General features: G+C 36.8%; 2 protein-coding genes across 2 annotated transcripts; both read right to left on the reverse strand.

Annotated features, from left to right (window-relative positions):
• Positions 1-27,724: 27,724 nt before the first annotated feature.
• On the reverse strand, positions 27,725-37,888 carry LOC122012434. Its single transcript, XM_042568979.1, has 3 exons — positions 37,679-37,888; positions 37,269-37,606; positions 27,725-28,232 (listed from the first exon to the last, which is right to left on the reverse strand). Exons 1-3 carry the CDS (start codon positions 37,844-37,846, stop codon positions 28,001-28,003), a joined length of 738 nt encoding a protein of 245 aa, XP_042424913.1. The 5' UTR covers positions 37,847-37,888; the 3' UTR covers positions 27,725-28,000.
• Positions 37,889-40,267: 2,379 nt separating this feature from the next.
• Positions 40,268-44,358, reverse strand: LOC122038415 (E3 ubiquitin-protein ligase At1g12760-like). The gene is made up of 4 exons (XM_042598160.1): positions 44,206-44,358; positions 43,986-44,118; positions 41,002-41,163; positions 40,268-40,683 (listed from the first exon to the last, which is right to left on the reverse strand). The coding sequence occupies exons 1-4, from the start codon at positions 44,292-44,294 to the stop codon at positions 40,513-40,515; spliced, it is 555 nt and encodes a 184-aa protein (XP_042454094.1). The 5' UTR covers positions 44,295-44,358; the 3' UTR covers positions 40,268-40,512.
• Between the last annotated feature and the right edge of the window lie 11,651 nt (positions 44,359-56,009).

Here is a 56,009-nt window from a genome sequence, read left to right on the forward strand (position 1 = left end):
ATGAGGACCACCATCTTACTGCTTGGCCAAGCGGATCAGCCTCTCACCCAAGACTCGACTCTGTCCACAGTCAGGTCTCGTTGCTTGGCCGAGCGGGTAGCCGCTCGGCCAGGAATCCTCCGCTATGTTAACTTCAGTTGCTCTTCCGTTTAGTGTCTATAGTAACCTGCCTTCCTCCGTTTGGACAAACTATCCGGTCTCCCTCAGTGTCTTGATAATATGATCTGAGCGCCTGCCCATGATATTTTCCCGAGTCGGAAGGATTGTCCACTCTGACATATCTCCCGTCAATAAAGCCCTAATTGTCTCGGCCGACCGTTACATTTATCTTTCATTAGGCCCTTTGACACTTGGGCATTGATCATCTTGACTTTGAACTCCACCCTGGCAGTTAACCCCGTGCCAGGTGGGCCTCCTCTTATCGTCGCATCACAAGTCTCCCCTTCAAGTCTAATCAAAGGAAGCTACAAGTCCAATTGATTGGACCAGATGTGTCTTCGTCGACTCTAAGACCCAATCGGCCCATATGCTCAAGGTACTAATCGGTGTGCATGTCCACGCCGTTTGGCCTTATTTCGCTGGATTGGGTCTGTTACTATCGCTTGTCCTCAGCCTTCGAAGTAAAACATGCGTCAGTCGCTCGGTTGTGTGATAATCGCTTATCCGTGCCCGATCAGGATGACAGGTGACTATACTTAGCGGCCATTTTCTCCTCCTTGTTCCTCACGCTCCTCAGCCGAGCACCCTGACGTAATCTAAATTTCTTTAAGACCATGCAAATCTTTGCTCATTATGGCCGAGTACGTGGCCATACCTTGTAATTAGTCTTCATTAATGTCATTTGGTGATTGATCGCCATGTGTCCCCTTTTTACCGCCGCACATTTGACATGACACATCAATCAACCATCAATCAACTGTCAAATGTGCGGCGGTAGAAAGGGGACACTTGGCGATCAATCACCAAATGACATGAATGAAGACTAATTACAAGGTATGGCCACGTACTCGGCCATAATGAGCAAAGATTTGCATGGTCTTCAAGAAATTTAGATTACGTCAGGGTGCTCGGCTGAGGAGCGTGAGGAACAAGGAGGAGAAAATGGCCGCTAAGTATAGTCACATGTCATCCTGATCGGGCCAAATTCAAATAAGTTTACATAGATCAGTTGATTGATGGTTAACGAACAGTCAGTTGATGATCGCCAGTCAGCATAACAAAAGGATTCGAGGATAAGGCTATAAAAAAGCTCAGGGTTGCAAAATGGAATAACTATCAACTTCATACTCTTCTTCCATAAAGCTTTTATCGTATTATATTTATTTTCATTTTTATTTCCTATGATTATTGATTTTAAAGAGGTTTTTCTACCGCGGGTGCTACCAAAAAAGAGAAAAGATAAAGGTTCCCAGAAGTGATTCATCTGAAAGATCATGGATCAAGAGTCTCAGGGTTGTTAATGTTAAAAAATTGAATGAAAACGCGACGTGTGGGTTGTAGTCCCACAACGATTGAAAGTAAGACTTTCCGACTGATTCGGAACAAAGGGGGTTGGAAATCCAGGGCCCGGAGGACATCAACCCATTGCTCGTAAAAATCAGTCAGGGCACGGTATGTCTGCGTAAGGCAACTTGTTGGCCAGTATACAAGCCAAAGCCAAGATCGCCAACCGTCGACTCTAGCGAGCCGAGCCACGCGGCGAGTAGATGAGTCGCGGACACCGTGAGTTGTCGAGCGGCGCCACGTTGCTGCTAAGAGTTGCTGACATGATGTCGAGAGCTGCAACACGAACTCAGAGTGGATGCCGAGTCCAGCAAAGCGTTGTCTCCTTAAAACAGATTCGGCCCCACCACGATGCTCAGAGGATTAAGTGGACGTCTGTTTCCCAGGATAAAACGGCAAGATCACGAGCACAATCGAGCACTGATTGTCGTGACGATCTGAACTAGATCCGAAAACTATCACAATTTCTGTTGAGCAAAAGAAGTGCACAACAGAAGGGAAAGAAACATGGGGAGTCAAGGAGGAATGAAAGCGTGCTCACAACACAAAGCTTACTGGAGCACTTAAGCTTTTCTCTCTCACTGCTCACTTAAGCTCACTTCAGTTTCTGTTGTTCTTTTCCATTCCTCTCAAAGGTCTTTATATAGACCTGTGCTTGCAAGCCTTTGGCTTGCATGCTTGTCACAACATGGCTTGCTGTTGGCTGCAAGCAAAAAGAGCAAGCCACGTTGTGGCTTGCATGCTTGCCAACGTGCAAGCCACAATGTGGCTTGCATGCTTGTCAACACGTGGATTGCCACGTGGCGTGTAAGCAAGTTGGCGATCTTGGCTTTGGCTTGTATACTGGCTAACAAGTTGCCTTACGCAGACATACCGTGTCCTGACTGATTTTTACGAGCAATGGGTTGATGTCCTCCGGGCCTTGGATTTCCAACCCCCTTTGTTCCGAATCAGTTGGAAAGCCTTGCTTTCAATCGTTGTGGGACTACAACCCACACGTCGTGTTTTCATTCAATTTTTCAACAATCCCCCACATGAATGAAAACAAGGATTTGTGATAGTCTTCAACAGTTGAGTCGAGTATAGGATAAGTAGGTGTTACCCTTTGAACTTTCCCTTGTAAACTCTGTTTGCTCACTGGCTGATTAGTAGACGTGATGTCTTTGAACTGTTCGGCCGTTGGTGTAAGCATGGACAGATCTTACCCAAGACTCTCCCTGATATAGCTCAGGTCTTATGAGTGTGTTCATTCTTGGCCATGAACACGCCTGGTTCTGTGAGAAGTTCTAAGAATTGTGCCTTCAATTCTCTTCGAAGCGGCCTCACTTCTTTCTAACATAGGTGATCCCTCAAGAGTTGCCATTTACTCTTTTTGATCATTAAAAGCCTATCGGCTTACCCTGGTCTGGTCACTATTTCATTGGGCTACCCACAATGTGTCTAGTCAGTGCAGATTAGTTGGCCCTTTGAACCTAGTTCTTGGGATCTCTAGTCAGCATAGGTTGGGTGTCCTCTGCACTGATTGCTGACAACGACATCATGCCCATTCCCTGTGATGAGCTTGCAACTAACTCTCGATTTAATCCCTTGGTTAGCGGATCTGCTAAGTTATCTTTTGACTTCACATAGTCAACAGTGATAACACCAGTTGAGAGTAGTTGTCTAATGGTATTATGTCTACGACGTATATGTCTAGACTTACCATTATACAGATGACTTTGTGCCCGACCGATTGCTGATCGACTACCGCAATGTATGCAAATCGCCGGCATAGGTTTTAGCCAATGTGGAATATCTTCTAAGAATTGTTGTAGTCATTCAGCCTCTTCACCACATTTGTCAAGAGCTATAAACTCATATTCCATCGTGGATCTGGTTATTACGGTTTGCTTAGAAGATTTCCAGGAAATGACTGCACCAGCTAGAGTGAAGACATATCCACTCGTAGACTTAGAATCTTGTATATCATATATCCAACTTGCATCACTGTATCCTTTGATCACAGCAGGATATCTTGTATAGTGCAGTCAATATTCACGAGTGTACCTTAAGTACCTCAATACTCTTGTTATCCCTTTCCAGTGCTCAATACCGAGATTACTCGTGTATCTGCTCAGTTTGCTTACTGTGTAGGCTAAGTCTAGTCGTGTACAACTTATCAAGTACATCAGACTTCCAATCACTCGAGAGTATTCTATCTGCGAGATACTTTCACCTCGATTTTTAGATAGATGTTGACTCGTATCTATCGGCGGTTCGTGCCAACGCAGTATCACTCTTGGTGAATTTCTCAAAAATCTTATCCACGTAATGGGACTGATTAAGAACAAGTCCTTCTGTCGTTCTAAGAATTTTGATTCCTAGAATCACATCAGCTAGGCCCATGTCTTTTATATCAAATCTTGAGTTCAACATGTCTTTAGTGGATTTGATTATCTTATCATTACTCCCAATGATAAGTATGTCATCTACATAGAGGCACAAGATGACATAGTCATTCTCTGTGGCTCTCATGTAGACACATTTATCACATTCATTGATCTTGAATCCACATTCCTTCATGGCATTATCAAATTTCTCATGCCACTGCTTTGGTGCTTGTTTCAAGCCATATAATGACTTCACCAATCTATAGACTTTGTGTTTCTGTCCTGACACAGAAAACCCCTCAGGTTGGTCCATATAGATTTCCTCTTCTAAATCCCCATTTAGAAAGACTGTCTTTACATCCATTTGATGTATTTCGAGATTCCATAGAGCAGCGATAGCCAACAATACTCTAATGGAAGTTATTCTAGATACCGGAGAGTATGTATCGAAGTAATCAAAGCCTTCTCATTGTCGGTATCCTTTGATTACCAATCTGGCCTTGTATTTATCGATTGTGCCATCTGCTTTCATTTTCTTCTTGAAGATCCACTTACACCCTAGTGGTTTACTTCCCGGAGGAAGATCCATAAGTTCCCAAGTGTGATTTTGCAAGATAGATTCTATCTCAGATGCAATTGTCTCTTTCCAGTGAGGTCCATCAAAAGAGCCTACAGCTTCTGAGTAACTTCGGGGCTCACTTTCCAACATGAATGTGATAAAATCTGATTCATAGGATTTTTCTACCCGAACTCTTTTACTCCGTCTAGGCTCAACCTCTACGGGTTCCTCGTCATCATTATCTTCTTCTTCGCCTGGTGTTTCGGTTGCTCGTTTTGAGGAGCTAGTATCCTCCCGGGTCTTATATGGAAACACATGCTCGAAGAACGAGACATTTCTCGATTCGATTATCGAGTTCTTGTGTATCTCCGGTATGTGTGACTCATACACACAAAATCTATACGCAATGCTGTTTTGTGCATAGCCAATGAATATGCAATCAACAGTCTTTGGTTCTATCTTAATCCTTTTCGAATCAGGTACCAACACTTTGGCAAGACACCCCCACATTCGTAAAAATCAGTCAGGACACGGTATGTCTGCGTAAGGCAACTTGTTGGCCAATATACAAGCCAAAGCCAAGATCGCCAACTTGCTTACACGCCACGTGGCAATCCACGTGTTGACAAGCATGCAAGCCACAACCGATCTTGGCTTTGGCTTGTATACTGGCCAACAAGTTGCCTTACGCAGACATACCGTGTCCTGACTGATTTTTACGAGCAATGGGTTGATGTCCTCTGGGCCCTGGATTTCCAACCCCTTTGTTCCGAATCAGTCGGAAAGCCTTGCTTTCAATCGTTGTGGGACTACAACCCACACGTCGCATTTTCATTCAATTTTTCAACAATATTTCCTAGTATACAAGCCAAAGCCAAGATCGTCAACTTGCTTACACGCCACGTGGCAATCCACGTGTTGACAAGCATGGAAGCCACGTTGTGGCTTGCACGTTGGCAAGCATGCAAGCCACAACGTGGCTTGCTCTTTTTGCTTACAGCCAACAGCAAGCCACGTTGTGGCTTGCTGGCAAGCATGCAAACCAAAGGCTTGCAAGCACAGGTCTATATAAAGACCTTTGAGAGGAATGGAAAAGAACAACAGAAGCTGAAGTGAGCTTAAGTGAGCAGTGAGAGAGAAAAGCTTAAGTGCTCCAGTAAGCTTTGTGTTATGAGCACGAGCTTTGTGTTGTGAGCACGCTTTCATTCCTCCTTGACTCCCCATGTTTCTTTCCCTTCTGATGTGCACTTCTTTTGCTCAACAAAAATTATGATAGTTTTCGGATCTAGTTCAGATCGTCACGACAATCAGTGCTCGGTTGTGCTCGTGATCCTGCCGTTTTATCCTGGGAAACAGACGCCCACTTAATCCTCTAAGCCCCGTGGAGGAGCCGAATCTGTTTTAAGGAGACAGCGCTCTGCTAGACTCGGCATCCACTCTGAGTTCGTGTTGTAGCTCTCGACATCATGTCAGCAACTCGCAACAGCAACGTGGCGCCGCTCGACAACTCACGGTGTCCACGACTCATCCACTCGCCGCGTGGCTCGGCTCGCTAGAGTCGACAGTTTGAGATTATCTACTCAAACCTACTAGACTGTAAGTTCTTGTGACTCTGGTACACACTCGTAAGCGTGGAAAAGAGCTTCTGAGACGATCACACAGATTGTAAACGGGTTTACTCCCAACAGTTAAACCATGTTAAGCTATCAATGCTGTAAAATATCGAAAAATGGCGAATAATGATAAGGAAATTTTCTGGAATTTTTAGAAATTTTTCTGGAATTTTTCGGAGACCGTATGGACTAGTTAACGAGGGTAAAAACGAGGCCCGGGAGAGCCAGTTTGGGCTTCCCCATTTAAATAAGGAAATGTTTGGTTTTCCTTTTTAATTTTTTTTCTTTATTTCTTTTTCCCTCACTCGTTGCCGACTCCCTTGACCCGCGGCGCCGTTTCTTCCTCCCCGCTCACCCGACGCCACTCCTCTTGCGCCGAACCCATGCCCTAACCGCTCCACGGTTCTTTTTCCTCTTCCCTTCTTCTTCTCCTTCCCTTCCTCTCGGCGCCGATCACTTTTTCGGCTTCTCCACCCGACGATGCTGCTTGCGATGCCTCCACACTTTCTCTAGCATCGGCTGCCGCCACTGTGCCGGTGCCAACACTTCACCTTTTCCTGCATCGCCTCTGGTCACCGCGATCGACACCGTCGACGCTGCCCGTCGCCGTTCATCCTCGCGAGCAACCGACACCGAAGGGGGGTTGTTCACAACCGACCCTATCCGTGCCCTAGCGCCGACGCAAATCCAGCACACCCTCTGCCCTAGCTCCGACCAATCTTTCCTCTGCCCTAGCTGCGATCTTGGAGAGCATTTCGTTGCTATGTGGTGATCTTGAAGGTGAGTGTTGATCTAAGTTATGATTTGGGCTTAGATATTCCTCTATGCTCACTGTCCTGCACTTGTGCCCTAGATTTCTACCTTCGGCTCTGATCAATTTTTCCAGCAGCAAAAGCACGGCTGTATATTGAGGTAAGGTTCGGGTATCAGAAGTTTTCTTGCTATAATTCAGTTGTTTGGACTAATTCAAAGAGGAACGTATGTTTTGTTGTTCTTTAGGTAGAAGTCGACAAAAGCTTTAGGGCGGTGAGGTGGATTTCCAGCAGGCCACATTGTTTATAGCTGTGAGTTTGAGGTATGTTGTGGGAATTGGACTATGTGTTGTAGTGGATAATGGATTGATTTAGGTATGATTTAATTTCATGATTTTGTGTAGGTTTGAATTGGAGGTTGTAATTAGTTGTCGAATGTGAATTAGGTTTATGTTCATGTGTTAATTAGGGTTTTGCCCTAATTCAGGGTTAGAGATTTTTATTTAGCTATTTATTAGAATTGTAGCTAAATAAAAACGTATGTTTGATATCACAGGACCTTGACACGAGACGAGTATCTCGATTACCTGATTGGACCATTTCTTATTAGAGGCGGGTACTTTGACTTATGTCTTTTGATATGCATAATAATGTGTTTAACATATAGCAATGATTGTGTTTCTTCCATTTGTTTCGATTGGTCACTACATAATCTATTATATGTTTGTTTGTTTACTTATTATGCACTGCATGTTATTATTTACCTGATCATTCATGCTTTTAGGTAGTGACACAACCATATGATACATTATGTTCAGGACCTAGGGTTTATTTGATACCCTATCTATTGTGTACCTTCCATTTGATTCATTATCTTGTAGTACACATTTTATATTTATGTATGGAGCATGCTATGCTATTCGTGATATTGACATGTTTAGTGTCATGCATCATCTTGCATGATTGCATGCTGTGTGATTGTCTACTCCATTATTGTTGAGCACATCGCCAGTTACATGTATGTGTACACACCACCACTCATGGGTTAGTGGTATATCGACATGTGTGTGGCAGTTCTGCTGTTTGGCTCTGTTGGTCTGGTGACTCAGCGTGGTAGCCGGTAGACAGTTCCGCTCTGTTTGGCTCCGTTGGTTTAGTGTAGCAACGTTGTAGCCGGCAGACAGTTGGACTTTGTTTGGCTCCGTTGGTCCGCTCATGGGTAGTGTGACTCAGCGTGGTAGCCGGCAGATAGTGTTGGTTGCTACTCGGAAAGCCTAGAGGTTCCACTGTACAAAAATTTTGTACAAAGGTCTAAACCTTTTCCTAGCTACCATGTGTTCTTTTACATTAAATTTTGGATCGCCTGCGGAACTTAACACGTTTGATCCAAAACTTAATCTATTTGTTCTTTTAGGTTTTGACTTGGATCTCCTGCGGAACTTAACACGTTCGACCCAAATCACCTTAAGTTATTAATTCCATTAAATATTAATTTCCATAATTGGTTCCCAGTACTGACGTGGCGAGGCACATGGCCTTCTTGGATATGGGAGCAACCACCACCGACTAGACAAAACCTTTTATAGAAATCTAATATTTAATTTCCTAAAATAACTTTAGGTTAACCGAAAAGAACAATCAAATCACAAGGAAAAATAAAACAAAAGAACACAACTTCGAAAAACATATTTGAAATACTAGAATCGTAAGCCTCTTGTATTTGGTATTATTTCCATAAATAACTAGCATGATGCGGAAAGAAAAATTACTAGTTATACCTTCTAGAAAGACCTCTTGATCTTCTACCGTATTCCTCTTCTAACCTCGGACGTTGTGTGGGCAACGATCTTCCGAGATGAGAAACCACCAAGCACCTTCTTCTCCTCCTAGCTAGGTTCGGCCAACACAAAGAAGTTTCACCAAGGACGAAGAACAAAACACCAACCAAGCTCCAAGGGATACAAGCTTTCTCTCCTTCTTCTTCTTCTTCTCCAAGTAGTATCCGGCCACCACAAGAGCTCCAAGCCAATAGAGAAGGTTCGGCCACCACCAAGAGGAAGAGAGGAAGAGAGGTTGGCTGGCCACAACACCAAGGAAAAGAGAAATAAAAATAGAATAGAGTCGTTAGCTTTGAAGCCTCCTCTACCCCCTCTTTTATAATCCTTGGTCTTGGCAAATAAGGAAAATTTAATAAAAACTTTCTTAATTCTTTTGCCATTGAAAAGGAAAATTTATTTAATTAAAAATAATTTTCTTTCTCAATTTTATTTGGCCGCCATATAAAAGCTACAAACAAGGAGAGTTTTAATTAATTAAAACTTCCTAATTTGTCTCTAGATATTTATAAAAATTTCTCCAATAATTTTTATCCCTTCATGATTGTTAATAAAAAGGAAATTTTAAAAATTAAAATATTTCTTTTAAACATGTGGATAAAAAGAAAGTTATCTCTAAAAAATAAAAATCTCTTTTAATCTACAAATAAGGAAAGATATCAAATCTTTTCTTAATCTTTTGTAGAAACTTATAAAAGAGAATATTTAATTTTAAACTCTCTTTTAAATCATGAACATGATTAAAATTGAAAGTTTTCTTAAAATTTAAAATCCTCCTTTAATCAACAAATAAGGAAAGATTTCAAATTTTAAACTCTCTTTTAAACATGTAGATGATTTACAAATAAGGAAAGTTTTTACCTAAAATTAAAACCATCCTTTTAAACTACAAATAAGGAAAGAGATTAATCTCTTCTCTTAATCTTTTGTAGAAAGTTATAAAAGGAAATTTTTAATTTTTTAAACTCTCTTTTAAAATCATGATATCCACATAAGAAATAATTTTAATAAAAATCCTTTTTAATATTCTAGTGGTCGGCCACCTAAGCTTGGGACCCAAGCTTTGGCCGGCCACCTACATGACTCATCCACTTGGTCTTGGCCGGCCCTAGCTTGGGTTCCAAGCTAGCTTGGCCGGCCCCATTGGATGGGTAAGAAGGTGGGTATGCGGTGGGTATAAAACTCTATATACTAGAGGCTACGATAGGGACCGAGAGGAGGAATTGGTTTTGGTCTCCCGATGAAATTAAGCATCCCGTGTTCGCCCCGAACACACAACTTAATTTCATCAATAATAATTCATTCCACTAAAGAACTATTATTGAACTACCGCACCAATCCCAAATTACATTTTGGGCTCCTTCTTATTATGAGTGTGTTAGTCTCCCTGTGTTTAAGATAACAAATGTCCATTAATTAAGTAAGTTACTGACAACTCACTTAATTAATATCTAGCTCCAAGAGTAGTACCACTCAACTTCATCGTCATGTCGGACTAAGTCCACCTACAGGGTTTAACATGACAATCCTTATGAGTTCCTCTTGGGGACATTCTCAACCTAGATCACTAGGACACAGTTTCCTTCTATAATCAACAACACACACTATAAGTGATATCATTTCTCAACTTATCGGGCTTATTGATTCATCGAACTAAATCTCACCCATTGATAAATTAAAGAAATAAATATCAAATATATGTGCTTGTTATTATATTAGGATTAAGAGCACACACTTCCATAATAACTGAGGTCTTTGTTTCTTTATAAAGTCAGTATAAAAGAAACGACCTCTAATGGTCCTACTCAATACACTCTAAGTGTACTAGTGTAATTATATAGTTAAGATAAACTAATACCTAATTACACTACGACCTTCCAATGGTTTGTTCCTTTCCATCTTGGTCGTGAGCTACTATTTATAATTTATAAGGAACCGATAACATGATCTTCTGTGTGTGACACCACACACCATATTATCTACAATATAAATTAATTGAACAACTACATTTATCATAAATGTAGACATTTGACCAATATGATTCTTATTTCTAGATAAATGTTTATACCAAAAGCTAGGCTTTTAGTATACACTCTAACAATCTCCCACTTATACTAAAAGACTAAGCTGCCATATCTGCTGCCATACATCTGATTCCCAACCCTTCAATATGTCCATCAAAAGCTCTCGCCTTAAGGACCTTAGTGAAAAGATCTATAGGTCATCATCTGATGCATTCTAGGCAGCAACAACTTCTCCTCGTTTATACGATTTCTCGTATTGGGTGGTACTTGCGCTCTATTGTGTTTACTTGCCTTTATAGACTTATGGTTTCTTCGAGTTTGCTACTGCACCAATATTATTACAATAAATTGTAATAATCTTTGGACAAACCAGAAATCATATCTAAGTCTATCTTGAGGTTATTGAGTCATTCAGCTTTTATGGCTACCTCAGAGGCTTGCCATATACTAAACTTCTATGGTGGAGTCCAGAAAAACACCTATGCTTATCACTCTTCCATAGTTATGACTTTACCTCCTAAAGTAAACACAAAACCCCGATGTTGACTTATTATTGTCCCTATCCGATTGGAAGTCAAAATCCATGCAACCCACAAGGACCAAATTAACTGCCTTGTAAGCTAGCATATATTCTCTAGTGCCTCTAAGGTACTTCAATATATGCTTTACTGCAATCCACTATCCTTGTCCAGGGTTACTTTGATATCTGCTAACTATGCCCTTGGCAAAACAGATTTCTGATCTCGTGCATAGCATACATTAGGCTTCCGACAGTCGAAGCATAAAGAACTGCCTTTATTTCCTTTATCTCCTTTGATGTCTACAGAGACATATCTTTAGATAAAGTTACTCCATCCTGAAAAGTTAAGAAACCTTTCTTGGAGCTTTGCATACTTAAAACGAGCAAGGATTTTTCTGATATATGAAGCTTGGGATAAGTAAAATATTCTTTTCTTGCGATCACTTATTACTTTGATCTCAAGAATATATACATTCTCCCAAGTCCTTTATATCGAATTATTTGGACAACCATACCCTTACTTCTGACAACATTTTGATATTGTTTCCAACTACCAAAAATGTTATCTACGTATAGTACAAGAAATACCACCACGCTTCCATCACACCTTTTGTATACACAAGACTTATCCGGTTACTAAATCTATAGAATTTGATAAACCGGATGTTCTAAGACCTTGAAGCTTTGCCTCAGTCCATAGACTGATTGAGCTTGCACACAAGATGCTCTTAGCCCTTTGCAATGAACCCTTCTGGTTGCTTTATATGGATACTTTCTTCAAGACTTCCATTAAGGAATGTTGTCTTGACATCCACTTGCCAAATAGATAAAAGAATCCGGATAGACTTAAGCATGGCCACCAGTGAAAAAGTTTCCTTTTTCATCAAGCCTTGCTTTGAAAGTTACTACCTTCCTGTCTATCCCTCTTTCCCTATTATAGACCTTTTTACACCCAACGGCTTTTACACCATTTGGTGATTCTACAAGCTTCCAGATTTTATTAGAATACATATATTCTAATTCTGTTATTCATTACTCTTTGCCAAGATGCTGCATCTTTATCTTGGAGTGCTTCATTATATGACCGGAGATCAAGTTCATGTCCTCCAGGGATCGAGTTCAAAAACTCTCCCAAAACATGAACCTATTTAGGTTGCCTAACAACCCTCCCACTACAACAAGGCACTTTCTGTAATTGTGTATCATTTGTGATACGTGTTGCAGTTTCCTTGTGGTATCTCATCTTGTACAGTTTGTACTAGATTAGACATGTCTTTTATTATTTCCTTAAGAACAAATTTTCTTATGGGCACATGGTTTATTACATAGTCCTTTTCTAAAAATCGGTCATTGATGCTAACAATGACCTTCTGATTTTTAAGACTATAAACCTACTTTCATTTCACTAGGATAACCCACAAACGAGTGAATTCCTATCCAACTTATCATTGTCTCTCTTCTGCATATGTGCTGGACTACCCGAATCCGAATATGTTTCGAAATAGGCTTACGCCTATTCAGCAATTCTATATGAGTAGAGAGTTCTGACTTTGGAAGGTACTATATTCACTTTCGTTTCCAGAGTATATCCTTAAAATGATTTTGGTAATATTCTAAATAACTCATCAATCTACTTATTTCCATAAGAGTCATATACCTTCATTTTTCTACACCATTCTGTTGGGGTGTACCAGGTGCAGTTAGTTGGGATTGAATCCCTACTTCTGATAAATGACTCCTAAATTCTCCCAAGAGGTATTTGCCACTACGATCTCACCGTAGTGTCTTGATACTTTTACTTTTGACGTTTCTCCACATCAGCCTCGTACTCTTTGAACTAATCAAAGCACTTAGACTTGTGGCACATCAAGTAAATATATCCGTATCTCAAATAGTTGTCTATAAAATAGACGAAATATTTGAAACAACCTCTTGCCTGGATGCTTATAGGATCACACAAATTAGAATGAATCAATTCCAATATATCTTTGACTCCATACCCCTTAGACTTAAAAGCTTCTTGGCTATTTTTCCTTCCAAGTAAGACTCGTAGGTTGGAAAGATTTCCACTACTAATGAACCCATAAGTTCATCAGCTACCAATGAATCCTACTCAAGTTAATATAACCTAGCCTTAGATGCCAAAAATATAATTGGTTTATTTTCGAAGGTTACTTTCTCTTAAAGTTAGAAGATGTGTTACTAATTTCCATTTGTTGCATCGTGGGAGTTATTGGATTATAAATTGTCAACCATCATACCAGAATAGATAACTTCCCTATTTTTCTTGATAACAACTTTGTTATCAAAATAGACACAATATCTATAATAGTTTAGAAACTGGAATCAGGTTCTTTCTAAACTTGGTACGTAAAGACAATTACTTAAAATCCATATTTTATTCTTATCAAAGGATAAACATCTCCCACTGCTACCACTTTTACAGTAGTGCCTATGTGGACGGTGATTTACCTTTCATTTAGTTGTCGGGTTTCCTGGAACCCTGCAATGAATTGCAGACATGATTAATGACATCTTGTATCTACACTCCAGGTTCTGGTAGATAACACCACTAGACATGTTTCAACTAATGAATTAAATACACATAAATTGTTCTTAGTTCTAAGAAGACAGTCTACCTTAATGTCCAAGTCCTATTTCCAATCATTACAATTGGGACTACTAAGTCTTTTTCTATAGTATGACTACTAGGGATTGACAAATATCCTAAGAATCACAAAAATATTTGGTCAAGATCAACTCCTTAAAATCTCCATGAATTTTGTGTATACAAAATCGAAGAGGAGATTTTATTCATTAATTTTATTATCTCGTCAACTTTACTTTATGACGAATAAAATTAATAGTTGATCCATCTTTGATCAAATATTTGGTCAAAACTCTTTGAATTTAAAATAACATTGATTCCTCAAACAATATTATTTAAATTCACCAACACCTCAAACACCGTGAATTTTGCATGCCACGTTAGTGTGGACGTATACAAATTCATCATTTGTAAGAGGAGGGTTTTACCCATTGACTATCTTGTCAATATAACTTTTTGACAAATAAAATTACCTCAAACATCATGAATCTTGTATGCCACGTTAGTGTAGACGTATACAAATTCAAACATTTGTAAGAGGGGTTTATTAATTTTATTATGTTGCCAATCTAGTTTTATGACAAATCAATAGTTGGTTTCCCTTTGGTCACACAAGTGATAGTAGTGACTCCGTTGGGGAGGATACTATTAAATGTGTCTAAGTGTATACCATTACTTGACACTAAGTCCATTAATAAGATTATGCCCCTTCCGTTGGGGAAGATCACACGCTCTTAATTAACTTCCTATAGTCATCCACAAATGGAAGTCTGTTCTAGTGATCCACAAACAAGCTTATCCGTTATGGAGGAAGGCACTCAGAGCCAACGCGCAAGCTTGTTTGCATCACTTACAAACCAGTAATGGAGACTATGGGATTTACTTAAAAATCCCTCTCCCACTTAGTTATTTATAAATGAGGAATTTTAACTATGCTAGCCTACTAAATATGTAAACCAACATGCACACACAGCACAATATAAAAGCAATAAATAGAAAATCTAATTTTCAACTATTATGGCTTTTATCTCTAGTTGTCCTCCGTGTGTTGTCAACCCTAGCTGTTGCCATCTTTGGCCACCGCCACCGGGTCTAGTTGTCGCATCCATCTTGCTCCTTGTTCCGCTGTGCCTCTGGTCCTAAAAAGGTTCCACGCCTTGCAAGACTCGATCCACGACATAAATAGAATTTTACATTTTTCGATCCTATATTCCTCGAAGGAATGTACATGTATCTAGATCAAAAAATAAAATCCTAATAAAACTAAATACAGCTCCTGCTGTATTTTATAATACAATCATACACACACAATAAAATGCCCTTGACATGTCCAAGGGTCCAATCACACACATAATAACTATAAGCCATAATAGTTGGATCCTGCATCCACAAAGTTAGCACATCCTACTATTAACCTGCCTAAATTATGTATGACATGTGCATAATTAAACTAATACCAAATACATAGAGGCAATACCCTAGCTCTGATACCAATTGTTGGTTGCTACTCGGAAAGCCTAGAGGTTCCACTGTACAAAAATTTTGTACAAAGGTCTGAACCTTTTCCTAGCTACCATGTGTTCTTTTACATTAAATTTTGGATCGCCTACGGAACTTAACACGTTTGATCCAAAACTTAATCTATTTGTTCTTTTAGGTTTTGACTTGGATCTCCTGCGGAACTTAACACGTTCGACCCAAATCACCTTAAGTTATTAATTCCATTAAATATTAATTTCCATAATTGGTTCCCAGTACTGACGTGGCGAGGCACATGGCCTTCTTGGATATGGGAGCAACCACCACCGACTAGACAAAACCTTTTATAGAAATCTAATATTTAATTTCCTAAAATAACTTTAGGTTAACCGAAAAGAACAATCAAATCACAAGGAAAAATAAAACAAAAGAACACAACTTCGAAAAACATATTCGAAATACTAGAATCGTAAGCCTCTTGTATTTGGTATTATTTCCATAAATAACTAGCATGATGCGGAAAGAAAAATTACTAGTTATACCTTCTAGAAAGACCTCTTGATCTTCTACCGTATTCCTCTTCTAACCTCGGACGTTGTGTGGGCAACGATCTTCCGAGATGAGAAACCACCAAGCACCTTCTTCTCCTCCTAGCTAGGTTCGGCCAACACAAAGAAGCTTCACCAAGGACGAAGAACAAAACACCAACCAAGCTCCAAGGGATACAAGCTTTCTCTCCTTCTTCTTCTTCTTCTCCAAGTAGTATCCGGCCACCACAAGAGCTCCAAGCCAATAGAGAAGGTTCGGCCACCACCAAGAGGAAGAGAGGAAGAGAGGTTGGCCAGCCACAACACCAAGGAAAAGAGAAAGAAAAATAGAATAGAGTCGTTAGCTTTGAAGTCTCCTCTACCCCCTCTTTTATAATCCTTGGTCTTGGCAAATAAGGAAAATTTAATAAAAACTTCCTTAATTCTTTTGCCATTGAAAAGAAAAATTTATTTAATTAAAAATAATTTTCTTTCTCAATTTTATTTGGCCGGCCATATAAAAGCTACAAACAAGGAGAGTTTTAATTAATTAAAACTTCCTAATTTGTCTCTAGAAATTTATAAAAATTTCTCCAATAATTTTTATCCCTTCATGATTGTTAATAAAAAGGAAATTTTAAAAATTAAAATATTTCTTTTAAACATGTGGATAAAAAGAAAGTTATCTCTAAAAAATAAAAATCTCTTTTAATCTACAAATAAGGAAAGATATCAAATCTTTTCTTAATCTTTTGTAGAAACTTATAAAAGAGAATATTTAATTTTAAACTCTCTTTTAAATCATGAACATGATTAAAATTGAAAGTTTTCTTAAAATTTAAAATCCTCCTTTAATCAACAAATAAGGAAAGATTTCAAATTTCAAACTATCTTTTAAACATGTAGATGATTTACAAATAAGGAAAGTTTTTACCAAAAATTAAAAACATCCTTTTAAACTACAAATAAGGAAAGAGATTAATCTCTTCTCTTAATCTTTTGTAGAAAGTTATAAAAGGGAATTTTTAATTTTTTAAACTCTCTTTTAAAATCATGATATCCACATAAGAAATAATTTTAATAAAAATCCTTTTTATTATTCTAGTGGTCGGCCACCTAAGCTTGGGACCCAAGCTTTAGCCGGTCACCTACATGACTCATCCACTTGGTCTTGACCGGCCCTAGCTTGGGTTCCAAGCTAGCTTGGCCGGCCTCATTGGATGGGTAAGAAGGTGGGTATGCGGTAGGTATAAAACTCTATATACTAGAGGCTACGATAGGGACCGAGAGGAGGAATTGGTTTTGGTCTCCCGATGAAATTAAGCATCCCGTGTTCGCCCCGAACACACAACTTAATTTCATCAATAATAATTCATTCCACTAAAGAACTATTATTGAACTACCGCACCAATCCCAAATTACATTTTGGGCTCCTTCTTATTATGAGTGTGTTAGTCTCCCTGTGTTTAAGATAACAAATGTCCACTAATTAAGTAAGTTACTGACAACTCACTTAATTAATATCTAGCTCCAAGAGTAGTACCACTCAACTTCATCGTCATGTCGGACTAAGTCCACCTGCAGGGTTTAACATGACAATCCTTATGAGCTCCTCTTGGGGACATTCTCAACCTAGATCACTAGGACACAGTTTCCTTCTATAATCAACAACACACACTATAAGTGATATCATTTCTCAACTTATCGGGCTTATTGATTCATCGAACTAAATCTCACCCATTGATAAATTAAAGAAATAAATATCAAATATATGTGCTTGTTATTATATTAGGATTAAGAGCACACACTTCCATAATAACTGAGGTCTTTGTTTCTTTATAAAGTCAGTATAAAAGAAACGACCTCTAATGGTCCTACTCAATACACTCTAAGTGTACTAGTGTAATTATATAGTTAAGATAAACTAATACCTAATTACACTATGACCTTCCAATGGTTTGTTCCTTTCCATCTTGGTCGTGAGCTACTGTTTATAATTTATAAGGAACCGATAACATGATCTTCTGTGTGTGACACCACACACCATATTATCTACAATATAAATTAATTGAACAACTACATTTATCATAAATGTAGACATTTGACCAATATGATTCTTATTTCTAGATAAATGTTTATACCAAAAGCTAGGCTTTTAGTATACACTCTAACAGAGAGTCCTCCTCGTCATCGTGTACCGGGAGATGAGAGCATTGCGCTCCCCCATTTATTATTTCGGGGTAGGAGTATGTGTGTACTCCGACAGCATCCCGTCCACTCGGTCACTCATCTGGGGTAGTGATGTCAGAGTGCACGGTTGTCACAGCTCTACCCACTCGGACTCACCATTGTGTGTGAGATGGTTGACTGGCGTCAGGGGTGACCATGTCATTGGCATCATATGCATGATGCATTTATTGTTTGTGTTTGCTGCATTTACTTGCTGCATTTATATGGATGCATATGATTGACATGCATACAGGATTATGACACCCTCGGTTTGACGACCTTGTTACCTTTATACCTTGGTCCTGGTTAGTACAGTTTTCTCCTGTTTTTGTTTCAGTTGCATTTATTCTTCTCGTATTCAGGAGACTGTACGCATGATTAGTGTTGTCTGTTATTTACTTTATTATGCATATCAGTTGTACTTGCTGAGTGTTGGACTCACACCCTCCTCCGTTGATATTTTCAGGTTGAGGCTGTCCGGAGCAGTTCCAGTCGCTAGTCCCCATTGCATGTAGTGCTAGTCCTCTGTTGATCACGAGTTGTTATTTTAGTTTTCTCTATCAGACTATGTCTTGGTCTTGTAATGTTTTAATTATGGATCTTGTATGGATTCTTATCGTTGATGGATTTTGGTATGATTTGGATATGTTTTACTCCATGCCTGTCTGGATGGCAGAAGAGGTGAGTTTGTCGGATTTGTGTTTTATGAGTGTAGTGGAGTAGGAAAAATCAGATTTGAGCTTTACGAGTGTAGTTGAGTAGGGTTATTTTCGAGTCATCGTATTACTATTCTATTTGTTTACTACTAAACTGTGTGGTTGTGTCAGCCAGAAGCTGAAATTGATATTAAATGCGTGGTGGTTGTTTTATTATTGTTATTATTCTAGCCGCATGTGACTGAGGTATATGATGATGTAGAAAAGTTTCAGATTGTCCGCCGTACAGGGGAGATGCTGCCGAAATTTCATCGGACAGAGACTCCTCCGGGGCGTGACAAATGCACTTTGATTTGATTGTTTTGTGTTTTTCAAAATTAATTTCACTACATATTTTTATGTTAGAACACTAACATCATATTGTTGGCGCAATCGACTTTTAAAATTTGATGTTTATTTGATAATATATTTAATGGAATTCGATTAAAGTTGTCCAAGTAATTTTTTCAAAGTTGATCAAGTTAATGAGAGAAATTAAGCAAGTCAAAGTTGACTAGATGCTTGAAAATGAGTTGGTGAAAAATCTAAGTAGATCAATGTTGACAAGACACTTGGCAGACAACTAAGAAGTCCCAAATAGGTCAAGGCTTACCTAGGCAAGGGAAAAGTGTAATCAGATTAAGATTGATTAGATGACTTATAAAGAAAAAGTTTCAGCAAGTCAAAGTTGACCTAATGTTTAGCAAAAGAAAAGTTCAGTCAAGTCAAGGTTGATCTAATGACTAATAAAGAGAAAGTCCAAGCATGTTAAGGGTGGTCAAATGCTTGGCAATGGAAAAGTCCAAATAAGTTAAAATTGACTAGATATCCGGCAAAGGGAAAGTTCAGGTAGGTCCATGATGGTCAGATGTTTGATAAGGAAAAAGTCCAAACATGCCAAAGGTGATCGGATGCTTCACAAAGAGAAAACTTAAGAGGAGTAAACCCAAGGTAATGAGAAATCTTGGAAGAGTGAACTCCAAGTAAGTGTGACAAATAGGTCAGGTAGAGGAGGTTTGAGGTACAAAAATAAGGTTTTCGATCGACTGGAGGTCGATCGGACCAACTTATTTAATCAACCAAAGCACAATGTTACTAACTCTGTTTTGCATTATTATTTCTTTATCTATTGTGCTAACTCTGTTTTACATGAATTAATTTTCTAGTTGATCAAAAAGTATTACTGCTCGACTGAATTGTTCCGTCAACCTATAACTCGGAGATAGGATCGACCAAGATACGATCCAATTTCGAAAGGAAAGATCAAAGTTGACTGTTCTGATGGATCGATCGACTAAAAAACAGATCGAGTCGGACGCAATCCAACCCTTGAAAGAAAGGTTAGGATCGGTCGACAATTCCTAATGATCAAATGACTGAACAAGTGGATTGAGCGAGATGTTTATCTAATTCGCTAATGAACCTAGACAAGAAGATGGCATAGTAATTTATCGATCGATTGAAATATTGATTCGAACAACAGATTGAGTGGGATCATTTTGGATCAGTCGTCGAACATAACTAATCGGTCAACCGAAAAAAGTCTACAAAAAGCCTTCAGATCTAAGATATAATCAGCAAAGCCATCATCTTCATTCTCATGATCAAGTAAGTCTTCCAAACTCTACTCATGTGATCTAGGAAACATCAAAAGGAGTATTGCAACATTCAGGGCTTCAAACAAGATAACATGGTTTGTTTATTTTTATTATATGCTTATGCTTTAAGTCTATTATTTGTACTTGTACCTTACAAAATCGGTAAGGGATATATACAGAAAGGGAAAAAAAATATAATGGACTCATACTAAGTACACAGATGGTCTTAACCCTAAATTTTTATTTATCTTAGTGATCGATAGAAAACTTCCGTGGAGTCAAGCTGGTCACCTCCAGAGATAGTAAATGAGGCTAACTGAAATTATCATTTTTGTCCCTGGAGCTACGGTATCATGGAAGGATATCCAAGTTATCACTCAAATATCCGTAGTTTGATCCTCAGCTATGGCGTATTTATAGAAATTTTTTCTCCAAATGAGGAGGGCACAATTAAAGGATGTTGGACTTCTAAGTTAGCTGCCGCGTACGTTTCTTGATTTATTTTGATGGTCGATGAGAAATTTCTATGGGGTCAGACTGATTATATCAGAGATAGTCAACAAAACTAACTAAAATTATTATTTTTTTTCCAGAGGAGAAAAGTTAATAGGTTTACTATTCACCGATGAATCATAGGCTGTGTCCTTGTGGAATGGAAATGAAGATTCTAAACCACATTATATAGTGGGCTAGCAAAAGCTAAGTTTCATTACAATGCCAATACCTAATAGATCAATTCTCAACAGATAATACCTAATAGATCAATTCTCAACAGATATATATACTCGAGCAAAATAAATTCTTTCATCCCTAATTAGTTAATGGTCAGTTATAAGTTGGTCTTATAATTTATCTCTTTTTACATGATCTAAATTCACTGTATAATTTATTTTATTTTACATGATTTGAAGACGGACAGTTAATGATATGTGAGATGAAAATAATTTTATAATTAATCATGGCAAGCTAGCAGAAGCTAATTTCACATTTTAAACGTGATTTACACTCCCCTAAAGCCATTTGACCATCAACTAAATAGTCCTAATAGAAAGTAAAACCACAACAAGAAAAATAAAATAAAATACTTTAAATGCACTGAACATAGAAAATTATAGGTTAATTGTCCAAACAGAATGAAGAAGGAAATTCACATAAAAAACAAATAGAAAAAAAAAAGAGCAGGGGAAAATAAACCGAAGAAGAAATTAAAGTGTTTTATGAGGATTAATTGTCCAGACACTAAGGGGGCGGTGATTTTCTGAATCATGTACCCAACTTTTACTATTATCTAAATCACGCGCCTCTTTTCTAAAATATCTCTCTTTGTACACATGTTTATCCGACCCATTTGAGCCACCGAAACACATTTAAAAACTATTTTTTTTAAACCTCACAATAGGCTAAATAAGATGTGAAATCGAGATTAAAGAGTATAGTTACCCAAAAAAAATTGATCATGGTTTGAGTTGAATCTGATAATCGAGATTAAAGAGTAAGTTTTGGCTAAAACTAATTGTACAGGGTCCAAATTCAAAAAATTTCAACATATCAAATTTGCCAGTCTTAGGAATACATAGGTGTTATTGTTAAGTAAAATAAATTTAAGATCAACAGTGACTTCATAATAAAATTATAAAAGGTTGATTTTTTTTTAAAAAAAAAACTCCCTTCAAGCTAAATAAGGTATGAAATAAAGGTAAGAGGACATGGTTATATACTCAAGAGACTCAAAAATATATTCATCTTGATTTAAATTGAATCTAATAAATTTAAGGTCATTAATGAATTTTGGCCTAAAGTTATGATAACCTTAGATACATCCAAATCAATTCAAACTTAGATCAATGCATCGTTAGAGGTATCTTGAATATAACCATACCCTTTAACTTTTGTTTCATGTCCTAGATAGGTTGTTGTGATTTTTAAAATTTATATGATTTTGAGAACATTTGACATAAATTCACTATTAGACTTAGGCATATCATATTCACTCACCAACAACACTAATGAATTTTTGAGACTCTCCTAACTCTGACCATACCCAAAATTTTAAAATATGACCATTGTATAGTCATTAGTTAGTTTCACTAAAACTCACTTATGGCCTTAGCCAACATCAAAATCAATCAAAATTAATTACAAATTTTGTAGCATATGTGGCCATCTACTAAAACTCATTGATAGCCTCAAACTAATTTGAATGAATTCAAATCAGGATCAAGGCACTACTACAAATCTCTTAAGTGTCGTCATGTCCTTAAACGATTATTCCATAGCATAGATAGCACAGTGTGGATTTCTAAAATTTAGATAAACCTTTTACAATTTTGGCACAAATTCATTGTTGAACCTAGGTTTATCATATTCACTCAATAATAGCATTAATGTATTCTTGGGACTCCTCTAACTTGACCATACTTAAAATAATACTTAAAATTTTATACATTAATGCATTAATGTATTTTTGGTCAACTGAACCTCTTGTTCGGTCGATCGATCCCATCAATTTCTATAAAATAGAGTTAGTTCCACAGTATAAAAACATCCCTGCAACACAAATGTTAGCACAGTAGTATAATGTTGCATGAGTAAGAAAAGATAGTAAGACCTGTCTTGATTTCAACTTGGAAACTTCTCGGCTTCTTCAATTGGATCAGCGATATAGAGTTTGTCCATTCCCGGGACACGACCTCCCCATCGCTCCACTCCAGTTAGTTACCCCAACTCACCATCCAAACATTTGGTCCTCCAAATCTGATTGGACTTTCTCTACTCAATGTCTAATCATCTGATCCACTAAGACTTTTTCTGTAATAGTAAATTAGTCAACAACAATAATAGTAATACAAAATACCATAGTAAAACTAAATTTAGGTTTACCAAGATCCGCTGGTTCAATCGAACACACACGATCGACCGAAAACCTTTCGATCAACCTTGCTTGGAGTTCACTCCTCCAAGACTTCTCGTTACCTAAGGTTATCTCCCCCTAGAGTTTTCACCACCTGGCTTCACTCACCAAGACCTAGGGTTACATCTCCCTAGGGTTTCACCACCTAACTTCACTCACCAGAACCTAAGTTACCTCTCCCTTTGGTTTCTCTACCTTTCTTCATTCGCCAGGACTCAACATTGAATCAGCCTACCAAGGATTCGATATCAGGTCCTCTAGACCTACTGAATCTTCCTACTTGGTTTCCACAATTTGTCAAGATTTCTATTGCCTATCCACGACTAGGACTTCTCTTACCTAACCACAGTTAGGACTTCTCTTACCTAACCACAGTTAGGACTTCCCTTGGTAGACTTCTCACCCTTACTAATCATGTGGTCAATATTAACCTGACTAGACTCCATTAAATATATTGTCAAACAAACATCAAAACCCTGGAGATCGATTGCACCAATATAAATTAGTATTGTTGTTAAGTGAATAGAATAGAGAGTTAGGCTCAATAGTGAATTTATACCAAAATCACACGAGATTGTCTAAATTTCAAAAACCCATAATATGCTTTCTATGTTGTGAAATTAAAGTTTGAGGGCACAACACTTAGGTTGCTTTTAGAAGTGCATTGGTCATAACTTAGAATCATTCTGAATTGATGGTCTTGAGCTCATTGATGGATCAAATAGGCTCCAGAATCTAGGATTTGAGTATGGTGAAATTTAAGAGGCTCTTAGGAATGCATTGGTCTTGGTTTAGGTTGATTTTGATGTGGCTAAGGTCATTAATGAGTTTTTGTTAAAACTTATTGATGGTTGTATAGTGTCCAGATTTTAAATTTTTAGATATGGTTAGAGTTAGAAAAGTTCCAAGAATACTTTAGTTTTGTTGTTGAGTAATATGATATGTCTAAGTTCAACAGTGAATTTGTGTTAAATATTTAAAGTTATGTAAATTTTAAAAACTCACAGTAGCCTATCTAGGATGTGAAACAAAGGTTAAAGGGCATAATTATACTCAGAAGACTTCTAAGAAAGCATGGATCTTGCGTTGAATTAATTTAAATGTCTAATGTAATACTTTTAGGCAAAACTCACTAATGAATCATCAATTGGAGCAAAAGATGAAGATGTCATCTTAGCGATCCCTCCAAGGCGACCTCATACTCTCTGAAAAGGGATAAATCATGAATGACATTTGTCTTAACACAACGACCCTTTGCATAGCACTAATGAGTCATCAATGAGTCTTAATCAAAAGTCATTGATGACCCTATACTCATCAAATTCAATCTAAATTGATCAATATATTCTTGGGACTCTCTCGAGTGTAATCATGTCCTCAAATCTTTGGTCTATACCCTATTTTGTTTGTTGTGATTTTTTTGAAAAGTCCAACCTAATATAATTTTATTACAAATCACTAATAGACTTAGAATTATCATATTCATTTAATAAAGTACCTATGAATTCCTAAGACTTGCAAATGTGGCCACGTTCAAAAAACTTTAAATTTAGACTTTATAAGATCATAATGAATTTTAATTAAAACTCACTCTAAACCAAAGACCAATGTAAACTGAGGACTCTCTTAAGTATAATCATACACAATCTTAATGTCACACAATATTTAGCCCACCATGAAATTTTTAAAAACTTTAATTTTCTTCGAGGGAGATAAAACAATGTGTGTAGTTTTTTTTTTTTTTTTTTGAGATTTTGTAGGAGCCTTTGGGAGAGTATTTATTTATTTAGAGTAATTTTTATATAGATTATTTTAAAATAAGCGATAAACTAATGTATAGAGTGTTTAAAAATAGAAGTCAAAAGTTAATACAAGATAAAGTTTGAGTGTTTGATGAATAATTACTTTCAAACTTAATTTGTAATTAAATGATAACAATATTCTTAAATTATATAAATTAATCTTTACTAATTATTTAAATATAATTTTGATAGACCATCAACAATATGTTTATATAATTATTATTATATTTTGAATATTCTATCAAAATTATTTCTTTTATAACATGAATGTTTGAAAAAAATATATAAAATTAATATAAATATAAATATAAAATTAATAAAATTTATATAAATACACAAAAATATGTATAAAAATTTTAAACATGTAAATTATATAAAAAATAAAATATTATTTAAAAATAAATACATATAATAAAATATGATTGCTACAAAAAGAATAAAAAAACATCTTCATTTATTAAAACTATAAATGCCAAATTTTAATTTTAGACCATAAAAAAATAGAAGTAAAAAAAAAAACACATCAAATTCTTCCTTCTACATTTTGAGCAAAAGTTATAGAAGCTAAAGTAAAATTTGACATTCACAAACATTGAAAAATGCTTTCATGTAACTAGAATTCAACTAGCACTAAAAACTTTACCAAATACTCCCTAAATGTGCTTGGATAGCTCGAGTACGTCAGATGTGCATGTGTACAGAAGAAGAGATTTTTTTTAAAAAAAAAAAAAAGAAGAATATGATTTGATAAATATGAAAGTATAATGTGGGATTCGGATGTTAATAAAAATCAGACATCCGACTTAGTAAAATGCCGCTGAGGAAGAATCCAAAAGAACCAAGAAGAAATCTGTTTTCCATTTTTTGGGCACATAACAAGGCATTACAAGAGTCACTATCTAATATCAAAAAGAGGAAGGTTCGCCGAATGGTCCCGAGATTTACTCCCTTCTAAAATATTTAGGATGGTCATGAAGTAGCTCTCGGGATAAGGGTTATCATCTTTTTACCACGAGAAGAGGAATGAGATGCCCCCACGGCTATAGTACAACGACAAGAGCATTTGGCGTCAATCAAGAAGACTACAATTCGATCCTCTACTCAAGCATGCGTTGATAATGAATTTGCTAGAAAAACCTATGCTTGGCAGCCCCATTCGAAATATCCACGAGCAGAAAAAATTGAAAGTTTACCTTTGCAGACCGAGTAACACAATTCAGCATTGAACCACTTTACAAGGATAGCATGACTGGAGGGATCTATCGACGATGTATTTCTATTGTGTTTCCAGATATACCGATGGGAGAATAAATGGGAGGGCCATCAACTTCCAAGACAGATGATGCGCCTAGACACCTGGATTAAAAAAAAAAAAACAAAGGAATGAGATTCCCTGACTAGCCACTCAAAGGCATCATAAGAAAATATAAAGATGGAAGGGTTAGAGATGTTGAATTAGAAAAATCAAACATTAAGAAAAAAAAATTAACGACGTGATAAAAACCTGCAAAAGCTAAAAGACATAACACAGTTTCTTTGATGGCAATTTATCAAATCATGCACCTAGACATCTTAATTGACCAAAAGACATATGCTACTTTAGTATTTACCAAAGGACGCACTTTTTCAAGTGTACTTCCCTTTTTATCCTTCTGACAAATCAAATTTTTTTTTTATCGTTTTTATTTTCTCCCTCTTCTCTTTCCTATCTCCTCTTTCATCAACGACATTTAAAATTTAGTTAATTTTTTGATAATATTTTAATACATTTAGAGAAGCTAAAATAAACTATGAATAGCAAATTTGAACTCCTTGCAACATCAGGAATCCACAGGAACTGAAATGGGTGTAATCTGAGGTCTCTAGGTCTAGCAGTGAGTTTCGGTCAAAACTCACTGATGGACCTAGAGAGCTTCGATTGCACTCATTTCAGTTTCTGTGGATTCCTAATGTTGCAAGGAGTTCAAATATATTATCCATTATTTATTTTAACTTTTAGAAGGTGTTAAAATATAAGAAGAAAGAATCAGCAAAAAGACTCCACGTTAGACTTGATATGAATCATATCAAGCCCACGTTGGGCCTGATATGATTCATATCAGGCCCAACGTGGGCTTGATATGAAATTTTTTTGCTGATTCTTTCTTCTTGTATTTTAACACAGTCTAAAAGTTAAAATAAACAATGGATAATATATTTGAACTCCTTGCAACATCAGGAATCCATAGAAACTGAAATGAGTGCAATCTCTTTAGGTCCATCAGTGGGTTTTGACCGAAATCCACTGATGGACCTAAAGACCTCAAATTACACCCATTTCAGTTCCTGTGGATTCCTGATGATGCAAGAAATTCAAATTTACTATTCATAATTTATTTTAGCTTCTCTAAATATATTAAAATGTTATCAAAAAATTAACTAAATTTTAAATGTCGTTGATGAAAGAGGAGATAAGAAAGAGAAGAGGGAGAAAAAAAAAACGACAAAAAAAATTTTGATTTGTCATAAAAATAAAAAGGAAAGTGCACTTTAAAAAGTACATTTTTTGATAAATATCAAAGTAGTATACGTTTTTGGTCAATTAAGATGTCTAGATGCGTAATTTGGTCAATTAAGATGTCTAGGTGCGTGATTTGATAAATTACCGTTTCTTTTAACTACAATGTTAGACAATCAGCTGGAGGAATGTTCGCAAGAATATTAGACCTATGATGATAACTAGAAAGGTTATCATGAATACAACCCAAGTGGGACCATCCCTACTGGACTAGTTCAGTACCGAAAGTTTTAATTCACCACACGGAAGATCAACACAAGTAATGCAGTTCCCCATTACGATAACTCATCAAATCAGGCTACAGATGTGATTAGAAGAGGAAACCAAAACATTATGGAGAGCTATCTGAATACTTCCAGCATAGAAAATCTTTCAGATTCTCTTTCCATTGTCTTCCCATCGATCACTCAAACACCACCTCAGGGTAACACGTTTGCCTTGGTCTCGTCCTTGTCTTTGCAAACTTCCAAGTGAACTAACTCATGCTGGTTTTTGCCATTGACAAATTGACCGAGCTTCCCAAACCAATTCACAAGATTGTGATGATTCTTAAGGTATAGCCAATCTTGCACAAATGGGAAAAGTCTGTCATCAACTCCACGATCTTCTAGATATCGAGAAAGTTGGGCCCTCAGTTTCTCGTCCAACTCCCTGCAAAATCAACCAGAGACCATTAAGCATGATAATAATTGGTAAACATCTTAAACTACAACGAGATCTCAAAAAGTTGGCTCTCCGGAAGTTCAAAATCAACCAGAGCCCATGAAGCATGATAATAATTGGTAAACATCTTAACCTACAACGAGATCTCAATAAGTTGGCTCTCCGGAAGTTCAATTCAACAAATGGTTAATTAAAGATCTTTTTGAGATTGTGAACGAATTGTTTAATCATATTTTCATCCTTTCGCTTCATGATAAGAGACTATACCAAGAAATATAAGAAAAAAAGTAGCTTAAGTCTTATTTATTGTACTGGAAAAGGCAATAATACATTCTGCTAAAGAGAATTTGTCAGTGGATTATCATGTCCATAAATATTGTTTTAAATAATGCAGCAAAAGCTATCAATTGAGTGAATTTGTTCCTAGCTTATATCAATACTTATTGTTCATGTAGTGCAAAGTAAAGGCAATCTACAATATTTTGTTTGGTTGATACTGCCAGCAATCTGGTATGCTTCATGTTGACAAAGCGGGACTCAAAACTCTCAGATGAGAATAAGGAACAATTGAGAAGCTGTTTTGGACTACAAGTAGCCCATTTTCAAAATAAAATGCCTGCAACCACTGTCCCACTTAACATTTGCAATATATATATATAAAAAGATATCAGCACACCATTTACCAAACTGATATCTTCCTGCATGGATAAAGAATAAGAAACATTTTTATCCGGCAAAATTAAAAAATGTTGCCCCTCCTTTTCTAAATTGTGAAAAGGGCACCCATTTTGATTTATCATCAAAAGAGCATCCTGGCGTTCTGTTAGGATTGATATAAGAGTGAGATGATAGTTAAAGGGCGGCGAAGAGTGCTGGACATGAAAAATACAAAAACTTTCTCTTGCAAAACCAAATACAACAACTACCAAACCTTATCCCACTAGGTAAGGTCGGTTATATGGACTCTTCTATGCCATTGGGTTCTATCCCCTACTATATCATTATCTATATTTAAATATATTTTATTTTATTGTTGCTAACCAAGTCTTTTTTGGTTTTCCTCTTTCACGTTTGATGTGTATATTTGTCATAGTTTCATATCGCAGAGCATTTAATCATCTAAGTACACGTTCATACCACCTTAAACATGTCTCTCGAAGTTTTCCCTCAATAGATGTAACCTCGACTTTCTCTCTAATATTTCATTTCTTATTCAATCTATCATCGTATATCCACACATTCCCCTTAACATCCTCATTTCTGCAACTCTCATCTTCTACTTATGTGCTCAAGTTATAGCTCAACATTCAGCTCCATATAATATAGTAGGTATGACCATTTTGTAAAACTTCCCTTTAAATTTATAGGTACTTTACGATTACATAGAACACCTGATGTTCTCCTCCATTTCGAACATCTTGTTTCTATTTTATGTAAGACATCTCTCAATCCCTCCATCATTTTGCAAATAAGATCATAAATACTTAAAGCTCTTAGTTCCATACAACTAGCCATCTCCTATCTTAATAATTCTCATTATATCTAATATTGCTAAACTTAAATTTCATATATTTGATCTTTCTCTACTAAGTCTAAAACCCTTTACTTTCGGTGTTTCCCGTCAAGATTCGAGTTTACAAAACAATATCATTTGCAAATAACATGCACCATGGTACCCTGTCTTAAATGTATCCAGTGAATTCGTCGATGATTAGTGTAAAAAGATAGGGACTTAAAGATCCTCGATGTAACCCTATCTTCATGGGAAATCAAATGTAAAAGATCAATACAATAGATATATTAGAAATATAGAGGAGAAAACAAAGCCACTAATTTTGTCCTATCCATGGTCTATGGACTTTTAAGGTGAATTACCCCTCAAAAAGTCACTAATTTTGTCCTTATCGGAGATGGAGAACCATCATGCAAATCCATTTGTATATAAGTAAAGCGAAACTTTGAATATAAAAAGATTAAGGACTTAAAAGTTATAAAGCTTAAGTCCTATACATAAAAGATTATAAAATAAAAGGAAGGCTTTGTAAAGTTTGAAATAGACTAAGAATCATGGATTTGTTGTTGTATTAAGTCCTATACATGAAATATTATAAAATAAAAATAAGGCTTTGTGAAGCTGTGAAATAGACTAAGAATTATCGCTTGGTGGTTGTATTTCAAGCACCCTTTACCTCTCTGATTATAATCTTCAATTATACTAGCAATCTCCTTCTAATGTTGACAATCCATTTAAGTTAGGGAAAATGATAAAAATCACATAACCAAAAATAGGATACTCGTACACCTAAGCGCCCTTAGTTAATAATTTATAAGATTTAGTTAAACCATTTTTTTTTACTCCCACTTTGACACACAAAATATGATTGAGTAGATGTAATTGATCGAAGAGAGATCAAAACATATCCTAAGTTCAAATCAATTCAAAATGTGCATCAAAACCTATTGCAAAACTCATGTGGATTTTCTGTTATATTTCAGTTGACTCACAGTTTGGCATAATTAACCAAATAGAGTGTTCGACCAACTGATGCTTGAAATAGCATCAGTGCAGTTTTTGAAAACTTTTCAAAGATCATAAAAATTTCCAAGAATCTCAAAATTTAATTAACACATATGTTTCACAAGTTTCTAGAATTTTAGTAGAGAATTTTATTTCAAGGAAAATCATTATATTTTGTCAATTTAATACAAAGTTTAAAAAAAAATTAAGCACTCAAGAGTTTCACTTTTTGAAAGTAGAAAATTTAAATTTTAGCAACAGAAACAGCAAGCAAAGCAACAAACAGAAAGCAAAAATATTTTTCAAGCAATTAACAGTAATGTATTCCATGGCTAGCTAAATTATTGTTGTGTCCAAATTTTAATCATAATGTAAGAGCCAAATATACACTTGTTAAAATATTTGTCTTTCTCACAATTAATCAAATGATTAGTATGTATCTTCTTTTTCAAAATGATCTAAAAACTCATAGATGATTTGGACAAACATCTTTTATTCATTGTTTCCATTTTGACTTTCTGTGATAATACAATGGTAGACTTTTTTCATTGTTTGTTTATAACCTAAACCACTTTTGTTGTAATTTACTCTTTGACTCCTAATAATATATTTAGTAAATTGAAGTCAATGATAAATTGCTCAAGGGCTTTTTCAATGTTTGATTTTTATTTTTAAAATGTTATTTTCATTTTCAAATTATTTGATTTTCAAATTAGTTCAACATGAAAATTATCTAGTCAATTTTACAAGATTCCGACAAGCTTTTTCAAATGTATGTTTTTTCTATTTTGATTTTTCCAAAGATTTAGTTAATGAAGAAACATCAAGCTTGTCAAATGTATGTTTTTTCTATTTTGATTTTTCCAAAGATTTAGTTAATGAAGAAACATCTAATAATTGCTCAACTGAAAAATTAAATACCTTACATACCAAGTCATCCAAACAGTAAAATTTAAATACCTTAGTTACCGAGTCATCCAAATAGTAAAATTTCACTACCCTTGATTTAAGCTTGCTTCTTCGGATGAGGTAGATAGGACCCCGTCTTATACAATGAGTGCAAGAAAGTTCTTGTGCATTAGCTCTTTTTCCTACTCGGATGAGGTGTTTTCCCATGTTGCCTTCAACGTTTTTTTCCTTCTTTTCGACTTTTGACTTTTCTTTCCCTTCACCAACTTTAGGCACTGCTCTCTCATTTGTCCTTCTTGGCAATTGAAGGATTATTCTTTGCTTGTTCTTCTTTCCCCTCAAGATTATTTTCAGGTCGTTCATTCTAAGATTTATATATCAAAAGGCTTTACCTAATTTTCTTACATTGTAAACTTCTTTGCTGCCATCTGCCAAATATAATCATGAGGGTTTTTGAGGTTCTAAGAGCGTAAGACTATCTTTTTGTTCTTCTTACTTGCTATAAAGGTGATTCCACCTGTTCTACCCTTTTCTTCTTCTGACATTCCTACATTACAAGTTTCGTGCGATTCCATGGTTGAAGAAAAGGTTATTAAGAGTACATACCTTGAGGTTTCATGACGTGTACAAGACGTCTATCATTGAAGCCCATTTGAGGTGTACGTGGAAATCCATTCAAAATGTCTTGAAGTATCTCTCGGTTGGATAAGGTTTCTCCAATATTAATTAAACTATGTACCATCTTATTGTACCTTGAGTGCAGTTTCATGTACCTTGAGTGCAACAATAAGGTTTAGGTGGTTTGAAACTCTCAGAATCTACTCGACGGCCTACATACTTTTAAGATAAAAGTTTTACTACCTAGTCAATTTGGATAAAACTTAATATGAATGGATCATCGACTTCAACCTAAAAACATTTTGTTTCTTGGTCGAGTCTTATGACTAAGTAAGAATCTATGTGAATCCCTGAGTACAAGTCAATTGACTCTCACAGCTCAATTAGAAGTTTTACCTTTGTCCATAAAGTAATCTCTTATTAGATCATAAAGAATCCAAGGAACATATAGGGGAGTGTTTGTTTGTGAGTTTTGAATCCATAAAATAGTTTTGGCCAAAACTATTACATAAACGAAAACTACCCAAGTTAATTTCAAATATATGACTCATTTAGTGTTTGTTACTCATGCATATTATGAAAATTTGATATTATATCTTTTTTTATTTCTACAATGCTAGATGGGTTTAAGTTCTAAAAAAAATTAATTAACACGAGGAATCTAGAAGCATTACATTGCACGATTATAAAAGAAAACTAGAGTGAAATAATTTTGTTTAAGAGATAGATTGTGAAGCCAGACGCTTCACCTTTCAAAATGACCCAATAAATCTGACGATATTGGATATTTCATTCATCCTACAACTCACATTTATTTCACTCACTTTTAGAGTTTCACATGCATACTATACATAATTTGTGATACTCTTATTAACTCTTGTTAGCGTTACTAATTATCAAAGATAAGTCAATTCAAGTGTTTTTTTTCTTCCCCAAGTTAAAGACCTAGTAAAGAAGTGATGCTTTATTATCGAAGAATCGCTTGATGATAGGAAAATAATAATGCATGGATAAGAATTGTACCTCTAACTTTGATATATGTGCAAGGAGAACATTTGTACCTTTGTAACTTTGATATAATCTCAAATGATGACATTATATTTTTTTCATTGAATAATATAATGTAAATTAAATTAGAATTATGCAACTACAATTTAAATTTTATCTATGTTATCTATCCACCTAAATATTTAACCACTCCTCTAAGAGGCCCACATAGTAATTTTTTGTCAAAAATACTGCACAGGATATTTCTGCTCAAATAGTGAAATTGAATAAAGAGATGTTCAAGGAGCTTTTGGAGTCCATCCAAGGCTTTAGAACTATACATCTTTTTCTTCCAAGATGGCTATGTAGCAGTTTTGACCAAAACTGTCACATAGACCTAAAATGTTCAAAATTAGAAGGAAAAAAAAACACATTGTATGTGTAGGTCCAAAGAATGCAAAGAGTATTTATTTATAAAATTAGATCAGTTAGTTTAGATTTATATAGTTTTGACCAAATATGCTACATAAAGCTAAACTACTTTAATCGGAAAAGAAAGCCATTATACTAATTTTGAGACTCAAGGAAACATAGAAGAATCCTTGTTTATAAAATTATATTAGTTTGGAACCATACACTTTTGGCTAAAATTGTTCCATGAACCTAAATTGATTTAAATTGGAAAAGAAAAGAATTATATGAATCGCGGGGGTTTAAAAAACATAGAGTTGTTTGTATGCGAAATTAGACTATAATGGTTTTATAAAGCAGCCTTGACCAAAATTATTATATGGACCTAAATTAGTCTAAATTGAAACATGTATTGTACAAGTTATCCAAGAAACACAAAGGAAGTGTTTGTTTATCAAATTAGAACAATTCAGTTCATGCAGAAGTTTTGACCTAATTTGTTACCTAAAGTTGCTTGTTTGTAAAAGTAAATCACTTTGAATAGATTCTAAAGTATATTCAAAACGTGATAACGCTCACGCCAAGCGCCCCTCTCATCGTTGGCTCCATGGTGAAATGAAGGGAGGTAAATCAGGTAATGAGAGCCCCTAAGTGAGAGAGTTATTTGTTGCAGCCGCAACTCGAACCCTTGCCCACTGATGCAAGTCTACCCCTTGAGTACCAACTCATTCTAAAGTATGCTAAGTATTTTGGTTGTCAACTAGGCCTTCCTACATTTAATATATCTTATTTTATGGTTGTTAAATGATGCTTCGTCTCCTTTCCTCCAAGTGCCCTTTAATCTTGGGCATAAACTATTCATTCATAATTTAGAGTCAACAACAAATGAGATGAAGCATTATTTTAGTCATAAAATAGTAAATATTAGGTGTAGGAAGTTCTAATGATACAAAAGCTTTGTCAAAATTTAAAACCACATCCAAGTACTGAAAGAGTTACCTCCTATAGTTGTGAATTAAGAAAGAGTCCACTTTCATAGTTGGCTGGCTATTAAAGACTTAGAGTCATCTAGTACTGAAAGCATATTAGTCTATCATATATACCTAAATTGGTAAAAATTATAAATTGAAGACAATGTGTTGCAAGATGTTCCAAGTAACATATACTTATTTGTGAAATTTAGTAGATATAGAACCATATAACAATTTTGGCTAAAAGTGTTAAATGACCTCCTAAGACAAACAACATAAGTGTGAATAGGATAACTTGAAACTGCTACATGGCTATGCAAGACTCAAACATGCAACCTAACATAAAAACCATTTTACGGCTTTGTCTACCTTGAAGGGTGGAAAGAGAAGAAAAAGGATAACTAGTGGAAAAGGAAGAAGGGAAAGAAGAATAAAGGGAGGAAAGGGGAAAGAAAAGGGAGGAGGGAACTCATAGTTGGTCACTTTAAGGTCGTTGTCAGTGTCGCAAGCTCGTAACAGCCTAGCAGTGATTGCTAGCTCCCAACGGCTTGGCGGTAGGCTCGTGGTGACCTAGCCGTGACCACAACTCACAGCGAAGTCGTCGTGAGTTTGTTGGGTTATTAGCTTGCCAATCATTGGGTTATTGGTTGGACAGATTTCACATAGGAGAAGAAAGAGGATGCTAGCTTCGGATTTGCCATCAAGAAGAAAGTTTGTTCCGCTTGATTTCAAGTAGAAAAAAAAAATTAAAATTAATCTAAGGAAGGATTTAGAATACATCCTTTCCCTAAATTTACACAAGTAAATAAAGAAAAGTATCTCCACTCTCATGTCATTCAACCTATCCTTCGTCTATCTTTCAGGATAAACAAAGCATAAAAGGTTTCAAAAAAGACAAGAAAGGGGTCAACTAAAATTTAGATAATGTAGGTTGATATTCCAATTTTGGCCAATTTATATAAATCTAAGATGGTCAAAATTGAAAAAGAAAGACATATAATAACTCCATGAATTGCAGGAACACAACAAAGAGTTACTTTGAATTTTGGGCGGTTTACAATCATATAACAGTTTTAGTCAAAATTGCTACAATCTTCGAGGTTTCAAATAGATCTAACAACATAAAATAACTCAATAGGTTCCAAGGAGGAACAAATGGTTAATTAGGCATTTTAGATCCACATAGCAATTTAAGAAAAATGTAGTGTCTACATTGTCCTAAAGTGCTCAAATTAAAAAATGATGGCATAAATGACTGGATTAGTGTCAAAGAGCACGAAGTACTTATTTACGAAATTTGACAATATAGACCCACATAGAAGTTTTACCAAATCAACTATGTAAACCTATATCATTTTAAAAAGAGTAAAATACAATATATCTATATATAAGTGATAGGCAAGAGGTCGGAGGTAGGAGGTAGGAAGGCCCAAGTTTACTACTTATCTTGGGATTTTACAAGTTTAGATTCATCTAACACTCTAGCTACTCTAGCAATGATAGCACTACAAGGGCTTTACAAAATATAAAATCCAAAAAAAAATGTCTAAAATGCTTCATAATAAAGTAAAATATCAAAATAAAAAACCATAAAATCCTTTAAGTATTTTATACCAATTGCTGTTAAATTGTTCATGGTGCTCTTGCAGCTTGTGCAAGTTGGTATCATAGATATAGTCAGAATTTTGTTGGACGATGACCGGAAGAGCAAGATATGGATCAAAGAAACATAATCATAAAGGGAAATTAAATACAAAAGCAAGGCTATATATAGTAATTTCATGCGAAGCATTTGTCAATTGGGCTTCCGGACCAATTTTTTGAGTGGACAAGTCAGAGTGCAGTGGATTGGGCAGGTAAGTTTATAGTGGCATTTGTGGCATAAAAGAAAAGTTGTGGTGCCCTTTTGATGATAAATCAAAATGGAGTTTCCTTTAATGATTAGGTAAAATATTAGCACCATTTGGATTTTTATCTCATTCTATTATCCAATTCTACTTGAAGGCCAAGGTTAAAGGACTCATTAGTGCACTTCAGTGTCTGTTTTGTGTTTTATTGTCACATGATTGTCTAGTGTGTCAATACACATATGTCAACAGCCAATCTTCCTAAAACTACAGGTATTAGGCATCATGAGCTTAAACATCTCAACAATTATAAATAATTTCAAGTAGAATAACTTGTTTTTGAATTAAAAAAGAAACAAATTTATAGGAACATAGAAATGATTGCATGGCATAAATATAGTTTTCTTTACATCTATAACATTAGTAATGCAAGAGAAAAAAATATCACACTTGATGATATTAATAACTTGGAACCATGCAATAAATTTAAAAAACTGTTGATCAACAGCTTACCTTTGTAAACTAAACTTTTGACATGTCAAACAAAATGGCAATCAGTACTGAGTTAGAACTTATTTCTAGGATTAAATAAAACACACAACAATTCGCAAGCATGAAATATTGTATCAACTGATGAAAATCTAAATTATTTTAAGTATGAAAAGTTTTCGATATAATTTATCAATCATAATTCATGCACTCACAAGCACGTTCACGTGCATAGAAGAAAATTTTATGATACTTGTAGAAAATAGTATCTTACATGAAGACGCGGCCCTGGTACGAGTCAGGGTTAAGCTTAGATAGCAGGCAGACCGAGTGGATTCCAACAGAATCCGGATAAAGCCCGCAGAGAAAAAGAAGTGAGTTGCTTCGTCCCCTCGACACACCCACGTGAAGCAATAGGTCGCTGATGAAGCCAGGGCTATGATCTTCGGCACCATCTCCATTGCTTGAATCATGCGATGGTAAGGCAACGGCACGGCGCACAACTGATAAGGTGATTTCTTCATCCCCATACACCCGCCGGAGAAGAGGGCCCTCGCTACGTTTAAGCGCCCCCTTCACGATAGAGTACGACGGCGGTGGATTGACTTTCTTCTACTATATTGCAAAGAAAGATGAGCAACCAAAGTAGGAATTCAAATAGGCTATAAGAGGGCGTGAGGATACCGGGGGTGGGGAAATCATGGAGACTTCTCTGAAACTCTCTTCCACGGCGCGGCGGATTTCGAAGTTCACATCAACAGCCGTGGAAATCCACCGCCTTGAAGTGGATATACGGGCGGCGGCGGCGACAGCGACGGCGGCGGCGGTGTCGGCGAAGGATTGCTTCCACATCGCTACACTAAACCCTGAGGAACTGTTGGAGAGGAGACAGCGGTCCTGCGCAAAGGGTTTTAATTTTAAAATATTGTATGAATTTCATAAATATACTAAATAATTAATAAAAAAATATAACTCGTATCTGTATACGTTAAAAAAAAATGGGTGCAAAAATAAAAATACCTTTATCTATCATTATCATTAAAAATAACATTCTATTTTTAAAAAAAAAAAATTATAAAAAGTATGTTTTATATTTTAAAAAAAAAATATTATGTTGTTGTTGTTATAGAAGCTTTAAAGTAGTTGGAGCAACTTTAGTAAAATTAATTTAAATAATTATATTCCAATGCTATGTATAGTAATAATTTTGATTAAAACTGCTATGTTATAATAGTTTTTATCAAAATAATTTAAATTGTAATAGTTTTGTTTAAAATTATTATAATGGTATTTGATTAATTTTAATTAATTTAGAGCAATTAAATTAAATTGAAGTCATTTTTACTAATATTTAAATTGTTTTGACCAATATTAAATAGTTTTAATTATCGGTCTTCACCTCCTATCTCATTTGGCTCCCGCTACTAAGGTGTCTTATTTCCTTATAACGATGTCTTGAACATCCGAGTAGAAATTGTTAATTATAAATTGAGGAGTTCTCACGTAGACCGGCAAGTTCAATGAATGTCTTACTTTGACAAGTTTATGAGTAGTGCACTTGGGAGAAGCTAATCTTGGAGCGGTGTCAATTGCTTTATTTGGATTTGTAGAACACATCATTCGACCACATGACAAATAACATTGCCCTTGTCTCTTGGCAAAGATCTTGTTCGGAAGACTCGCATGTCTCAGTTTACAATGGTAGATGCTCCGTACTCATACAATGTCATCTTGGGACAACTATTTTAGTCACTTTTATGGTTGTGGCATCTCCCTATTATCAAAAGATAAAATTTTCAATTGGGCACCAAATTGAGGAGGTACAAGCAGACCAACAAACAACTCAAGGGTGCTATGTAGAAATGGGCAAACAACTCAAGGGGGTGCTATGTAGAAATGGGCTGGACCGGACCGATTATAAATCGGCTCAAGTAATGGAGACTGATCAGACTCGGCAAGAGGATTGGCCATAAGTTGAACAAACCATGTCCATTTTCTATAGGAAGCCAAGTTTGAGCAAGTGCAACTATTGGGAGGGAAAGTCACTCGGGTTGCTCGAGGATTAAATGACAACTTAAAGGAAGATTTGGAGGCATGCCTCAAAGCAAATACGAATGTGTTCGTCAATAGCATCCAAGAGTTGACGTAGATTGTTGAAATGTGTAAATCATGTATATGTTTTGAATTTTATTTAACATATATTTATTACATTACACGAACATATGTTAGATAAACTTCTAATATTTCATTTATTTTATATCAACATAACGTAGATTTTGACGTTGGAGCACGTTTGAAGATGCAAAATTGAAAGAAACACATAGCAGAATTATCCACAACCAATCAGTAATAGTCACCATAGTTGTGGATCATCTAAAAAGTTAGATAGCTCATGGAACGTCAGTCAAGAACAAGCAATAAGAAACCCCCATGATAACCGCCACAGCTAAGAAACCCCCATGATAAGCGCCACAGCTATGATTAGTACTGAGCAATGCCAAGAGACAAGACAACACGATATCAAGGACCAGCCAGTGGAACATTCCACAATCGTAGATCATTAGGGTTAATTGACAATGTCATCCTATTTTTAAGAATTTTTTTTAAATTTTTCTCAATCAACCTTGATCTATTTAAACTTTAACCTCAATAATTATTAAATCATCAATACACCTAAAATTATCAATAAAGTTTTTTGCAATTACATACTTGACAATGACAACAACAACAAACAAACCTTATCACACTAGATAAAACCTTATCACACTATATAAGATCGATTATATGAATCCTTCTACATCATTCAACTTTATTTTCTATTATATCATCATTTATATTTAAATAAATTTTATCTTATTTTATTATTATTAACCAAATTTTTTTTATCATTCTTTTCCTCATTTGATATAAACATTTATCATAATTTCACATCATATAACGGAAACATTTATTGATTGTCTAAGTAGATATCCTATCAAACACGTAAAAAAACACAAGTTAAACTAAAATCTTTTGCCAATAACATCAAAATAATCTAAATGGATTCAAACTTTCCAAGTGTTGCAACCATTTCCCTGCAACTTTTTATCAACTGAGTTGTTTTCTCGACTGCAAATAACATGTCAACGTAGGCATTTAAATCTTGGTATATAATCCTTTGAATTGACTACACAAACACTTGAATGTTCAACACTAAACCCATATTGCACTCCAAATAATCTTCTATAAGTGGATACTCTGAAAGCATAAAACTTTTAGCTATACATCATCCCAGATCCTAACCAAATAGATTTTCAAAGAAAATATCCAATCAGAAGAGCACACCAATCAGGAACTAACATTGAAGCATGTTCCCCACAACAATCTTTCTACTATTTAACATAAGCTAGTGAAAGGTAATGTGGAATAAGTCTCCACTTCTTGTTTTTTTCTGAATCACACAAGTTGACACTCATTACTGAGAATCATGAGGCAGTATACAACATCTCCGATCAAAGGATATAGGCAATCAGCATCAACTACACCTCCTCCCTTCTATTGTTGCCTTTTATAATATTGAACTTGCAGAGAGGGCAAGTGGCATTTATCTGCAGCCATTTATCTATGCAACCACAATGAAAATGGTGGTTGCATGGAAGTTCTCGTAGCTCCGCCCCATCTTCATATGGTGAAAGGCAAATGCAGCACTCCTGCAGGTTGAAAAATAAGTGAACTAACTTATCAAGGCTTGGTTGTATTATTGAACGAGAAATACAGGAACAGATTCAAGATGCAGACGCATGCAGTTTAATACAATTATACATAACCGCTGCTAAATGGCAATGGCTTTGAGACAGGCACACAAGTAAAAGTGGAGCAATTTACTGCTGCCTCTCAGTGCGATCAATAAATGATTAGAGAAGAATTTTTTCTGTGCTCCTGGTTGTTACCTGATAACTAATTGATACACACTATAGCAACCAGCAATCAACCAAAAAAAAGTGAAATGGTCAAGCTCGGAAGCTTACAGCATCCTCTGCTGAAAGGGCATGTTCCACAGGTGGATCACTTCCACACTCGGTCATGATACCACTAAAAGGCCCTGATATCTCATCAAACTTTTCAGAATCTTCAATCATCCGAAATTTGTACTTTGGTAGTTGGCATATATCTTCTTCGGACGCTCCTTCCTGTTTTAGAAATGAAATAAATGAATAACAAATTGAATTTTATAAACCATATGCTACAATAACAAATATACCAATTAACACAATACACAGCATAAACAGTACAAAGCATAACAAGAATGTCATAATGACATGGCAATATTCAGTGGTCAGAAAGTACCATAACTAGATGTAGATCAAGAATAAGAAATGCCCCCATAAATTCCCCAAAGAGCCAAAAGAAAACCATTACAAGAAGAAATAAAATTTATAAAAAAAATTAACATTGCCAAATTTTCATGTCTCCACAATCTAACTAAATGTAGACGTTAGAAGCTTCTACGGAAGCATCATTATGATCAAAAGATAGCTCAATATAGAGATGACGAATTCCCAATGAGAGCATCTAACTTTTACTATTTTTTTACAAATCACACACCATAATTTTTTTTCCCAAAATCAAGCACCAATAGAAACTAAGTGTGCCTGTTAGAAAATCTATGCCATTAAGAAATATTCCCCCCCAAACAAATTGATTTAACAAAATTAACCTTTTATTGGTAAAGAAATTTTTGATGGCTCAAATAGTCATTTATTACTCAAAAGAGAAACTATGAATTCTTAAAAAAAAACTATATAGTTTAGGACTGTCGAAATTGCCTTAATGACAAGAACACCTTGATGGTCATACACAGAAATATAAGTAGCTAAAATATGAGATCCTAGAGTCCAAAGAGCAATCTCATTTTATGTTTTTGACAAGTCTCCTACTCGGGTCGCCACTATATTCTAGTAGAATAAGGTGGGATCCCTGTATGCTGTGCAGGTGAATCACTGCAAATTCGAGAGTAAATCTAGTAGACTGGTTATGGTCCTAGAGCTCCTCAAAAGGTTATTAGTCTCATCTTAAAATGAATCAGCATGGAAAACAGATTGGTCCTCAAACCATTGCGCGCTAGCCAACAAGCTTCCTGAAATTGCAATACAAGCAGACCACCTACAGGGAAATCCTTGTACCACTATCAGACAATATCAGCAAATCAACTAATGCTACCATTGATATAGAGGACAAGGACTTGATTGCCATCAAAGTGTAATCCTTTCGCATTGGTTAGTTTATTTCCCACACATGACAGTGCGACACTTCGGTAGAACATTCTAAAACCACATTTTGATAGCCCCACATTGGTCAGAAATAAATAAGATCATATTTGGGCTCTACAGGCTCACAGGAACTCATATTTGCTCAAATTTCAGTCATATGTATGATTTTAGACAATAAAGATGTTTTCAGAAAGGCAACCACTCAATTTCCATCAATGTAAATACATTCATGGTTAGTCTATTTCCCACATCCAATGGTGCCAGAACTCAATATCACATCCTGAAGAAATAAAAAATAAAATAAAACGACCTTTACATGTCAAAACATAAAATGAGGCATTATTTCAATCCATTGGCCTCTAGGAACCCTTATCTACTTTCATTTCTTCTATATGAAGAGTTATCATCAAGACATTTTTGATTAAAAAAGAGCCTTGATGTCTACTCTTGACAAAATAAAATATCATATTTTTTACTCAACCTCCTAGAAACTCATATTTATTTTCATACCTTCCATATGAGCAACATAAAGCCATGAACGTGTTTGTGCAAGAATATGTCCCTATGCTTGTTAAAAAATATTGAAATGAGAGAATATAGTTGTGCCTTGGAATTTTATAAATATCCACTCTCGGTTCTGCATTTAAGTTGTGTAAAGCCATCTCAGCATTTTTATCAAAAACACCTTCATAGCCCTCCACTTCACAGGTATTTTTAATCCAAAATTTGCTATTTTCAAAGAACTGCAATATTCCTCTTGAGACATCTAGGATGCCCCTAGGATAAGCCTAGGGCCAAAATGAGTCTTTTAGGACAAAAACACTTTGACAACCCCCTTTAGCTTGTTCAAAAATAATTTCTTGTATAACTTTAGTTCTCACAAAAGGCGCAGCTACCTTTTTTTTTTACAAAAATAACTTAGCTTGAACCATCAAAATTTTTGAAAGAATAAAAAGGCTAATTTTGCTAAGCTATGGTATTTGGCAGCTAATTTCCTAATGAGTGTCGCTAAACTTATGAAGTTTCACAATGGGGACACCGAAGTGCTGTTTTTCCCAATTCACATAGCCTCCTTTGTCTTTTTCCAAATCATGACGCAGAGTATTTTGGTATGGAAATAAAGGAGATATGTGATATGAAAGGATAATAATAATAAAGTGGGGTATGTGGTTTAAGGAAATGGAAAAGTTAGGTGCACCCGTTGAGAAATTTATAGGGAAATAACCGATGCAAAATGCCAAGTAATCACCATAGATTAAAACAACAAAAAGAAAACATATAAAATTTTTTTAAGGAAATCCCAAAAAATTTAACCAGGAATCTTTGCCACAACATTGAAGCCAATTAATATAACATGGACCTCAATGTAACCATAAAACTAGATTCAAGAATATTTACTTAAAGAGGATAGAAATTACCAAAGACAAAGAAACCAAGGAAAAAGCTACAGCCAACAGCAGTCTAACTAACATCATATTGGACAACAAAACCCAAATATACAGTTTAAAGGATAAGTATGCAAGAACCATTGAAGCAGCAAATAATCAAAAACAGCAACAGTATAATAGACGTACGTGATAGATTTTTTCCAGTTCTTATCTTAGTAAACTATGCTATAAAAATGGAAGTATCAAGCAATTTCTTTTTCACAAAATTGCTCCAATATGCAAATTTATGAAGGGAAAGGTAGTAGCTGCATGATAGAAAGATAAATATTTGACCTAGCACTCAAAGTGGCCCACCTGATCAGCAACAGCATACAAAATTGCAATGATGCAAGGCAGACAGCAACAAACAGCAATACCAATTACGCATGCCAAAGCAACACAGAAGACAACAAAGAATACATCAAACGCTAGAAAAACTATGCACAGCCTGCAAGATAGAAAACTAAATTAGAGCATATTCAATATTAGAGCTTCAAATGGAGAACCAAAGAAAACAAATTTGTCATAGAAAGACCAGTAAAGTTGTGGTGCATCATGGGTCAACTCTTGTCCTCCAGCAGATACCCAATAAAATCCAATAATCCACCATATGAATGAGAACATAGTGTTTGCAGACTCCAAATGTTTAACAACACTGCCACAATGGAGTGATGGAGAGTCAAAAAAAGAAACTCAACTTTTAACAAGAAAAACAAACATGGAATGAATTAGATCTATATGGATATGAAGATTAAGTACGTAGAAGAATAAAATAATGATAGATCCTCACAGGTGAACTCCTTTTTCGAAAACAAAGACACATTACTACAAAAGTTGCTATTTACTCACGCAGAAAGATTTGCAGACAAGAAACTAAGCATAACTTATTACAGCATGTATCATCTAGATTGCCCTTTCATAAAAATTTGAATGGTAATGCCACAGCAATCATCAATATGGAAAAAAATATTTATAGTTAGATACAGAAAAGATAAAGGTTACATAATTTTAGCCAAATTCTCAAATTACATGTTTCAAACACAAGGAAAAAAAAACACTACAGATATGCCTTCAAATCTGTAATATATCAATCTATATCTGAAAAATGAACATCTGAAGCATATACATGAATGGTACCGGTTCTTGTAGGTGCATTTATCAATAGTAGTGTGAAACATAAAGAGCACAAGCTCATAGAATAAGATCATCTTTAATGCACAATGAGGCCTTCTCACCAGTTCTTGTAAATGCATCTACCCATAGCAGTGGGTAACAGAAAGAACACAAATTCAGAGAATGAGACCATCTCTATTATATCAGAAAAGGATAATGCACAATGAGACCTTCTCACTGGTTCTTATAGGTGCATTTATCCATAGCAATATGTAACAGAAAGCGCACAAGTTCATAGAATGAAACCATCTCTACTATGTCAGACAAGGATAATGGACAATTAGGCCTTCTCGTGACCTAGGCGAGAGAACCTATTTTGGCCAGCACATTAAGGATACCTATGTGAAGAATTCCGATCAACTTAAGATATGGCCACAAATTTACTCAATCTGCAATCAACATATGAAGTATACATCAGTTGTGAACAAGAGAAAGTCGATCTTAAGACTATAAATATGGTATGAAACATTGTGCCATACCGGGCTCAATGGTTGAAATTCACTATTTCGGTAAGGGTGTAAAAAATGAACCCGACCTGCCAATCTGACCAGAATCGACACAAAAATATCAAGTTAAGGTTGGGGGGTTTAGGGTTTGGGTCAGATCAGGTTGGACCCGAAATCTAACCCATAAAATTTTTTTGGATTGGGTTGGGTTCGGGTTGACCTGAATTTAGGATAAAGAAGTGGAGCTTGAAACATGAAAGTTATTTTGTGATGCTTGACAGCTTGAAGACTTTTTGATTTTATATTGATATCATAAATTTTCATAGTGTAATATTTATTTTGTGAAAGATTTGAATTTTCTAAACAATTATTTCTTTTGTGGAGTAATTAATAGTTTAGACAATTAAACTCTTATATTTAAATATTTAAATCCATGAAATATAATTATCATATTTAGACTAGACGAGGTTTGTTATTGTGTTTAAATTAAAATATTAGTATTATGTGTTTTGAATTTTTATTTAATTATTTTGTTAAAGAATAATAACGCATAGTAAAAAATCAAATTCGGTTGGTCAGGTTATTCAGGTTCGTCCGAGTTTATAGTTTTCAAGTTGGTTCGGGTCGAATTGACACCTCTATATTTCGGTAAATTGCTAAAACCCAATACATAGTTACTCTCCTAAGCCGCCCATGCCAATTACCATGGTTATGCCCTGAAAATACTTCCCTTCTTCACCAATCACATTTCCTAATAACTATATCTTATCATTTTAGAGGACTTTGTTCGGAAAAATTAGGCAAAAACTCTCCTCTATTAGATAACTCTGTAAATACATAATACACCAAGGTCAATTACCAGCGACAATTCACAAACATAAACATTAATTGAACTCAATGCATAGCCATAATCACCATAGAAACACTATCATACCACATAAAAGGCAGCCCGGTGCGCTTCCGCCAATGCGGAGTCCCTGAGAAGGGTCTATTGTAATACCCCTGCTTTTGTAAGAGGTTGTTTCCGACTCAAACTCGTGACCTCTAGGTCACACGGCAGTAACTTTACCGTTACTCCAAGGCTCCCCTTCTAAACACTATCATATCACATCATCCACAAAATAAGTTGTGATCAATCTATATAAATGAGACAACCGACAAAACATCCCAACACCAACATACAGTATCCACAATTACATAAAGCTAAATGTGCATATAAAAATTATGTTGGTTGAAGCCCACTAGGTAACACGAAAGTCACACCTAGACCTCAATTGAGGGGAAACTGTCCCAAGAAAATGGTCATAGCCCACTAGGTCATATGAACGACATCCTAAGCTCCATCACAGGGAACTGTGTAAAAAATAAGATGATAAAATTATGTATCTCCAACCACAAATGAAGGGTTCTAATGGATTTGAAATAAATACTAATCCAGGCAAAGAGGGTTAATGATCCGACTGATAATTCCCATCCGAAACTTCCTTTCTTATCCCCAATCCATCTTAGAATCACCCAATTGGTATCCTTAATGCCTTAGAGTAGCATGACAGTTGGAAAATACAAACCTATCTGCTCTCCTATACAAGGGTTATGCCTCCTTAGAGCCATCAGTTCATTTATTATATCATCACTCGCCTTAAATTCCCTTTGAAGAGTTTTTGTTAGGTCTCCAAATTGTTTTAACTTGCACCAATACACCTACTTCCTACAATCACATCCAAACATCATTTTTGAAGGGCTCTATACTTAAAGATTTCTCCAATACTTCAAGGATGCTTACTGTAGAGAATTGATCTCCTTTTAAGAAACTCCAACTTCACCTAAAACACGCTACCCTAAAATGAAAAATCCCTAAAAATTAGAGGAAAAGTCCATCTTAAGCCCAATCTATCACTATATGGGTAATTCATCTCCCACTATAAGGCCCTAAATCATCTAGTGTCACCTCTATGAGCATAGAGAGCTCAACTCTTAAAGGTATAACAATTTCATGTAATTAAAATAAAGATCATATTATATACTTTAAGTGTAGAGAAGGGATACTATAAGAATAAATTTACAAAGCTGATAAAGAAAATAGCTCAAGTGGCACCTAAGATAAAGGAAAAATCAAGGGAAGTTCGACCCTTGGTGTTGAAGACGAGTATATAATGTGCTTCTCATGTAACAAGTGAGGCTATTATCGAGATCAATATCCAAGGGGGAGACATCTAAATAAGAATAATGAATGAAACTCAAACTTAGGGAGAACCTTCAAGGTAAAACCCAATGCATTAATATTTCATGAAATTTCTTCGTATCATGATAAATGTATGCTAGAATAATTTTTTTTTATGATTTTAGTATTCACTATCATGAAAATAAGAAATTTGATAAATCTAAGGATAAATTTAGATTATGGCATGGTAGACCTACGTTACATAAAGATAAGAAGGTATTGTTATCCTTTAGTGAAAAGTGGGCCTAAGAATACTGATTATTTAGAAGGGCTCTATGAGCACTTTTCGATTAATCCTGATGATCAGTGGAAAATTTCTGCGGGGTCGAGATGGTCATCTTCAGAATTAGTCGGATGAATAGTTGGATATCTGAATTAATAAAAAAAGTATCGTTTAATCATATTGCTTAAATATTAAACTCCTAAATCAACTTAACTTTGACTAGATACTAATTGCAATAATAAAGATAGTTGTATGACAAACTCTTAAGTGAGTTCAAAGATTGTACTTGAGAGAGGGTAATCTTTAGATAGTTAAGATGAAGACTCAACTATTATAAAGGTCATTACCAATGATCTAATAGACTATAGGTGATATTCAGTTACTTGGTGCTTAAGTTAACCAAATAGTTAACTCATGTGATCAATTAGTGAACAAAATATTTGTATTCATGGTTGAAATTGATGTTAGATGAGCAATAAAGTATTTTACTTGACTAATGGTAGCTAAGTAGACTAGACAATTCACTTGAGCAAATCAACCAATGAATAAAATATTGTTATCATAATTGAGTCGGTTAGAGAGTCAATTGATGCTATGATAGAAAAGTTGGAGAGAGTCATTAATTTGACAAAATTTCACGATAATGATCTGACGACTTAACAACTATAATATATTAGTCAAATAATAATGAAATCTAGTCGACTGATTAATGCCAACATAAAAGAACAACGACAAAAAAAAAAAACAACTCAAGCTAATTAAAGCAAGCAAGGGAATGATTTAGTGGTAATGTTTACAATAGCTAATTGAAGCAACCAAGGGAATGATTTAGGGGTAATTGTCACAACTTATATTCTTATTCAATTAAGCTCATGATAACATTCTCTTTCTTGTTTTCTAAGCTTAATTGTAAACATTTTGTAAGTAAGGGTGAACATTCGATTAATTCGGTCCATAAATTAACTGCGTACCTCCGGAGAAGGGTGAGGACCCTTTATATAGAGTTGTGAAGAGGCTCCCCCTGTACGGCCGACAATCTGAAACTTTCTACAAACACTATATACCTCAGCCACACTGCTAGCCGACTATGCTTACACAACCAACAACAAATACAAAAATACACATAACGACATCAATACTCCAAAACAAAACCGGAGTATAGAGCTAACAAACTGATACATAAAACAAAACAAAACATCGTGAAACCGATAAGTCTTCGGATGATGCTTCAAGCGACACCATAAATAACATGGTACCTGAAAAATATAGAGTCCACGGGGGTGAACAACTCAGTGAATACCAATAGACATGCCTAGTAAGATATATCTATCAGCAACAAAATACAGCTTTCTAATCATATATCTAGGAAAGATGCAAAACTGAAAGGAAACTGTACTCACCAGAACTCCTATCCAGACAAAAGGGTCGTATCATAAATCTCGTATGCATGTCAAACATATGCATCCAACCAAATGCAAATGCAATAAACACAATCACAAGAAATAAATGCATCAATGCATATGATGCTCATGATGCGTCCTGGTCACCACTGACGATGGATGGGATGTTGTCGGAGTACTCCTGTCCTATGACCCCAAATCATAAATGGGGAGCTCAATGCTCTCAACTCCGGTACACGATGACGGGAGGAATCCCTGCCTGAATGGACCACTAACCCATGAGTGGTGGTGTGTGCGGATAAGTGGCGATGTGCTCAACAACAATGGAGTCGACTATCGCACATGCAATCATGATGCATGTCACTATACATAACAAAAAGATCAACATAACCATATCCATATATACAAAATGGGTCAAAAGCGATGGTCACATACCAAAATCTATAGTACATCAGATAGAATATCAAAACCCTATGTCAACATAATAAGTATGGAATATCCTAGCATAGAAAATCCATATATACATAATATGGGTACCACAGTATCAGTAAGCCAAATCCACGGATCTAGGGTATACAAGTCCTCTAAGGTATAACAACCTAGACCCAAATCATATCCCTCTTCCATAGCATATGTACCAACAATATACACAGATCAAAGAATCAGGGTCTAAACACCCGAATCATATATGATATACAAATAGAGGTATACAAATCTGATATGACACAAAAACCTAAGTATCAGATAATCTAGATACACAGGCCAGGAACCAAAAATCCAAATCCTAGTCCTAACCTCAGTAAGCATGGTATGTCACTATAGAAACTAAGATACTCATGGTAACAAGATAATCATGGCAACAAATCACGAGATATAAGCACGGATACATCACAGGTGACAAACCTAACATGCTATGGATATCAAACAGTGACATACCAAAGGCAAACATATTCATTGCATGTAGTTATAAAATACTATGCATATCCAATGACAATATCATAAAAGATAAGTCAAGAGGTACCCGCCTCCGATAAAATGGTCCAAATCCTGACTCCGAGATACTCGTCTCGCGTCAAAGTCCTGGGTCACAATATTTAATTTAGTTAATTCTATCATGCCTTCATTAACTAAACCAAATCATAATTTCATTAATCAATTAGAGTTAACTCACTAACCCTAACCCTTTTCACAACTACAATGGATTAGGTATCTCCAATTATCTATAATCAAATTGTGTCAGATTAATACATGAACTTGATACCTAACCATGTAATCTATATTTATTCTAATAACAATGCTCTTACTTCAATCCAAAACTCACCCAGATTGAGGGATTTCACCGCTGATCGTTGTCGGAGGTACACGCTGCGATACCAATCAGATTTGGCAGCTCTGAAAATTCTTCCTCACTGTCGGAACAGAACTAAAACAGTGGGACAGTGTTGATTCCAGCAGCAAGCTACAGTTTTTCCTCGGATCTGGCCGGAAGTGACGAGATCCCTGCACAACTCAGTTTGGTTGGCAGATTTAGCAAGAATATATATATGAAATCTTTTCCTCGCTTAAATCGGGTAGCCTAAACAGGCTTTTCCGGACCCCGTTCTTGTTCCCGTTAACCCGTCCATACGAGCTCCGAAAAATTCCCGAAAAATTCCCAAAAATTCCGGAAAATTCCCTTATTAATATTTGTCATTTTTCCGGTATTTTACACACATACCGAGGCGAATACGTGTCCTCTCACCATACCTCAGTATGGGCTTGTCAGAAGAGCTTGCCTGACGCCATACTGCTACAGTCCGAGCACCTCTCTGATGGGACAGTAGAACCTTCTGTCATAAACTTCTACGTATGGGTTAGTCGTCGAACACGCTTGTTGTCAGAAGATGTTCCCCCGATGTTTCCTTTGTCCTTTTGTCTCTTGTTCCAGCGGCAGTATCTTCAGCGGGGCATAGGTCCGACCGGGCGTAGGTATCGGTCCGACCGGGTGCTCGGCTGAGAGTGTTCCACAGCAACGATGCTTTATGCTTCGGCCGAGCGGGCTATCCGCTCGGCCAGGTGACCCTTTTCACTATGAACATCGGAAACCCGCCCATGGTCGAGTTGTCTTCTGTCCGGCCCGGGAAGCTCCTGGCCGAATGTTAGGTCGGCCCGACATCCTTTCGTTCAGCCCGGCATCCTTCTGCTTGGCGCCACATCCTTCCGTTCGGACCGGCATCCTTCCGTTCGGCCCGACATCCTTCCGTTCGGCCCGGCATGCTTCCGTTTGGCGCGGCATGCTTCCATTCGGCCCGGCATCCTTCCGTTCGGCCGACATCCTTCCGTTCAGCCCGACAGGCTTCCGTTCGACGCGACATACTTCCGTTCGGCTCGGCATTCTTCCGTTCGGCCCGGCATCCTCCGTTCGGCTCGGCATTCTTCCGTTCGGCCCGGCATCCTCCGTTCGGCGTGAACCTGGGGTTGACCTCCACGTGTCTTTGACCCTCCGCCCATGAGGGTCCCCCGTCCTTACCACCGGATCACATGCCTCCCCTTCAAGTCTAGTCGAAGGAGGCGCATAGTCCGACTGACTGGACGCCCGTAGTGCCGAGCGGCGCATCCAAGAAACCATCCTCCGCTTCTCCTCGTTAATCGCCTCTCATCCCATCTCTCTTGCGTTTTGCAAGGGATTTCTCACAAAGTATTTTGGATAGCTAGTCTGCTCGGCTGAATATATCCTGTTTTACAAACGGGATTTCCGCCGGACATTTACGAAGTGCTTTTGGTTAGTTGACCGATCGGCCAAATTGACTTACAATGTCCCTCTTTATGTCTTCTTCCGGCCGGAGGGTTTATAGTCGCCGGCTCGACTCTCGATTTTTAACGTCGGAGCTCGACGGTCTTCCGCTCGGAGGGTTTATAGTCGCCGGCTCGACTCTCGATTTTTAACGTCGGAGCTCGACGGTCTTCCGCTCGGAGGGTTTATAGTCGCCGGCTCGACTCTCAATTTTTAACGTCGGAGCTCGACGGTCTTCCCGCCGGAGGGTTTATAGACACCGGTTCGTCTCTCGATTTTTAACGTCAGAGCTCGACGGTCTTTCGGCCGGAGGGTTTATAGACGTCGGTTCGTCTCTCGATTTTTAACGTCGGAGCTCGACGGTCTTCCGGCCGGAGGGTTTATAGACGCCGGTTCGTCTCTCGATTTTTAACGTCGGAGCTCGACGGTCTTCCGGCCGGAGGGTTTATAGACGTCGGTTCGTCTCTCGATTTTTAACGTCGAAGCTCGACGGTCTTCCGGCCGGAGGGTTTATAGACGCCGGCTCGTCTCTCGATTTTTAACGTCGGAGCTAGACGGTCTTCCGCTCGGAGGGTTTAGAGTCGCCGGCTCAACTCTCGATTTTTAACGTCAGAGCTCGACGGTCTTCCGCTCGGATGGTTTATAGTCGTCGGCTCAACTCTCGATATTTAACGTCGGAGCTCGATGGTCTTCCGCTCGGAGGGTTTATAGTCGCCGGCTCGACTCTCGATTTTTAACGTCGGAGCTCGACGGTCTTCCGCTCGGATGGTTTATAGTCGCCGGCTCGACTCTCGATATTTAACGTCGGAGCTTGACGGTCTTCTTCTCGGATGGTTTATAGTCGCCGGCTCGACTCTCGATATTTAACGTCGGAGCTCGACGGTCTTCCGCTCGGATGGTTTATAGTCGCCGGCTCGACTCTCGATATTTAACGTCGGAGCTCGACGGTCTTCCGCTCGGAGGGTTTATAGTCGCCGGCTCGACTCTCGATTTTTAACGTCGGAGCTCGACGGTCTTCCGCTTGGATGGTTTATAGTCGCCGGCTCGACTCTCGATATTTAACGTCGGAGCTCGACGGTCTTCCGCTCGGATGGTTTATAGTCACCGGCTCGACTCTCAATATTTAACGTCGGAGCTCGATGGTCTTCCGCTCGGATGGTTTATAGTCGCCGGCTCGACTCTCAATATTTAACGTCGGAGCTCGACGGTCTTCCGCTCGGAGGGTTTATAATCGCCGGCTCGACTCTCGATTTTTAACGTCGGAGCTTGACGGTCTTCCGCTCGGATGGTTTATAGTCGCCGGCTCGACCCTCGATATTTAACATCGGAGCTCGACGGTCTTTTGCTCGGATGGTTTATAGTCGCCGGCTCGACCTCGATATTTAACGTCGGAGCTCGACGGTCTTTTGCTCGGATGGTTTATAGTCGCCGGCTTGACTCTCGATATTTAACGTCGGAGCTTGACAGTCTTCCGCTCGGAGGGTTTATAGTCGTCGGCACGACTCTCGATTTTTAACGTCGGAGCTCGACGGCCTTCAAGGATAATTTCAACACGGTCCGAGCGGCACGTGGTCTTCGTGTAGTCGGTCGTTCGGCCAATAATTCCAAAATGTGTTTTATCACTTTGCCTCTGCATTAAAAGGACACAGGTGACCAAGACATACATAAAATGAATTACATCGGCGCACCTTTCACCCAGCTTGGTACGGCTGGAGGTGGTTCGCTCGGCCATCCTCTTTCCCCTTGAATGCCGACCAGATCTTTATCTCGGCCCCATGTTGAGATATTCTCCTGTCGGAACTCTGATGCCGCTCGACCTCTTGACGTTGACGTCGCTTATTGCTCGGAACGCTCGGCTTGCGCCTTCTGTTTCTGTTGCTCCACGAGCTTAGCTGCTCTTGCCTCGATTAGAGCGTCGGACCCCTCCTGGGAGAGCATTACGGTGTGCGGTCGTCCAGCTTCGTCCATTGCTTCCGGTCGGATGCAGGTGCGTTCCCACAGACGGCGCCAAATTGATCCTGTCCGAATCGCTGAATCAACGGACGCTAAGCACATGACGCTCTCGTTGCTGACGTAGATCCCCGATCGGTCACACGAACCTCCGGCGAACCTGCAAAGAAGTCGGGCCGGGAAGGGGTTCCCGGCGACGACCCTCTGGCGCTCAAGTCAAACAAGTGGACAGCAAAAGGTGGCTCCGAATATCCAAGAACGCGTACCTCCAGCGAAGGGTGAGGACCCTTTATATAGAGCTATGAAGAGGCTCAAGCACACATACCGAGGCGAATACGTGTCCTCTCACCATACCTCAGTATGGGCTTGTCAGAAGAGCTTGCCTGACGCCATACTACTACAGTCCGAGCACCTCTCTGATGGGACAGTAGAACCTTCTGTCATAAACTTCTGCGTATGGGTTAGTCGTCGAACATGCTTGTTGTCAGAAGATGTTCCCCCGATGTTTCCTTTGTCCTTTTGTCTCTTCTGTTTTCGCGCCGAGCGGCCAGCCGCTCGGCAGGCATAGATCCGACCGAGCGTAGGTATCGGTCCGACCGGGTGCTCGGCTGATAGTGTTCCACAGCAACGATGCTTTATGCTTCGGCCGAGCGGGCTATCCGCTCGGCCAGGTGACCCTTTTCACCATGAGCGTCGGAGGGTCGTCGCCGGGAACCCCTTCCTGGCCCGACTTCTTTGCAGGTTCGCCGGAGCTCTGTGTGACCGGTCGGGGATCTACGTCAGCAACGAGAGCACCACGTGCCCAGCGTCCGTTGATTCAGCGATTGGGACATGATCAATTAGCATTCGGTTAATTCAGTATATAAATTAATAAAACTAATTGAAAATTAATTTACTATTTACTAACCAAATCTAATCAAAGTTTGACTAAAATCGAATTAATCAAATAGGCTATTTCGATTAACACCAAATTAATTGAATTTGTTTAAAAAATGATAAAAAAATTTATACAAAACTAATATCAAATTAACTGAATTAACTTTCATTTATATTTATAAAAGCTTGTTAAATATTATTTCCACCTCTAAAAGAAGTTCAAAAAGGAGAAAAATTAGTGGAGTTTTTGGGAGTGACTCATTAAATGTTATATGTCTTAAAGTAGGAATAAGAATTTCAAACCACGTTTATCGACGTGCTAACATTAAAATTATCTGATTGTTTTATTTTAATTGTGCTAATCAATTAAATTAAACCTTGACAAGTCATTAAACGAAAGCACAAATTAATATCACAGAAAAATCAATATTCACTCTCTCTAAGTATTCAAATATTCATCACAACGATCCCAATAGATTTAAGTGTTCGTCAACTAGATACAAATGACTCTACTGAAACGGTCATGAGATTCAAAATAATAAGAATTTATGAGATTTGGATAGTATTCCCTAGCAATCATATTAGAAAAAGCAAATAGCAAGAAAATAAAGTCAGTTAAAGTAGAACTTTAATTTTATAATTATTCTTTGTCATTTATTATATTACTTATGTATTTTTATTCTATGTACAAGAGTCTGATACTCTTAACATATGATGTTTTGATCAAAAATTTTAAGTAATAATCTTAATAAATGATCATAGGGTATAGGTCTCCTTGCAAAGAGTAGTGAATCCTTTGTGGACTATCCAAATACCTTCGGACACTTTGATTTATACCGAATCATCTCGAGTTCACACCTCTAAGAGATATTTGCTTAAGATGTCAAAGTATAAGTCTTCATAATCAAGGTGACTTGTATACTTCTAGTCTAAGGAAATTTACACTCGAACTCTAGTAAGAACTCTACAGACATATCCATTTATGTAAATAACTATATGAATTCTTACAACAGATCATTTCAATGAACTAGTTATCATAATTAGCATCCACGTTTAACTCTCGACATCCCAATGTCTCCAACTAGTGAGAAACATCTACTTGACCGAACTAAGGAGTATAACCGTGCTAATCTTACAGAATTCATGATGTTCAAATACACCAATTCGACGACTAGGGAAATTCTAATATGCTCATAATTATACATGTAGAGATAATCACAAGTTGTGATCCAATCACAAATTTTCTCATAGTATGAATTGTATTGCGGACATTCAGT

This window comes from Zingiber officinale, chromosome 1A, assembly GCF_018446385.1.
Source record: "Zingiber officinale cultivar Zhangliang chromosome 1A, Zo_v1.1, whole genome shotgun sequence".
Classification (NCBI taxonomy): domain Eukaryota; kingdom Viridiplantae; phylum Streptophyta; class Magnoliopsida; order Zingiberales; family Zingiberaceae; genus Zingiber; species Zingiber officinale.

Coding starts and splice junctions, on each gene's coding strand:
- LOC122012434 (XM_042568979.1), bottom strand. CDS start 37,846: ATGTGGAAGCAATCCTTCGCCGACACCGCCGCCGCCGTCGCTGTCGCC. Junction 37,607..37,678: donor CCATGATTTCCCCACCCCCG/GTATCCTCACGC, acceptor GCAATATAGTAG/AAGAAAGTCAATCCACCGCC. Junction 28,233..37,268: donor TACCAGGGCCGCGTCTTCAT/GTAAGATACTAT, acceptor TTGATTTTGCAG/GGAGTTGGACGAGAAACTGA.
- LOC122038415 (XM_042598160.1), bottom strand. CDS start 44,294: ATGTTCTCATTCATATGGTGGATTATTGGATTTTATTGGGTATCTGCT. Junction 44,119..44,205: donor GATGCACCACAACTTTACTG/GTCTTTCTATGA, acceptor TCTATCTTGCAG/GCTGTGCATAGTTTTTCTAG. Junction 40,684..41,001: donor CCCTTTCAGCAGAGGATGCT/GTAAGCTTCCGA, acceptor TTCAACCTGCAG/GAGTGCTGCATTTGCCTTTC.